Raw genomic sequence first — 70,084 nt, forward strand, 5'->3', positions numbered from 1 at the left:
CTCCCCATGCCCCACACAGGGGTTTGAGTCATTGTTTAAAATCTAGTTAATACTAGATTTACTTGTATTTGGTTAATACTAGATTTGGAACCCACTAGATGTGATTCCAACGGTCCCACCTTGTCTCCACCAGTCTCGCCTGGGCCAGGTCGGTTGCAGGTTAGAAAAAACCTGCTGGCAGGTGTTGTGCAAAGGGCCCCAGGTGTGATTCCCATGAGGCAGCCCACGTGGGAGGTTCTGTTCACTGAGGGGTGAGGTCACTGTACCACTAACATCCTGTCCCCACCCAGACTGAGAGTCTTAGGCCCTGGCCTTAACCAGCATCCCTCCCCACCCCCACCCGCGCACTCATAGACACATTCCTGAACCTGCTGAGGGTCACAGTGTTTTCTCCTCCCTTTAAAGGCAGTGGGAGGGGTGCACAGATAGTTCAGTGGTTACAATGCCTGCCTTCCATGCGGGAGACCCGGGTTCAATTCCTGGACCATGCACCCCAAAAAAAAAAAGGCAGTGGGGTCAGGAGAGCAGGAGCAAAGAAGTTGCTGTGGTGGCTTGGAGCTGTGCATCCCAGAAAGAAAGACGTGTTCTTATCTTAATCCATTCCTGTGGGCGTGAGCCCTGTGCAAATAGGACCTTCTGATGCGGTTATTTCACTTAAGGTGAGACCCAACTCAATCAAGCTGGATCTTAGTGCTATTACTGGAAGCTTTTTAGAGAAGGCCACAGAAGAGACGCCATGGGGAGCCGCTAGAAACTGACAGTCAAAGGAACCTGTAAGAGAAAGGAGAAGATGCTGCCATGTGCATCTCATGGGATGGAAAAGCCAAGGAGCCCCAAAGATTGGCCAGAAGTTCCTGAACCCAAGAGGAAGCCAGCCTCCCAGCCTCTGAAACCGTGAGCTGGTAAATTCCTGTTATTAAGCCAACCCATGGTATGGTACTTGTTTTAGGGAAACTAATACAGATTCTTTGGTCTTGGTGGGTTCTAAAGTGGGATGAAACTTCCAATAATCATAGCCAATGCTTATTTAGTATTTGCTCTGTGCCAGGCTCTTTACACGTAGGAATTCGTTTACACCACATACCAGCCTTGGGAGGTAGGCACCTTCATCCTTGCTGGCCTTGAAGAACATATGGAAAAAATTGGAATATGGACCAAGCTTTAGATCAATGTTAAATTTCCTGAACTCAATAACTGTACTTAAGGTGGTTGTATAAGTGAATATCCTTGTTCTTACAAAATGTACATGGAAACTTTAAGTACAGTTTAAGGAGTATGATGTATACAGCCTACACTTGAGTGTTCAGAAAATGTATAGATAGATGTTTGATGATGACAGAGAAATGATAGATCACTAGAGATGGATGATAAGGAGAATGATGATAGATAATAAGTGAATAGGTAGGTAGAACGATATGGTAAATGTGGCACAAAGTTCAAATTGGTGGATCTGGGGGTATCTGGAGAGCAGGGGTATGTTGGAGTTCTCTGTATGGGGTTTATGTTATTTTTGTAAATGTCTAAGTTTGAAGATATTTCAAAGTAAAAAGTTTTAAAAAAGGGGTAGGGGTCAACGCAGAGCCTTATGAGTCCTGCTATTCACCAGTGTCATTTCCTTCCTGTCCCCGTGTGTTTATAAGGTGGGATAGTCACTTCCCTTGTATTGGGGGCTGACACAGGTCCTCCACAAAAAGGCATGTTCAGGTCCCAGCCCCTGGCCCTGTGGCTGTGAACCCATTTGTAAATAGGGCCTTTGAAAATGGTATTAGTCACAGTGACCCCACCCTGAACGAGGTGGGGCCTTAATCCAGGATGGCTGAAGTCCTCAGAGGCAAAGGCAGTTAGGCAAGAAGGAGAAGTCCCAGGGAGCAGCCAGGTTCAATGGAACCTGGAGGAGAAAGGAGGAGACATGGCCATGTACAATGCCATGGGATGGAAAATCCAGGGAACCTCAAGATTGCCAGCCAGCCAGAAGATACCAACCCCTGGGAGGAAGCAAACCTTCAAGTCTCTGAAACTGTAAGCCAACAAATTCCTGTTGTCAAGCCAACTCATTGCATTGTATTTGTTTTAGCAGCTGAGAAACAAGTGCCTTGTAACTCATGGCAGCCCCTCTTGATGCACTGGCGGTGAAGTTTGGAAATGACTGTGGTCCTGGAAGGGACAGACTGTGGATGGCATCACCCCATCCTCCCACTGCCCCCCAACCCCACCACATGTATGGCTTCCTCAAGTCCAGTTTCCTGGAGAATCTCTGTGCTGGTTTGAAAGTATTCTATACCCCAGAAAAGCCATGTTTTAATCCTGATCCAATCTTGTGTAGGCAACTGTTTCTTTTAATCCTTATTCAAGACTTTAGGTTGGAAACTTTTGATTATATTATCTCCATAGAGCTGTGGCACGCCCTGTTATGGGTGTGACCTTTGATTAGTTGGAGATGTGAATCCACCCTTTCTAGGTGGGTCTTGATTTACTGAGATTCTTTAAAAGAGGAAACATTTTGGAGAGAGTCAGAAATGACAGAGCCAACAGAGAGCAGATGGTAGGCACTTGGAAAACCGTTGCTTCAGAGATCAGAGACATGGATGTTTGGAGATGCTTGGAGCCCAGCAGTCTTCACCATGAGATGTTAAGCAAGCTAGAACTTGGAGAGAGCCAAGGGAAGCGAAGAGATGAAAGCCTGCCCCAAAGAAGCAAAGTGAGGAACCCCCACAGGAGCAAGGGACCAGCAGATGCCAGCCACATGACTTCTCAGCTAACAGAGGTGTTCTGAATGGTATCAGCCTTTCCTGGGTGAAGGTAACCTCTTGCTGGTGCCTTAATTGGGACACTTTTACCTCCTTAGAACTGTAAACTTGTAATTTATTAAATTCCCCTTTTTAAAAGCTACTCCAGTTCTGGTATATAGCATTCAGGCAGCTTGCAAACTAACACAGTCTCCTTCCCCAAGTCGGGGAGGAATGAAGTGCTGCCCCATGGTCCCCCATCTGTGAGGTCCTGGCAGCCCCTCGTAGGGCTGTACCCCAAATCCTGCCTCTTGCTGGTCTTGGAGAGATTTTCCTGGCTGGGTGCATCCCTGTACCTGAGGCCGCTTAGATCTCTGCTCAGAATTTCCAAGTCAACTCCAAAGTCTACCAGTGGGATCTCTTCCTCCCTCGCTGTTGAGGCCTCCGTGAGTCCTTTCTGGAATATAAGAAGATTCCTGGAATCTGACTTGAGTTTTGCCCCATTCCTGGAACACATTCACTAAAGATAGTAGCCTCTCCCTTGGGGAGTTATGGGGAAGTCTTCTCCCAGTTCTGGGGAACCTGTTTATTCTTGTTTCCTCAATGCCCTGGTTTGCCCTCTTTCCCTCCTGAGCAGAGCTGTCACCCATTTTCCATTTAAACTGCAGGGGAAATGATCTCAGGAATGGCCTAAACAGCTGCTCTTCAGCCCCAGAATCTGAACTTGTTAATCTCCTATAAGCCATGCCCCTCGTATCACTGTCCTTCCTCATCCTCCCCAGATCCTCACCATTTGGGGCATCCTATGCCCATTTTCCGGCTGATCCTTGGGAACTGTTGGCTCCCGTGTTGGCCTGACCTCTGGGCTAGAGACCTGGCATTGCTTTGGCTCCCCCTGAGACCTGGCACACGGGTACAGAAGGAGGGCCCGCTGCTGTGCCCCCCATGTCCTCAGGGCCCTGACTCTGCCCAAGCGCCAGCTACAGTCCCAGGGGGTCACCTCACGGGGGCCGCACAGATGGATGATGCCTCGGAGCTCATCCCCCCCAACCACATCACTGGGCCCCGGGCAGTGTCCAGCTGGTGGTGCTGGGTTAGTAAACTCTACAGGGGGGCCTACTGTGGGAAAGAGAGAAAAAGGAAGGGAGGGAGGGAGGGAGAAAAAAAGAAGAAAGAATGAAAAAGGAGAGAGGAAAAGAAAACTTTTTAAAAAATTGTGCATACGATTCAAAAAACAAAAAAACATCCCTTCTATCCTTGCTCTCTGATTCTACTCCTCAGAGGTACTCTTTCTAGTGTTTCTTGTGTTATTCTTCCAGATATTTTCCAGGCACCCCTCCCCAGCAGAAAGCCCTGGTTTGGAGTGTTTGCCAGTTTCCATGGTGTGGCTACTCCCCCAATGCCAAGTTGAAGCTGCCCATGGGATGTCAGTGAACACAGAGCTGAGAGGAGAGCGTGGCATCCTCTCGGAGTGAGAGCCCCCTCCAACCACCGTAAAATTCCATGTACACCATTACACACGGCCAGAAACACACACACACGGAGTCATATAACACCTGCACCCGGTGCCTTGCGTTGCCCTTGACGAACTTTGCAGTAAGGTGAAGCCAGGTGTGGTACAGCAGCTGCTCCTCAGGTAAGACTAGAGGCAGGGGAGTCGTGGCAGGGACGCTGAGAAAACCATCAGGAAGCTAAAGGCCAAGGGAAGTTAAAATGCTAATAGTGCAATATTTTTGAAAAATAAAACTCTGATTTAAATAAATCTGGAGGAAGTAATATCTGAGTTTCTAATCAAGTTATGGGGAGTTAAGGGAGCCCTTAATACAGGACAGGATTTCAGCTGTTCTACCAGGAACACAAATTCTTCACCTAGAATTCTGGAAGCTGGAGAGACGGCCTAAAAAAGCGTGACCAAGAGCTTCCTCGTCCCCTTCAGAAACCGTGGACAAACCAGTCCCTACATTTGCAAAAAGTATTTGCCCTGGTGACTGCCCAGGCCTCCCTCCGAGCTCTGCTAGGAAGCATTTGTTTTTGGAAGACAAGCTCTTTAGAAGCGAATTGGTGCTCCCTGGGACTCTGGGTGTCTTCCTGTGTGGTTGGCTTGCCACCCTGCCTCCTGGCACCTCTGTTTGGGTATTTGAGCTTCCGGCAATTGCTGTCAGCAGGGGGATACTTAGGGCTGGTGGCCACCTGTGCTCGGCGCTCTGGGTCGTGAGCTGGAAGGCTGCTTCTAATGGACAGTTGAATGCCATTTCGTCCACCCTTTAGATGGGCAGGTGGTTCAGGGGACCCAAAGGGGTCTCATGCCCTGTCGGCCTTTGTGAACCCCTCACCTCCCTGCCTCCACCCCAGGAGTGGTTGTACAAGAGGGTGCGATGTTGAGCCTTAGAATCAAAAGCCATCCTTTTTATGGGAAAGGGGTGCTTTCTAAAGCACCCATCTCATACCTCAAGCTAAGTGAGGAAGGATTCAGCCCAAATGCTTAAATGGGCAGGGGTCAGCATCCCCAGCCCCAGCCCTCGTCCAGCAAGAGGAGGGTACAGACGACTCGGCAGGCAGCACCCAGGGTTCCCTTTGAGGCAGGTGACTCCTTTCCCCTGAGAAGCACTTTCTGCAAGTCCCATCCTTATTCTAGGGATGCATCTTGGACAAAGCCATTGCTAACAGGTGTATGGAAATATTTTAAAACTGGGTATATACAACTAATAGGAATATACTAAGTTCAAGAGACTGTCCGATTGGCCATCTCTCCAGTTTAACATATATACATGAGGACGATACCATTTTAGTTTGTTCAAGGAGCAGAAGGAGGAGAAAAGAATCGCTATGAAGACCAGGGAACTCGGAGGTGGCCTTCCTGGGTGGGGAACTCAGCTTACCCCTCCGCCCAACTGGATCAAATAAAAGTGGGGAGGAGGGACATAAAAACCTAGTGCGAAGGAGATTTAGTGTCTAAAAGCCACAGGCTGGTAAAGCAATGAGGCTTACCCTGGGGAGAAAGGTAAGAGTCTCTGATTTAGTCCCAATCCTGTCACACTCCAGGAGGTGGATTTTAGTGGATTTTAGTTCATGGGTAGGTATCTTTCACCACCCCCCTAGGGACAGGAAAAATGCAGACATTTATGTTTTACTTTTTGGAGCTCAAGACCAAATAACTCTAGAGTGAATTTACTCCCATTGTCCGGGTTAAACATGTCTAATTCCTTTAGGCTGAAGGGTCGTGTGGATGGCGTCCTTCCTCTCGGTAGGAGAACTGTTGCACATTTGAAGGCAGGCCGTGGGCAGAGAGGAGGGCTTCAGAGCCATTCAAGGGAAGGCTCTCCTGGACTGGCACCCACGAAGCTGAGGTTAATCTGGAACCAGGGACTCCAGCATAAAGGGAATCTGGGGGAGGAGATACCAGTACAGAGCAAAGAAGTATCACTGGTGGATTTGTCATTCAAAGTTGCAGATGGAGGAAAGGTCCCAGTTGTATAAACTTTCAAGAGAAGATTGGGAGCATGTGATGGCTAAGCTCATGTGTCAGGTTGGCCAGGGTATAGTGTCCAGTTGTTTGGTCAAGCATGCACTGGCCTGATTGTTACAGTGAGGATATTTCATGGATTTAGATCATCCATCAATTAGTTGCGTTTGTGCCTGATTCCATCTACAATGAACAGAGGAGTTGCCTTCAGCAATCTAATCAGTTGAGGGCCTTAAAGGAAGAACAAATGATTTCAGCAGTCAGAAATAATTCCCATCTGTACGTCAGCCAGCCAGCATCTCCCAGGGAATTCATCAAAACCATCAGAGTTCCCAACTTGTGCTCTGCCCTACAGAATTCACACTTGCTCATCCCCATGGTCGCGCCGGTCAACTCCTATGATAAATCTCATAATATCTACATGAATGTATACTGTCAATTCTGCTTCCCTAGAGAATACTGACTAGTACAGAGCAGAAGAGCAAAGGTGTTGCTCGAAGGCAACACCTATTGAGGCTGAAGGTGTACAGAGTCCAGATCCAGCCATTCCACTCCTCGATGTCTTCTGCCAAGGTCTTTAGCAGAGGTATTCAGGAAAACAAGTGCAAAGATGCTTATTGAAGCCTGTTTATAAGAGCGAGAAAAGCGGACACAATCTGCCTCTCAGCAGAAGAAAGGTTAAAATGAATTCCCAGCATGTTCATGGGGATGCTTCCTATATAGCAGTCAAAATGAATAAGTTAGGGCTTTATATATCAGCAAAGATAAGGTTCCCAAACATTATATGAATTTAAAAAGGAGGTTGTAAAAGAATGCACACCAGTGATTCTAGATTTTGAGAGGCTGTGCTGTATATGTATAATCTGGTTTTTCTCTGGAACTTTGAGTACCTGTGTGACATGTAAAACTCAGAGTAGGAGGCCTGCAGGTCTGAAGGTCAGCATTGCCACATACAACAACTGTTAAGGAAATTGAAAAGGAGATCAGGTTTCAATTACAGTTAAGAATGGAGTGGATTGGGTCGGGACTAAGGCAAATCAGAATACAGGGCTGTACTGATTTGAAACTATTATGTCTCCCAGAAAAGCCACGTTTTAATTGTGATCCAATTTTGTGGGGTCAGATCTATTCTTTAGGGAGGGAAACTTTGAGTGGATTGTTTTCATGGAGATGTAACACACTCAATTGTGGGTTGTAGCCTTTTGACCAAATGGAGTTGTGACTCCACCCACTCAAGGTGGGTCTTTATGAATTTACTAATTTACTTAAAAGTTTATTATAAAGGGGGGAACATTCTGGAGAAAACTTCGATGCAGATGCTTGGAGAACAGTTGCTTCAGAGCTGATAGAGATACGGATGTCTGGAAATGCTTGGAGTGCCGAGAGAGAGCAGATGCCTAGACACAGGCAGAGCCCAGCAGACATTACCATGTGCCTTCACATGAGATGTTAAGCAAGCCAGAAACTGGAGAGAGCCAAGGGAAGCCAAGAGATGAAAGCCAGCCCTGGAGAAGCCAAGGAAACAGAAGCTGAAAGTAACAGAGCCCAGGAGCAAAAACCAACAGAAGCCAGCCACATGTCTTCCCAGCGACAGAGGTGTTCTGGATAGAATCAGCCTTTCCTGAGTGAAGGTAACCTCTTGCTGGTACCTTAACTTGGGCATTTTCATGGCTTTAGAACTGTATACTTATAATAAATTCCCCTTATAAAGGTTGCTTCATTTCTGGTATACTGCTAGTATTAGCAAACCAAAATAATGGGTAAGAAGGACATTGTCTGTATTTTAGAACTTCACCTACTATATAAGACCAAAGGAAGAGAGGTTCATTTTGTCCAAAACCTAGATTTTCTGTAGCACATAATCTAACTTAACCTGTTGTGATTTTTTAGGATAGATCATTTAAACAATCCAAACATAGAGAGCCCAGAATGGGAATGAGGGCTTGTAATTTTGTATAGCTTAATGTAATGCCTGGATACATTCCAGAGTATGCTGAGCAAATAATTTTTAAAAAGTATTGGCAACAGCCCTTGAAGGATGGAAGAAAAATATGGAACTATTAAACTCTACCACCAGGGAACCCGCTGATACTGTCTCCAACATTAGGGACTCCCAAGTCAATAGGCTAAGCCCTTGATCTTGAGGCTTGATCTTGTGAAGCTTATTTATGTAGTGGAGAAGCTAAGCCTACCTATAGTTATGCTAAGAATTACTTCCAGGAGACCCTCTTTTCTTGCTCCTCTTTTCTTGTGGTCTCTCTCTCTAAGCCCAACTGTGCAAATAAAATCATTACCCTGCCCCCTACATGGGACATGACATCCGAGGATAAAAGTCTCTCTGGCAGCATGAGATATGAATCCCAGGGATGAGCCTGGCCCTGGCACCATGGGATCAACAATGCCTTCCTAACCAAAAGAGGGACAATATTTGTAAGAAAAGAAGGTATCAGTGGCTGAGGGAGTTGAAATAGAGTTGAGAGGCTATTCTGAGAGCTACTCTTATGCAAGCTTCAGCTAGATATTGCTATCTACCATGGTTTGGTTTGGCAAACCCCAACCAAAACCATTTCTGCCAACCCTAAAGAACACTTAGGACTCTGAGATTCTACAAAGGTTTCATGCACTATGATTACTTTCCAGAAATCCACAACCTCCAGATGGGTTCCTAGGCCAGATAAGTTCTGAAACCCAGAGGGGCCAGCCTCTCCAGAACATCAATTAGTTCCATCCCCCTATCCTATATTTGACAGCCCTTTCTAACATGAAAAAGTTAGGATGGGCATAGCCCAAATACCCCTAAAGATTGGAAGAAAGATCAAAGGAGAAGGAGGAATTATAGCAGAGAAGATAGGTGTGCTGGTTTGAAAGGATATATGCCCCCTAAGAAAGCCATGTTTTAATATAAATCCCATTTCGTAAAGGTAGAATAATCTCTATTCAATACTGTATGTTTGAAATTGTAATGAGATCATCTCTCTGGTTGATGTGATTTAGTTAAGAATGGTTGTTAAACTGGATTAGGGGATGACATGTCTCCACCCATTTGAGTGGGTCTTGATTAGTTTCTGAAGTCCTATAAAAGAGGAAACATTTTGGAGAATGAGAGATTCAGAGAGATTCAGGGAGATTCAGAGAGAGCAACACTACAAAGCAGAGAGTCCACCAGCCAGCGACCTTTGGAGATGAAGAAGGAAGACACCTCCCAGGGAGCTTCATGAAATAGGAAGCCAGGAGAAAAAGCTAGCATATGACGCCATGTTTGCCATGTGTCCTTCCAGCTGAGAGAGAAGCCCTGACTGTGTTCGCCATGTGCCTTCTCACTTGAGAGAGAAATCCTGAACTTCATTGGCCTTCTTGAACCAAGGTATCTTTCCCTAGATGCCTTTGATTGGACATTTCTTTAGACTTGTTTTAATTGGGACATTTTCTCAGCCTTAGAACTGTAAACTAGCAACTCAATAAATTCCCCTTATTAAAAGCTGTTCCATTTCTGGTATATTGCATTCCGGCAGCTAGCAAACTAGAACAATAGGATATAACAAATGAGTATGACTTCTGAATCATTATATTGATTTTTTTTAGTCTCCGGTGACTTGGAGTGATAGAAGGAAATCCTAAAATTGTGGAACTGTAACCCATACCAAACTCTAAAATATGTTCTATAACTATTGTTGTGATGTGCTTTGAAATTTACTGCTTTTTAGTATAATGTTATTTTTCACAATAAAAAAGTAAATAAAAAAAGAATACATGCAGTGATTCCACTTATATAAAGTTACAAAATGCATGCAAAAATAGTACATTCTGTTTAGAGATATGTAGCAAAAGAACAAAACAGACATGGGAATGATTTCTACCCACCTTAGGATAGTAGGGACAGAGGAAGAGAAAAGCAATGTTAGGGTTTAGCTATTTCTATAAAGCTTTATTAAAAAAAAAAACCTAAAAAAAAAGACAAAATATTAACACCTGTTTAATCTTAGTGGTAGATTCCTATTTGCCTGTCATATTATGTTTTGCACTATGGTAGGCTGAATAATGGCTCCCAAAGGTACCTATTCCCTAATCCTTGGAACCAGGTGTTCTAGTTTGCCAGCTGCCAGAATGTAATATACCAAAAATGAAATGGCTTTTTAAAAGGGAAATTTAATAAGTTGCTAGTTTACAGTTCTAAGGCTGTGGAAATGTCCCAAATCTATAAAAATGTCCAAATTAAGGCACCAACGAGAGGTTAACCTCACTCAAGAAAGGCCGATGAAGTTCAGGGTTTCTCTCTCAGCTGAAGGGCACATGGTGAACATGGCAACATCTGCTGGCTTTCTCTCCCGGCTTCTTGGTTCATCTCCAAAGGTCTCCGGCTATGTGGGCTCTTGTGGTTCTCATGGCTCTCCAAAATGTTTCCTCTTTTAAAGGATTCCAGTAAACTAATCAAGACCCACCTGGAATGGGTGGAGTCACATCTCCATGGAAACCATCTAATCAAAAGTTACCACCCACAGTTGGGTAGGCCACATCTCCATGGAAACAATAAAAAAGCTCACACCCAGGGATACTGAGTGAGGATTAAAGGACATGGCTTTTCTGGAGTCCACCACAGATTCAAGCCGGCACACCAAGTATATGTTACTGTGGTGGTTGGAAGCTGTTTGGACCCAGAAAAACATGTCCTCAAACTTAATCCATTCCTGTGAAGGTGAGCCCTGATAAGTTGGAGCGATAGGCGAGGTGACTTCAGTTAAGGTGTGGTCCACCTCAGGATGGGTCTTATCCCATTACTGGAGTCCTTTACAAGCAGACTGAAATGCAGACAGAGAGAGAGAAAGCCAGGGAAGCAAGAAGCTGAACACCGCCCGAGCCCGGAAGAGAAGGGAGAGACCAGGAGAGGCCCCAGGTGCCTTGCCACGTGACAAGCTAAAGGCCAGGAATGGCCAGCACCCAGCCCCAGAGGCCAGTCTTCAGGAAGAAAGCATCAGCTCGATGAGGCTTTGATTTGGACTTTTTCTCTCTTCAAACATGAGCATTATCCCAGCCCATTCTATGGTATTTGCTTGAGCAACCCGGGAAACTGAAACAGCTATTTTATGTTGTAAAAGGAAATTTAAAGATGTGAATAAGTTAAGGGCCTTGAGATATAGAGTTTATCCTAGATTATCCAGGTGGGTCCGATATAGTCACAAATCCTTATAAGAGGGAGGCAAGAGGGTCAAAGTAGAAAAGGGAAAGATAACAGGAGGCCCAGAGGACAGGGGGATGTGCTGTAGAGAGGGAGGAAAGTACCACGAGCCAAGGAATGCAGGCAGCCCCTGGGAGCTGGAAAATGCAAGGAAATGGATTCTCCCCTGAAGCCTCCGGAAGGAGCACAGCCCTGCCAACACCTTGGTTTTAGACTCCTGACCACCATAGGTGTAAGAGAATCAATCTGTATTATTCTAAGTCACTAAATTTGTGATTAATTTGTTACAGAAGCAATAGGAAACAAATACCGTACTTTTGAAGGATGTTTCATTACTTTAAATTTTCGTTTGCTTTTGTTTTATGATGTCATGTTAGGAGAACAGGCCGTGAGGGCTAAGCCCTGTTTCTTTACATCTGCCTGCTCCTCCTCTGAAGGATTGCTGCTCAGGAACTCTTCCCCAGTGGCCGCTGGACTCAAGAGCCTTCTTTGCCATAGACTGAGCTGTACGCCCATCTCAGGTTTCTAGAAGCCTTGGTTGTCAGATGTTTGGGCGATGGGGAAAAAGTGAATCTGGAGCAGATCCCTCCCTCACTGGAAGGGGAAGCTGCCAGAAGCTCATGGAAGTCTGAAGGTAGCTGTCCTCGGAGACTAAGTGAGGCACGGCACGAGGCGCTGCCCTCAGAGACTCCCCTTGACCCTTCCTCTACCTCCCAGAGACACTGCTATGTGGGCTGCTTGGGGCCCTGGGGTGGGGGGGGGTCTCAAGCCTTGTCAATGCTGAGGGGCTTTGCCTGGGAGGGGAGACCCCCGATTTGGCCAGCAGGTCCTCCTCTGAGGCCGGAGCCATTCTGCAGTGCGGCAGTAGCAGCACGGGAGCTCTCAGAAGCCCACTCCCCTGCAGCGGGTTCCACGCCCTGCAGAGTCAGGCGTGAGAGCTGAGATGAGCAGATGTGGGCGTGAAGCACGGAAGGAATGAATGGTGCCCATTTGCTGAAAGTGTTCAACTTGAAAGGAAGGAGACTGATAGGAGAGGGGCTTAACAGGCATGTGAGGATCCGGAAAGAGTCAGGTTTAAGAAAAGAAGCACCTCTGCATATGTGTGTGTGCGCGTGTGCACGCGCGTGTGCGCGCTGCAGAGGCTCTGGGTAAGGGGCTTGAGGGAGGGGGAAGGAGGACGGGGGTTACCCCTCCTCCTCCTGGATCTGGACCAGGGCTGGAAGGACACCCACCTGCCTGGGGGGTTACCTCTGGGGAGGGCGTGGGTTTGGGGTGGGGGGGTGGCGAGGGGACTTCACTTCCCCCCCACCACCATAATTGTTTCCCGGTGAGGACGTATTCATATATGACTTGTGAACTTAAAAATAAATATAAAATATAAAACTGAGCAAGGCAGACAGTGCGCCCTGGCAGTCAAGGGGAAGGCGCGGCAGGTAGTGGAGGGCTGCGGGCGGAGAGGAGCTGGGGCGCGGGGCGGCTGCCTCGGAGGCGCTCACAGAGCCCCGCGCCCCTGAGTCAGGACGCGTGGCCGGGCCTCGGGAATGCTTCCTTGCTTAAAGTTCCACCTGGGATTCTGAGGAGTCACCAGGTCACGCGGCCACCTCAGAGAGGATTCCGCTGGGGGTCAGGGGGCAGAGGGCAAGGGGCAGGGGACAGGGGCAGGGTTGCCAAGTGAAGATGGCTCCAGGCCGCAAGCTTCCTCCGTCCCGGGAGCTCGGCCTCTGCGTTTTGCCTGTGTGGGCAGCAAACGCCTGAGTCTGGGGGAGGGGACCAAAGGTTTGTACCTCCCCGGAGTAGAATAAAAGAATGATGAGAGTGGGATTGGTTGTATCATTTTGAAGAAAAACCGAGTTTTACTTGATGTAACCTTATTTCTGGCAACATTTGATACAGTGTAGGTCCTGGCGAGGTTGGGTGGGAAAGAATGGCGGGGCCAGAGGAGACGCAGCCGAGGGGGTGGCTGAATCGCGAGGAGGGCTGCTCTGTGGCCGGGGCTCCGCGCGCCCGTCGCGGCTCCACGGCGCGGGGTGGGGCGTGGGGGGAAGCGCGCGCCCGAGGCGGCTCCATTGTGTGCGGGAGGGGGGCGCGCGCCCGAGGCGGCCCCACTGCGGGGGAAGCGCGCGCCAGCGGCGTCAGGGCGACAGTTCGAGTCCCAGGCAAGGGTGAACCCGCCCTCACGGCCGCCGGGAGGAAGAGGCTGTCCGGCTGGGAGAGAGGAGTGGGCGGCCGCAGGGAACTAGAGGGGGACAGGAAAGGGAGGTGTGGATCCAGTCTTCTCACAAAGGAAAGGCCGTGTGATGGCGGCTTTCCCTCAAAAGGGTGTTTTCCGGAAGCTCAGAGCGCCTGAGAGCACCGTCCTGGGAGGCCTGGGCCGCCCAGCGCCATGGCGACAGCAGGGGGGTGACGTGGGGCGAAGGGCGCGAGACCCTGGCCCAGGCTGACTCTTGGTCCCTCCCGTGGAGGGCTTCTCCCCAGCGCTGGGCTCGCGATCCCCGCAGTCCAGCCCCCTCTCCCCGCAGGCGCGCGTCCCACGGCGGGAAACAGCCTCACCCCGGCTTAGGCTCCCTCTTCTCAACAGTATTTGTATCGGAGTTCTAAAATACAAAATAAGTTCTGGCTCTGAATTTACGCAATTATAACTCAAAACGGACCCATTACTGTATTGGGTATACAGTCAAGAAAGAGGAAAAATTGTTTTAGGAACAATACAGCAATGAGCATTCTGGACGCGTATTTAAACATCCTTTCTGGTAACTTGTAGAAGTGGAAATGGCAGGACAAAAGTGATTGGCAATTTGCTAATTTGAAAGTCACTAAGAGGAAAGGATACCTCGAATGCCTTATTTTGCCTGTCTTTAGGGATGAAGGAAGTTGAAGAGTTCCTTCCGGTTGTTAGTTGTTTATTTTATTGTTATTTGTTGTTTAATCTGCCTGCTCACATCCTCCCCCTTTCTCTTGGGCTGGTGAATTCCTTATAAAAGCCCTTTTATATTAAAGATACTTGTCTGTCTGCTCCATTTGCTCTGATAATATATTTTCCAAGGTTGCCTTTTAAATTTCTTTTGTTTGTGGCCTATGACACAAAGTTTTCATTAAAATATTAAATTCAGAGGCTCTTTGGGTTTGTTAATTTCTGAATTTGGGGAGGTGCTGATTAACTTTTCAGGTAAGCCCAACAGGAATAGAAAGGAATTGTATGCGAGGAGGCCAATGTGGTCTCTGGGAGGGGGTGCCGAGGGTGGCCTCAGGCAGGAGGAGGTTCAGGGGTGGCAGTGAGGGGAGTGCACAGGGTTCAGGAGAATGAGGGCTGCCAAGGGACTTCTAAGTGCTTCCGGATCGCTAAGGAGCTGCTCTGGGTTCACAGGCAATTCTGACCAGGCTGCACAAGGAGGGGAAGGAAGAAAGGGGTGGGGGTGGAGGGGGGAGGAGGAGAAGGCAGGGGAAGGCGAGGGGAGGGGAGGGAGGGCCGTGGTCCGGGGAGACCTAGGTCGGTCCTGTGGGGAGATGGGCCTGGGGTGGGGCCTGCTGTGGCGCAGGAGACCAGGTTCCCTAACCCCAAAGCCAGCACAGGACCTGGGATGCCCTTGCAGGGTGTAGCACCCATGCAGCAGGGCTGTCCTGGGACCCCCGAGGCCCCGGCGTGGATCCCCAGGGGCAGGCCCTGCTCTCCAAGCCCCCCAGGTAGTCTGGAAGCCAGCCGAGGCCGCAGTTTATCATACAGAGTAGAAGGAAGGCGAGGGGCCTCCTGAAGTAGTAGAGGGCGCAGCCCAGAGTCTTGCCTGCTGTACAGGCACCCTTTCAAGACTCCAGAGTTGCTGCTGTTGTTTTCTGTCCAAGTTAGAATTGAAGAACCGCTGAAGAGATGGTAAGCTTTCCTTTCTCCTACACCCAAAAGGGTGAGCCAAAAAAAGACAAAAACAATATGGGTGGCCTATGGATTTTAAAATTCTTAAATTACCCTAAACACCTTGTTAAGGGTTTGTATTGCTGGATTTGAAAGCAAAGATCAGAGTCATAACTTGTAATTTACTGTAGGCATTTCAAAAGAACAATCTTTGGCCAATATTGAGAAGTTACAGAAATAGACTGGCCACTGCCGGATGAAAGTGGAAAAGCCAAAGATTTTGCAAGAAGAAACCAAGTCAAGTGGGTGACTGCTCAGAAGAGAATTTGTTCCTGGAGGGGTGACCAGAGGTTTCGGCGGGGGCTCACCTCCACACTACCTAAACCTGGGTGAGCTTTTCGGGTGCAGAGGAGCTGACCAGTGTTTCTGACCCGCCTCCGCTGGGCTTCTGTGCAGGGCGAGGGTCTCTGGTGCCATCACGCCTGTGTCCCCAAGCATGGGTGTGTGTCACTGCGCCACAGGGGCTGTGCCCGGAGTCCCATAGTGCCTAGGAGCCCAGTGTGGCTGGGTGTGTCCTCTTGGCCCGGTTCGACCCTGGGAGGTGACGCCCAGGCTGTGACTGTCCCTCTGTGTCCCCAACCCTGGGCCTCAGCACGGAGAGGGGAGAGGCTGAGCAGCAGCGGGACATTTCCCTTGGGCTGAGCCCCCACGGGGCTGATATTTGGAGCCTGCCCAAAGCTCCTGGGTGTCAGTGAGGCTTCACTAGTGATCACTCCAGGCAAAAAACGAAATGTCTGGATATAAAACCAGGCAGACTTCTGTGGGATTAAAACTGGGTCTGAAAGAACTTCTCAAAAAAAATTTTTTTATTAATTATTTGGAACAACAAAAGCAGTATCTTTGATATAATCAGAGAACTTTCTAAGGTGGCTCCTTTGAAGTTCTGCTCTATTTTGATTTTTTTCCATCTATTTTAATATTTCAGAGGGGGAAAAAATGGGTCCAGGAAAGTGAGAAGATTTTCCGCGCTGCACGGGGAGGAGATGGGGCTGGAACTGGAGCTGGGTCTTCCCCCACGCGGCCCCCGCGGGTCCCGGAGGCCCCCGCGGGCGCGAGCGTCTGTCTCTATCTATGTGTCTGGGTGCGTCTCCTGCCCGGGCTGTGCACGTGCAGCTTCTAGGGCGGATCTGGATGGGCACAGCCTGGCCGGCGGGGAGGCGGTTCTCGGCAACAGGGAAATTCCAGGCGCAGATCCTGCCTCGGCTGCGGTGAGACATTATTTCCTTGGGAGGAAACCAGCTCTCAGCAGCCAGGAACAGAAGAGTTTCTACTCCGGGAGGGAGAGGAGGACGTCGCTGTAGGAGAGGCCAAGGAGGGCCGCAGGGGAGACCGGGAGGGGGCCACCCCAAGGCCCACGCCCACCCCTCCCCGCCTCCCGACGCCCCGGACACGATTTTAATTTAGAGCTTCTATTTTGGTACTTTCTGCTCCTGCCTGCCCTGAAGCCACATGGCGGCCCGTTCCCCTGAGCTCCAGGCTCATGCGGGAGCCAGAGGTGGGGAGTCAGCTCTTCTCCTGGAGGCAAACCGTGTCCTAATAACTGTTGGGTGGCAGTGAGGAATTAGATTTAGACAGAAATAGAAGACAGATCAAAGCCAGGAAAACCCTCCACTCCAATGCATATTTGGAAGCTGGGGCCCCGTGTTTGCCCCTGCCCACTAGCTTCACAGATGGGGAGCCACCAGGATGGTGACCAGCTCAGTCCTGTTCATTGTCCAGTGGAAATTCAGACAAGAGCAGGACCGGTGACAGGACAGCATGGAGAGTGCTATGGGGACATGCAGAAGGCGCGTCAAAATAATATAACAATAATTCATGTGCATTGGAGTGGCAGCATCACAGGGTCCCTGTAATGTGTAATATTAGTGCCACCCTGACAGCAGTTTTTATTATTAAAGTGACTGAGATGTTTATGACTCCCACATTGAAATTTTGATCTCTGTATCATAAAACACTTCCCAGCGGAAGTGGTATTTTAACACTACTCTGGTGGTCCAGGTATCCTTTAATAAGTGAGAAAACTGAGCAGCGTAGACTCAAACGTAGCCTCAAAAGCAATTCCAGGGCAGAGCCCAACCTACAAATAAAATCTCTAACTCAAGAAGAAAAAATTCATTTGGCTCTCTGCCCAACTGTCACCTTCTCTGAGCACCCAAAACAGCCCCCACCCCGCTCCCACCGCTCACTCTCTGCCCCTCACGCTGCTGTATTTTCTCCCTGGTAGGACCCTCGGCTGATATAGCTAGCCATCTATTCATTGATCTAGCATGTTCCTCTCCAGAATATATGACCCAGGAGGGCAGGGACGTTGATTTGCTCTCTGCTGTACCCAGGTGCCTAGAGAAGTTAACTATATTAGCTGAACACATAGTATGTGCCAGGCCCTATATTAAATGTTTTAAGTGAATTACCTAATTTTATCCTCATGACAACCCTAGGAGGGTTTTTACCCAAGTAGGAAATTAAAGCACAGAGACGTTAAGATTCTTGCTGGAGGACACCTAGTCTAACCTTGGCCGGCCCAGCCTCTGCACATGCCCTTATCCACCAGGCAGCCCTTTCCACCGACTTCTCACACCCTCCCCCAGGGAGACCACCCGTCTTACTCAGGCCTTACTTGCTGAGCTCCCTGAACCAGCTTCAAGAATGCTGAGCCAAGCCCCTAGCCCCTTCCAGCCCATCGCCAGCTTGGCCTTAGAGGAGAGAAGGGGGAGCGAACATGCCTGTTCGATCAGGAAGGAGAAATGCCAGCCCTGCCATTCTTCCCATCTTTGGGGAGCTGCTGACCCCAGACCAGTTGTTTGGTGGTGGCTCTAGACTTACAATCATTTATCTCCTGCCTGGTCACTGCACATCCAGTGACTCTGAACCTCTGTAATTAAATTCTCCATCACACAGAGATAACATATGTGGGCCTGGGATCTGCCACTCCAGCCTCGTCAATATGGTTCCAGGTGAAAGAAAGGCCTTACCAGGGAGGGGCACTACCAGGGGACAGGTGGGTTGGCCGGCCTTCAGAGGACAAGTTCACCCCAGGGAATTCACCGTGGTTTGCAGGGGAACCTTAGCTCTGCCTTCCACAGGGAACCCCTTTCTAGGGAGCGACTCACACTAATCAGACTCATCAAGCACTGATGTACAAACCTGAATGCCAGCTTCCTATTTTGCAAAGAGAAGCCATCTGGTGGACAAGATACTCACACTAGCAAATCTGGGCAGTGTCTCCTGATGGGGGAGGGAGGCAGGTATTCCACTGCGTGGGTTATTGTGTGGCTCTAGGATCTGTCGGTGTATCTTAGGGGCCCAAAGCAATGAGAGCATCCAGATAAGACCAGGATGTCCATGAGAGGAAAGGTCCCCGCTGGGCATGTCCGTTGTTAGAACACAACACTAGTCTTCAGTTAAGGGCTTATTTCAGAGCTAAACATGTAAAAACTGATAATCTTGGAACTGTTCTAGGTGTTTGTGTGGGGGTGGGAGGTTGTCTTCCAACGAACTCAGAGAAGCAGTTTGAACTCTGTTCTCAGGAACCCTCTTAGCATCTTGCTGGGGTCTCCCAATGGCAGCTGGCCTGCCTGACACCCCAGCAGACCTGGTCGACCGCAGGAGGGCTCATAATGTGGAGGATGGTATTTATTCCAAGAGCTCTGTGCCAGCTTGAAACTTGTGTACCCAAGAAAAGCCATGTTCTTTAATCCTGACTGAATATTGTTGGTGGGATCTATTGGATTAAATTGTTTCCATGGAGATGTGACTCACCCAGTTGTAGGTGGGATCTTTTGATTAGGTGGTTTCCATGGAGATATGTCTCCACCCATTCAAGGTAAGTCACTTACTGGCATCCTTTAAGAGGGCACCATTTTGGAAAAAGCTTCAGAGCCAATATAGAGAGGTTTGGAAATGCAGAAAGAAAACGCCCCCAGGGAAGCTGTTCAAAACCAGAAGCCAGAGGACAAGCAGAGGCCAGCCACAAGCCTGCCCAGCTGAGAGAGGTATTCTGGACCCATTGGCCTTTCTTGAGTCAAGGTAGCTTTCCTTGGATGCCTTAGCTTGGACATTTTAATGGCCTTAGAACTGTAAAGCTGTAACTAAATAATTCCCTTTTTAAAAGTCAACCTATTTCTGATTTATTGCATTTCTGGCAGCATTAACAAACTATAACAAACTCCAAGATCAGTTAGGGAAAGGAGAGGTTATCCTTCTAATAGAGATAGTGGTACCCTAACACCCACATTTGGGGGCACCTCGGGTAAAGTCCTCTACCCAAAAACTACACCCAACCTACCCCTGAGCCCCCTTGCCCCAAATTCCACTGTGGAGATTAAGTTCCCAGGAATTCCCTTTTGAAATGCAAATTCACCTAAAGAGGAATGGGGAACTCTTTTAGTTGGTTTCCCTGGAATGTTAGTGATGAGTAGAGGAATCCCAGAACTATTCTGAAATTTCTGACTGTATCTAGCTACCCCTGTTTCTATGGAAGGACATTTTCTTTGAGCAGATTGCAGGAAATGAGCAGAGAAATAAAGAAGAAGAACAAGGAGAAAACTAAGATATAGGCAAAAAACAATTTCAAAAACAGCATTGCAAAATAAGAGAGTAGGTACAGACTAGGCATCTGGTATGTTTGTATTTAAGTAATGAAAACCGGGGTTAAAACCTACTGAGTTTTGCACTGAATGAAGCTGCATGTGAGAATGATACAGGGAGGAGGGCTGGGGACATAAATGAAATCAGAAAGAAAGATAGATGTTAAAGATTGAGATGGTATAATCTAGGAATGGCTAGAGTGTATAATAATAGTGACAAAATGTACAAATTTTAAAAATGTTTCTTGCATGAGGAAGAACAAAGGAATGTCATGATTGCAGGGTGCTGAAAATAGAAGATAATTAATATTTTAAAATGTTACCTTATGTGTGAGACTAAAGCAAAAAATGTTTATTTGGTACAAAATTTATATTTTGACTAGTGCATTTCCTAATATAACTTATGTAGATAGTTTGATTGAACACCATAAGTACTTGGAATATCAGGTAGGACATGAGATTTTGTTGGTTTGTCCAGAGTGATGCCCCGATGAATCCCAGAGTGATTCGATCAGTGAGTGGAAAAGTATTTGCAAAGCCCCCTTTGGAGAATGGTGAGAACGGGGAGAAATTCAACTTCCCCAAGTTGAATCCTTGATATTCTCACAAGCAGTGTGGACAACCAAAGCTATAGGCTGAGCCCCCAGTCTTGGGGTTTGTTCATATGAAACTTAACCCCAAAAAGGGTAAGTCAAGTCTACTTAAAATTAGGTCTAAGAGTCACCCCCAAGAGATCCTCTTTTGTTGCTCAGATGTGGCCTCTCTCTCCAGCCAACACAACAAGCAAAATCACCACCCTCGCCCTGTCTACATGGGACATGACTCCCAGGGGTGTGGACCTTCCTGGCAACATGGGACAGAAATCCTAGAATGAGCTGAGACTCAGCATCAAGGGATTGAGGAAAACCCTAGAATGAGCTGAGACTCAGCATCAAGGAATTGAGAAAATCTTCTCTACCAAAAGGGGGAAGAGTGAAATGAGACAAAGTGTCAATGGCTGAGAGATTCCAAACAGAGTCGAGAGGTTATCCTGGAGGTTATTCTTATTCATTAAGTAGATATCATCTTGTTATTCAAGATGTAATGGAGAGGCTGGAGGGAACTGCCTGAAAATGTAGAGCTGTGTTCCAGTAGCCATGTTTCTTGAGGATGATTGAATAATGATATAGCTTTCACAATGCGACTGTGTGATTGTGAAAACCTTGTGTCTGATGCTCCTTTTATCTACCTTGTCAACAAAGGAGTAGAACATATGGAATAAAAATAAATAATAGGGGGAACAAATGCTAAAACAAATTTAGTTTGAAATGGTAGTGATCAATGAAAGCGAGGGGTAAGGGGTATGGTAGGCATTATCTTTTTTTTTCTTTCCTGTGTTCGTTTTATTTCTTTTTCTATTGTCTTTTTATTTCTTTTTTTGAATTAATGCAAATGTTCTAAGAAATGATGAATATGCAACTATGATGATATTGTGAATTACTGATTATATATGTTGATGTTTCGTATGGTTTGTTAATTTTTTAAATTAATAAATTAATTTTAAAAAAACCTACTGAGTTTTGGTTGTAAATCAGTTGAAAATCTCTTAAAGGGATAGAGAAGCTGCTAAAGGTTGAGGTGGAGGGACGGGGGAGAGAACCTTCACACCACATTTTCTTTTTAACTTCTGAATGCTGTACCATGTGCTCATGTATCTATTCAAAGAGTAATGTGCTTTTAAAAATTCACTGGGCCTGAGATTGAAACTGCCAAGGCCCCTTGCCTCTAGCTCTGAGATACCCAGCTCTGTGCTCTGCTGCTACCGTGTTCTGACGCCCTCACCCTGGCCTGGCCCTGCTGCACCGCTATGGCCAGGGGACCTCGGGTGATTCTGAGGCCCAGGAAGCCTTGGTAGGATCTGCGAGGCAGTGCCGAACAGAAGAAGCACACGGGGCCCTTGCATAGGATTTCTGCACTTACTCCTCCTAACGCCCAGGAGGATGAAGGGCAGCAGGCATCCATCCAAAGCCCCAGGATGCCGTGTGAGTCAACCCCAGCAGATGGCAGCGTGTGGCCGCCCTCAGAGGTCAGCCTACAGGGAAGGGTGTCAGGCCAGCTTGCAGGAGTGGGGACAGGGACATCAGGAAAGAGCAGCCGCAGGGTGGCCGCGAGGGCAGAAGAATGCTCCTTGAAGGTCTAGGCAGGACTGCCGGGCCCCGCCCGGGTCTGGCAAAACCTAGGGGCTCTTCTGAGGATTGTGCTAAATGCATAAAATAAAATACCCTGGATTTCAAAGGAAGAAAATGAAATTGAAATATAACTGCCATGGGTTATACATGTATTAATGCATCAAACAGCAAGATCTAGTTGTGGGCCTAATGACCACCATGGTTCAGAAGTCCTAAAGGATAGAAAGGAGATTCAAGACACCTGCAACCACTGTCACATGATAGGAAAACAATCCATGATTTCACTGGGTGCAAAGTGCCAGGCGCCCCCACTGCTGTGGCATGGCACCTGCGTACAGACTTCAAGGAAAGGTTAGCGAAAACAGAGAGGCAAGATTTTCCCATCCCAGTTCCCCAACCCCCTGAGGATCAGAGGTTTGAAGGGGCCCCAATGGGGGAAGAAAATGGATTTCTAGAGCATCTCCCCAAACCTACATTTACTTTTGATGCAATTCAAAGTTAGTTTGTGTCTTAGACCTGGAAGGAGTAGAAGGGGAAGGGGAGGCTGACAGGTCTAGCTGTTGCCAGGCACTTTTCCCCAGCCGGAGGCAGCTCTGAAATCCACAGGGATGGACGCTCCATCCCACGCCTCTGGCACTCCAAAGACAAGAAAAAATCAGGACAGACCGGCCTGGGAACCCAGACCACAGCTCTTCCCCCCGCCCCCACCCCCCCGGAGGAGGCCCGTTCACTTCACTCAGGGAAGAACATGCTCCGGTAGCCAAAAGGTGCCCCAAGGAAGTGGCTCATGCCACCTTGATAAATGGGGTGAAGCCCTTCCCTCTCCTTGGCTTTTACCGTAACTGGTACTTTGAGTATGAACCTAAAAATAAGGAGCCCAGATGTCCTGGTTTGCCTACACAATTCCTGTTGACATCTGTGGTCTTGGCATAGCTTTTTTATTTGTTTATTTGGTTTTCTTTTTCACTTTGTATTACAAAAAAATTTAGATGCACAGAAAAGTAGGAAAATAATAAAACGAATCACGAGTTCAACCTTTTGCCAGACTTGCTTTGTTTGCCCCTTCTCCAGCATAATTATTAATAGTGCTGGTTCTCGCCCTCAAAAGTCCTGTTTGAACAACTAAATGCACAACTTGACCCTAGACTGGATCCTGTATTGGAGGGAAAAAAACTGTTAGAACATCTTTGGGTCAACTGATAAAATTGGAATATGAACAGGACAACAGATACAAGTATTACGTCAGACACAAGCCAGGCTTAAATTTGGTCAAGTTGATTAAAAATTGCATTTATGTAAGAATTTCCTTATTCTTAGGAAATATATACATAATATTTAGGAGTAAAGGGCCATGATATATGAAATTAACAGCCAGATGTTTCAGGGGAAAACATATGCATGTATATTTACGTGTATGTATATATGTATATGTGCAGAGAGAGAAAGCAAATGGGAAAAATGCTAAAATAGGTGACTTCAACTAAAGAGTATAGGAGTTTTCTTGTACTACTCATATTCATGTAACTTTTCTGTAAGTTTGAAATCCAGAATATTACACACACATACACAGACACAAATTATACAAATCAATGAGAAGCACTGGTAATGACAATAAGTAATATGGTCACCCTGCCTAAAATTCCCCCAAAATCTAAAGCATCGAGTGGGTTTGACTGGGAGGCAATTCTGGGATTCTGGATTCAAGAGCTGGTTTCTCGGTCTCTCGGCGCAGTGGAGCATCCACACACATCACTGACAAGATTCTGCTGCCCGCCGGAAGCTGTCAGAGGGACAGGTGGTTGGCCAAGCTCTCGCCCATCGCCACGACATTTCGCGTCTAGAGTCCTGTGAGAATCTGGAGGACCAAGAAAAGATCCCTTGGACAGAAACATTGTGTCCCATTGTGGTTTTTTTCCTTATCCAACTCTGGGCTGGAATTTAACAAGCCCATTCTAGTCCCCTGGATTCTCCACATCCACTGGCCCCCCACATTCTCCATCCCCACCTCCAACCCCCCACGAAGCCCACAAGTAACTCCACCACCTACACTCACTTTTACAGAGCGCTAAGGAGGAAGGGACAACCATCCCATTTCACACACAGAACAACTAGGGCTTAGAAAACACTACCCAAGTTCACAGAAAAAGATGGAGCTGAGCTTCCAGCAGAGACAGGAGGCTGGGTTGGGGAGGGGCGGGTGGGTGGACTGCAAGTGGGAAGCGTCCCAGTCCCTGGGGGCTCTAGGAGTCCAGAGGTTGGAAAGCCCCCTTTGGAAAGGATGCATAGGATGGGATATGGCCCAGGGTTCCGGGATCTTTATGTTTATAGCAGAATGTTCTGAGCACAGAACATTCTTGTTCAGCCTTGGGAACCAGGCTGCTTGGGATCCCCAGCTTGGCTAATCACTTGCTGGGTGACCTTGGGCAAACTTAACCTCTCTGTACTTCAGTTCCTCTTCTGTGAAATGGGGATAATAATAGTTCCTTGTAAGGTGGCTGTGCAGGTTAATGCATGACACAAAGATTTTAGAACAGCATTAGCTCTTTTCCAAGAAATGTTGCCTTCTGTGCACTGCTAGTGGAAGCCTCCCCACTTATGGAAAATCAGTGAGTTTAGGCAATTGAGGGTTGATTACTCAAGTAGTTATCTCTTATGAAGCAAGTGCAAAAGGCTGTGATAAAGTGGAGTTAGATCAAGGTGGAAAGTTTTTGGCAAGCCTGTAGATGTGTGGTCTTAAAATGCAAAGAAAAAGAATTAAAAGGATTATTAGTTTCCCCACTGCTAAAACAAAGACTGTTTGATGAGCTGGTTTAAAACAGATAACAGGATTTATTGGCTTGGGGTTTCAGAGGTTGGAAGGCGGGCTTCCCCCAGGGGTCGGTATCTTCCAGCTGGCCAGCAATCTTTGGGGTTCTTTGGCTTTTCCATCACATGGCAATGCCTGTGGTGAAGTCTTCTTTCTCTTCCAGATTCTGTTGCCTGCCAGCTTCTGGTTGCCTCTCGGGGCTTCTCCACATCCAATTTCCTTTGCTTCTAAGGACATTAGGTTGCTCTAAGGCCCACCACCCTCATTTGGTTTGCCCTCACCTGAACCAACAATATTTTCAAAGGTCCTATTTATAAATGGGTTCAAACCCACAGAACCAATGGGTGGGGCCTGAGCATGCCCTTTATGGGGGAGGTGATTCAATCCCCCATGGTTATGCTACCTTAGGGTGTGTGTGTGTGTGTGTGTGTGTGTGTGTGTGTGTGTGTGTGTGTGTGTGTGTGTGTGTGTGTAGTGGCTGTGATGGAGGGGGGGGAGTGGTGTGGTCGGGAAGGTGAGAAGCCACCTTTCACATTTCACTCTTATAGGTGTCTGAAACTTTCAAAATTTTTTTTTTATACAACAAATGTATTACCTTTGGACTTTTTTTTAATTTTCAGAATAAAATTTTTTAAAAGTCTCTGTCAAGTTCTTTCTTTTTTCTCAAATACTATTGAGGAAGGGTTTTCCTCAAACTTTAGCTTAAGGGCTTGGAATTTCCAAGGACAACAGGAAGGGGATATGCTCAGTGGCGTCTTCTTTCGTTAAGAAGTTTCTTGCATCACCTCAGCCCGCATATGACCTGCAGTGGGCCTTTCCAACAGGGATTTACCCAAACAGGAAAGAGCGGCCCGGCGGGGCAGTGAGCAGCCTGTGAGGGGAGGGGTTGGCAGAGTATCTGGAGACCCCTTCTCCAGGTCCCATAGCAGGAATTGATGCATCAGGGATAAGGGCTGGCCTAAGAAGCTTGCCATTGCCGACCCAGAATTGCTGGAATCTTGACACTCTGAGTCTTCCCTCCAACAGACTTTTCCAACCAGTTTCTAGTGACGCTGCTGCTGGGCCCTTGGGCCTCTGCTGAGCTTGTGAGGGTCTGGAGCATGTTACCTAGAGTTCCCCTACCCTCCTGCTCTTGCTCCTTTGGATTTCCCTGGCCTCTCAAGGCCCCTCAAAAGTGTGGCTTCTGGACAGTTCCCAGGGCTGTAGATAGGGGCTGGACCACACATCCCTTACTCTTAAAGGACCATATTGGTGACAGCTTCATCAAACTCATCAGGTGCAAACTCCCCAGAGTGAGAAGGCTTCTCTACTCCCTGTGCCTGGCCCCATGGAGTGGTCTTTAGAGGCAGGGAATGGAAAGGGGGCTGGGGAGTGTGGGGACAGAGGCAAGCACAGCCCTCCCTCTCCACCCCTACCTTAGATGAAGTGCCCTAGCTGCCTAGTCAAACATACATTCCTCAACCTGCCCATAAAACCAGTTTCCCCAGGTCCTGGTGAGGTGGCTTCTGGCTATCAGGTGTGCCTCTCCCATCTAGTGGGGACAAAAGCAGTCTGACAAGAATGGAAAATGGGGATAAAGGGTGAAGCTGGGTGATAGGTACGTGGCAAATCATAACCTTTGTTTTATTCATGTAAGATTAAAAAAAAATTGTTCTCATGGTAGGCCACCGTAAAGGACACACGCAGAAAAAGTCCCTTGGTGCATCATCCTGCAGGACAAATATGAAAGTCTGCACAACTGCAAAGTCCTAAACCAGTAAACAAGATATAGAAACTGCTATCTTCAGTTCATTCCCTCTCATAGTCAGACCCAGTTGTAAGCTCCCGTTGTATAAAGTAGCATCAACCACATAGCCACATTTGGAAGATTCTGGAATAAAGGGCAATGTGCTTGCTAAGTAATCAGTAGGAAATTCAGTATCCACCAGCCTTTTTTATTTCATGGTAACAGCTGGACGTTTGTACCAGACACTTTCCTAAGCCCTTTAACTCATCTAATTACTATTAGCATCCCCATCTTACAGAAAAGGAAAATGAGGCACAAAGAAAGTCAATGATGTGCCCAATGTTCCACCACTGACGAGCAGGAGAGGCCAGGCAGCCCAGCCCCCTGCCTAGTTCCAAACACGGCTTCTCACAGAGATGGTGCAGCATGCAGACGGGAACACCTCTCTCTCCAGAATCTTTTTTTTTTTTTTTAACCTTTTAAATTGTATAATATATACAAAGCAATAATTTTCAAAGCACTCTTCATCAAGTAGTTACAGGACAGATCCCAGGGTTTGTCATGGGCGACCATTCCATCATCTCAGATTTTTCCTTCTAGCTACTCCAGAAAATTGGAGGCTAGAAGGAATTTTTTTTATCACCACAATCAGCTTTTTTTTCTTTTTTGTGAAAAATAACATATATACAAAAAAGCAGTAAATTTCAAAGCACAGTACAACAATTAGTTGTAGAGCAGATTTGAGAGTTTGGTATGGGCTACAATTCCACAATTTTAGCTTTCTACTTTTAGCTGCTCTAAGGTACTGGAGACTAATAGAAATATCAATATAATGATTCAACAATGACACTCATTTTTTAAACCCTATCTTCTCTGTATAACTCCACCATCACCTTTGATCTTTCTTTCATTCTTTAGGGGTATTTGGGCTATGCCCATTCTAGCTTTTTCATGGTGGAAGGGGCTTTTGATAATATGGGATAAGGGGATGGAACTAGTTGATGTTCTAGAGAGGCTGGCCCCTGTGGGTTTCAGGATTTATCTGTTCCAGGGACCCATCTGGAGGTTGTAGTTTTCTGGAAAATTACCTTAGTACATGGACACTTTGTAGAATCTTATATGTTGCCCTAGGTGTTCTATAGGATTGGCTGCAATGGTTTTGGTTGGGGTCTCTCTAGAATCTTTTGAGGTTTACTCATACAATGGAATATCATTCAGCCATAAAAAGGAATGAAGCTCTGATTTATGCTAGAACCTTGAAAATATGTGCTAAGTGAAAAAAGCCAGACCCAAAATGCCACCTATTATATGATTCCATTTATATGAAATGTCTAGAAGTGGCAATTCTATGAAGACAGAAAGTAGATTATGGTTGCCTGGGGCTGGGGAGAGGGCAAATGGAAAGCAATGCTGATGAGTATGGGGTTTCTACCTGAGTGATGAAAACGCTCATTACCTAATGGAATTAGATAGGGGTAAGTGATGGTTGCATAGCTTTGTGAATATATTATACCCAGTGAATTGCATACTTTAAAAGGATGGATTTTACAGCCTGCAAATTATGTGTTTTTTAAAAAGAGGACTCTAAAAAAAAGAATATTTAACAAAACCAAAACTGGCATCAGAAATCTCCATGGCCTGGTTCCTTTTTATGTCTGAGACAGCCCCCCTGGTCCCAGCTCCCCATGCCCAGCCTTTCTGGACTTCTTCAGTTCCTCACATTTGATGTGCCCTTTCCTTCCTCAGAGCTTAGGAAATGCTGGGCTCAGCCTAAGCAACACTGTTGCCCTCCCTGGGTTAGGGTCACCTGCTACACCTCGTGTTGCACCCCACCACCCTAACACTCACCGCCCTGACAATTATTTGTTCAGGGTTTGCATTCTTCACTAAATTCGATGCTTCATAGGGCAGAGATGGGCTGGTCTTGTTCACTGTTTTATCCCCTGCCACCAGCACAAGGTTGAAACAGAGGAGGCACATACAAATCCACTGAATTGAACACAGAGACCAAGCCAAACGATAGGAGACAGCATGTGCTGCCTCCATGAAAACTGGCAGGGGACTTTCCCTCTGAGGACAGCAGTTGACGCTGAACACCATCCTGCAGCCCTTTCAAAGAAGGTTCAGGAACTAACACGCCCTTCAGTAAGTCCTTTTGTTTACTCTGGGCAATACATGTGCCTGATGCACTGAGCAAGCACCCAACTTGCTTCTAAAATGAATTTAAAAACTGCTCTTTACTTGATTAAAAGTTTTGACTGACACCAGCAGATATAACTTGGCCAAAAGTTTCCTTAGACAGCCTGGATGTTGTTTGGGGTGGAACTGGGCAGTTGTGATGTGCAGGAAGATATATTAGTGTTGACCCTGCTCTAAAAAGTTGCTGATGCTTACTTATTGAGCACCTATTATGTGCCAGTACTTCACAAAAATTATCTCTAATCATCCCCCTAAAGCCCTGCCAGGAGATATTTTATCCACATTTTACAGGTGAGAAGACAGAATCAGAAGGTAAGTAACTTGGCAAGGCATGAGCTAGTAATTGTTGAAGTACTACATTTTTTTTTTTACAAAATGTAAGGGAAGGCAATTATCTAGAAAGCTTTACACAGCCACTGGAACTTTTCTATTTTATAGAAACACTTGAAAAAATGGTTATTAGGAATTTGTGATTCAATAGAGAGGATATGAACACCGGATATGTCTGGATTTAAGACCTGAACATATTCTGGTTCCATTTTCTACTTGCTCCATTTCTAAAATTAAAAGAGCATTTGGGTTTCTGCAGAGTAAATGAAGCAATAATGAATAAATGTAGGTGACTTTTTTGACTTGGTAAAAACGAATATGCAAATCTATATTGCAATAAAATAAACTAACCAAAGGACAGTTTGCTTTACATGAGTAAATTAAAAATGGGATTGGAAAGGTTTTGATAAACAGGTAAGTCCATAAATGGTTATTCACAGGAGCTGGGTGCACATTTCTCACCTGTTAAGAGTGATAAACCTTTCCCCCTCTCTATGTGGCACACGACTCCCAGGGGTGTAAACCTCCCTGGCAACGTGGGACAGAAATTCTAGAATGAGCTGGGACTCAGCATCAAGGAATTGAGGAAACCGAAAGGGGGAAGAGAGAGACAAAACAGAGTGTCAGTGACTGAGACATTTCAAACAGAGTGGAGAGATTATCCTGGAGGTTATTCTTATGCATTATATAGATATCCCCTTTTTAGATTAAGGTGTATTAGGCTAGAGGAAACTGCCTGAAAATGTAGAGCTGTGTTCCAGTAGCCATGTTTCTTGAAGATGATCATTTAATGATACAGCTTTCTCAATGTGACTGTGTGATTGCGAAAACCTTGTGTCTCATGCGACTTTTATTTGCGGTATGGATGAGTAAAACATATGGATTAAAAATAGATAATAGGGGAGAAATGTTAAAATTAAAAAATATATATACTGGATTGATGGAAATACTAGTGGTCAATGAGAGGGAAGAGTAAGGGTATGGTATGTATGAGTTTTTTCTTTTTATTTCTTTTTTCTGGAGAGATGCAGATGTTTTTAAAAATGATCATGGTGATGAATATACAACTATGTGATGATATCGTGAGTCACTGATTGTACACCATGTATGGAATGTTTGCATGTTAAGAATGTACGGACTTGTACATTGCTGTACTGATAAAAATGAAAATAAAATTTAAAAACTTGGAGAAAAAGAATGCTAATTCTTCACCAAGGCAGAGAAGCAGAGACCACTTCTGGGTGTTCGGGTCCTCCTCTTCATGTTTTGACTTATAAAGAGAAACATAGACATAATTACAGATCCTATGGTTGCTGAGGTTCCAAGCCTGACACCTTCACTTGAAGCATAGCTCTCTGCTCTGCTATTAGTTCGTGAACTTGGGCAAGACTCCCAACTCTAAACCTCGGCTGCTTCATCCCTAAATGGGGAATCATCCCAGTACTGCCCTTTACTTTGCACTGATCCCATTAGAAGTGCAGAAATACACTTCTCTGAGACTCAAGTGAGCTTGGCAAACTAAATTAAGGCAATAGTGATATGAAAGTAAGCTACAGAATACTGAGACTCAGTAGGAAAAAAGGAGGGGAAAGGAATGAGTAAGTAGGCTTTTCCTCTCAACACCCAGCAATGACCAAGTGTAATAATGATCCTGGCTCCTCAGCTGCTAACATCACCTAGAGCTGGGATGCGCCTAATGGCACAGGACAAAGCTGCCCCAGTGGGCGCAGCCAGAAAGGGGAAGGTCCCTGGCTCCTTTCAGTTTGTTGACCTTCCCTTTGCCCAAACCACCGTTCTTCCCATTAATGGTAAAAAAAAAAAAAAAGTTCTAAATTGCATGTATAACAGGAACCGAACTCCAGAACGCACAGCAAAAGACTAGCAGGAACCATGGCAATTTATCAGTGGTCGTTTCTGGAAGGTGGGCTTACTCTTCTTCCTTTTTCGAACCGTACTTTCGTATACTTAACCCCTTTGTGCTGCGCTTGTTTCTCCACCTGTAGCTGGTTATGAAGATTAAAACACTTAGGGCCTGGTGTATTACACGCATTCAAAGAATGCCAACTACATTATTTCTTTCCAAATACTCTACCAGGAGCAAATATTATTTTTATGATTAAAAATATTTTTAAAGTTTTTTTTACTGACTTTTAATGAACAATACCTTTTTTAAACCACAGTCCTCACCCCTCACCAAATTCCGCACTCCCAAATGGGGAGCAGCATATTGCAGACCATTAATTTGCGTTGCGAAAGATCTGACTTTTCCTTTTCTATGAAAAACTCCGGGAATCATAGCTGAAAATCTGTTGGCGCTTTCTAAAGGGCCACACGCTCCAGCTTACGGACTGAGGAAGAAGTTTGAGGAGTGAAGTCAGCTTTTTTTCCAAAGGCACGCTCCTCCTCCCGCACAGGGGGACTGGCGCGAGGATCCGCCATTAGGGCGCGCGAGGGGAAATGGAGGCGCCGCCTCCTCGGCGCCTGCGCTGAGAGCGCCCCTCGCCCCGCCCCCGGCCCCCGAGGCCGTTACGGCCGTTGAGGGGACACCGAGGGAGGGGAAGAGACGCCGCAAAAGGCCCCACCCTGCTTCCGAGGGCGGTTCCAGCGAGCCCGGCTCCAGCCGTGTATCCGCTCCGGGCTGCCCGAGCCGCGAGCCGCTCTGCGTGATAACTCCGCGCTCCGGGCTTTTCCTCCAGCCCTTTGTGTCCTCGCGCGCGTCGGAGGGAACGCGGGAACGCGCGCCGCGCCGTGCGCCTGCGCAGGAGGGCGGGCGGCGCGTCCTGCCGGCCGTCGGGAGTGGGCGCCGCCCCGCCCCCTTGCCGCCATTTCATGCTCCGGCTCCTCGCCTGGCTAGGCGCGCGCGGTTTCCCCGTGATGGATGCCCGGAAGCCGGGACAACAAAGGCCGGAGAGTAGTGCTTGCGCCAGCTGCGGATCCTTCCGCTGCCCGCTAGGCGAAAATGGCGCCTAGAGATTGAAGCGGCGCCGAAGTATGGGGTGGGCGGAGCGAGTGCCTGCACAAACTTTGATGGGCCGGCGGGCCTGCCCAGGGGTGTGCACGGCCACGGGTGTGCAGAACCTTTGCTGTGCACACTTATGGCTTGTACACAGCCTCGGAAGCATGCACACATCCGACTATGCCCAAACTCGTGTTTGCACTCCCCGGCACTTTGCACAGACGGCCCTGGGATGTACAGACTTGCGCTGTTTCTGCCCACGACTGTACACGGATCCTCTACTTTCCACGTATTCGGCTGTGCACGACCTCGAGGACGTGCTCGGGCCCAAGTTTGCTCGGACTTCTGTTTACAGGAGCCCGGAATGTGCACAGAAGCGTGCATTGATGAACTTGGGGTGTGCACTTACCCACGAGTGCAAGCCCCGCCTTCAGCAGCCTGGGGCGCCGGTGAATACTACTTGACCAGCCTTGGAGTCACATTTGACCTGTTTACATGCAGAATATAACCACTTGCCCTCCACCTTTTGCTGTTGTTAATCTTTCCTTGGTCGCTTATCCGGCTTCTGCTGGAGCCGACTTTGCTGTGGGGACACACGGAGACTGACTCGGAGCCCGCGGCCGGGTGGGGGAAGCAGACTGAGAAATCGACAGTTGAGGTTTATCCTGATGTAGATGATAGAGGCAGTCTGGCCCCAGAAGGTCTGGGAAATCTTTCTGGAGGAAGCCATGAGCCTACGCCTTCCCGGGGAGCCCCTTGGGGTGGAGGGAGTGGAGGGTGGAGACGCTGTGGATATTGTTCTTCTAGGAGGCTCTACAAAGTTGGAGTTGAGAGAGGGCAGGGATGGAAGCGGGGTGTGGGCTGGGGGCGGGGGTGTCAGTGAGGAAAAGGGCAGAAGTCTTCAAGGAACACCTTGGGTGGGGGGAGCCAGGTGGGGAGGACAAGGACGGCTGAGTCACTGCAGGTCTGTGGATTGGTCCCTAGCAGATTAGGGCCTGCTAGGTGTCTCCCCTGCTGTTTACACCTCCTGCAGACCTGTGTTTGTATCTGTGGCTCTTTGTGGCCCTTCCTGTGTTTGGCACACTCCTCAGGACAGAAGAGGGACAGACACTACCCCTTGCACTGTTGGGTACCTGGGAAAGTACCTTCCTGGGCGGGAGTAGAAGAAGACACGTCCTGGGGAAGGCGCAGAGTAAGTGTTCAGTAAGCTTGGGATGTCAGCATTAGAGGTGGACTGGTTTCAGAATCCCCAGGTTGGGCCCTCTTTGTCCCTTCCTGAAAGAACCACCACGTCTGTGTACTTTCATATGATGGGATACGCTCTTGTTACGCTCGCCGTTCCCAGCTGTGTTTCAGGGGCATAAAACTACATCCCCTTTTACATACCTCTTCATTCTCACTGAAAAGCCCTCCATGGCACCTCCGAGATGCCGTCATCGAGTCCTAGTCTGACTATGTCTCATGATGGAGAAGTGGCCACTTAATAGGTCAGCCTGCTCCGCAAAGCGTGATGAAAAGTTCACCTCTTATCAAGCCCATATCTTTGTGATCTGTAAGGAAGGGTTTCCTTATTTCACCCAAAAGGTATTTTCTGAGCACCTGCCGTCTGCCATGTGTTAGGCATGTACTGGGGCTAGAAATGGAGTGTCCAACAGACAAGGTTCCTTCCTTTAGGAGCTTTGGACCCAAATAGCAGGAAAGAAAGATCCAAGAGCAGACACGGAGCTTCATACTTGACAAGCTAATGCTGAAAGTCTATGCAGCGTGGCTCGTGGCACTGTGGGCCTGCCGCCATGCATCTTGAATTTGAACTGGAAGGGGCTGGAGGTGTGAGGGGTGTTGGATGGTGGCATGTGGCCCCTCCCCACAAGTTACCACCTTCCTGCCCCCTGTCCTTTCCATGTGTGCTCAGGCCTGGGCATAGCCCACAGTCTGTGCTGCTGAGGGCATGGGGGTGGGGGGTGACAGACCCCTCAGGAGCACCATATGCAAAAAGGACCAGCTGGACCTCAGAAGGGGCTGTGGCATGGAGGACAGGGTGAGTGGAGCCTGCTGAGCCCTCTCAGAGGCCAGGTCTGGGCAGCTGTTCCTGGCCAGGGAGGCTGGCCCCGTTGTTCCTGTGTCACTCAGGCATCTAGGACAGTAGGACAGGTTTACCACCACTTTAATTCACCAGCAGCGCCCCAGGCTGGGGCCTCCTAGGAAAAAACCAGGCCTGAGACCTGATCTAAATAAAGTCTGTGCTGTAACAGGGAGTCGATGAGGTAGTCCCACTTCTCTCCTGCTGACCAGGGCTGTACTGGATCACTGCTTGCTTTCCACATGTCCCAGAGGGCCCTTGGCCTGGGGGAGTGCCCGGCCTTCCCCACCCACCCCATCCCTGAGCAGGGACCAGAGCTGAGCCACTGAATGCTTTGCTGGGCGTGGGGTCTGAGAGGAAACACCTGGTGGGGAGCTTCCCAGTCTCCAGGAATAAACCACAGGGACCTACAAGGCACCTGGGTGGCTTCTTACCTCCAAAGGGGCACATTTAAGAGAAGAGGGGGTCCCTCAAGAAACGAAACTGTTGACAGGGGCATTGGTGCCACCCTGTGCCTTGCCTGTCGACTTCCTGAAGAGATCTGGGGCTAATCTGGGGCCTGCCCATGTAAGTGATTTGATGGAAAACTCCAGAAGGGAGGCAGCCCACGTGAGCCTGGCCTTGGCCGCCAGAGCACCGGTTATGAAATGTTTCCCCTCTGAGCAGTGGCAGGCTTGGGATGCGTCACCTGCTTCAGTCACAACCCAGAGTAATAAGGCATGGCCCTGGGCTCGGGGAGGTTGGCTGGCTGAGTGGGAGCCTCCGCTGGGTGGGAGGGCTTTCTTGGGGAGCCTGTCCCTCCAGGCTGCTCCTGCCATCCGAAGGGTGGCTCCTAGAAGTGCCCAGGTGGGGCCCGCCCTCCTCCACTGCCCTGCAGCTCAGCCCCGAGCCCAGGCAGTTGGCTTCCCGTGTGTGTGTGTGTGTGTGTGTGTGTGTGTGTGTGTGTGTCAGCAGCTCAGCCCCGAGCCCAGGCAGTTGGCTTCCTGTGTGTGTGTGTGTGTGTGTGTGTGTCAGCAACTCAGCCCCAAGCCCAGGCAGTTGGCTTCCCGTGTGTGTGTGTGTGTGTGTGTGTGTGTGTGTGTGTGTGTGTGTGTGTCCGTCCCTTGGGGGAGGGAGGGCGTCCCCCTCAGGCCGTAGTGCAGGCGCTGCCCAGTTACTCCCAGCGCCTGCCAGGGCCCCTGCAAGCCCCCTTCCCAGGCCCCGGGCACAGCCCCTCCCCCAGCCTCAGGCTCAGGGTGCTTCCTCCTGGGCGGTGACAGCCCAGCCGCCCCGTCTGGGCGGTGGCCTGGGTGGGGAGGGAGGGAGAGCGAGGGAGCCACTGCCCAAAGGCACAAACATTTCCTTATGTGGTGGCTCTGAAGCCGGGGCGGCACCGAGGGGGGCAGTGGGGACTGCGGGGGGCCGGCCCACCCTGGGTGTTCCCAGAGACCCAGGCTCGCAGAGGCAGGCGCGCTGGGCATCCAACTTCCACCTCCTCATAAGGACAAGAGAAAGGGGAAAGGCCCCTTGCCCACGCGCTCTTCGTGCCCTGGGCGACTTGTGGTCCCCTAGGAGAAGGCTGTCACTGCTTTTCTCCCAGACTCCCTCCCTGTCTTCCCCTGAGTTTGTGGGGAAGTGTCCCCAAGATCTGAGGGCCAGGCAGAGACCCGGGCCTGGGTGAGGAGGGCGCTGGGGGAGGGGGCTGCCCAGGCCGCCTGGCCTCCGGGTGCCCCCCTTGCCGGCCGGGCCCTGGTTCCCCAGCCCAATGCAGCCACCTGGTTTCCAGCCTGGGAGCTATATTTGGCTGGGTGGGGGAGGGCGGGTACTGGGGTGACTCATGGAGGAGCTGCCTCACTGGAAAGGCAGGTCCCTTCTGTTCCCAGGCCTGCCCTGGCCCCAGTCTCCAGGTGCTGTCACCACCAAAACATGGGGGTAACCGGGACAGGTCTTCAGGTCCCCAAGCTCGTTTGGGTGTGGAAAAGTGATGAGCAGGCACCTGGGCTGCCCTGAGCCTGGCTGGTACACCCCAGCTCAGGTCCCCCCATCTGAGCCCCCCGGCACTGGACCCCAGCTCACTTTCCCCAGCCTTCAAGCTGACTTTCATATTTGATAGGGCAGGTCCCCCAGGGGATATTTCTTAAGTGGGGCTTTTAACAGGAAGTTTGCTTTACCCCAGTGAATCTCTAATTGGTCTACTTTCAGGGAGGATGACCTGAGGCTGCAGCCCAGAGATCCTTCCCAGCCAGCCAGCCTGGAGGCCCTTTGCAAACTGGCACCACCCCTGCCGAGGGAGAGGAGGTCTCCTGAAGCTGCCAGAGACAGAGTTAGGCGCTGTAGCTGCCCCCGCCCCCGCGACTCCCGTCCCTTCTCCCTGAGTCACCGCACCCACCCCTAGTTGCCTTCCCCAGGCCATTGTCCTCACTACCACCCCACGCTGGAAAATCATCTCCAGGCCCCACGAGCCCTTCGCGCCCATCCTGATTTGGTGGCAGCTGGGCAGGATTCAGTGCCCTCATTTTGAGAATGACTCTCCCATGAGGCAGTAGGTTCCCTGAGCTGAAGCTGTCCTGTTGGTGAGATGAAAATGCTGTTCCTGCCAGTGTACCTAAATAATTACGTAAGTGGACAGAATGTCCAGTTTAGGATTCTCTTTCGACACAGAGGCCCTAAGGGAATCTGAAGAAAGGAAATGGATGCCTAACATCATGAGGCGCGTGGTCGCCCACATGCATGATCCAATGGCCACGTCTTCTCATTAGAAGGGCCCTTAGTCATCTCTTCGATTCACTGTCCTAAAGTAGAAGTTCTTCTGTGTTTCTTGGTTGATTCCAGTGGCAGGGAACTCACTATCTGCCTTATTCGGAATTGAAATCTGCCTTTCTTACTGTCCACTCTGTCTGACTGGGGGTCCTAAGAAGGGCAGGGTCTGTGTATGTTTGCTCTCTGCTGAACCCCACTGCCCCCCTCAGTGTGGAACAACATTAATGAACATGTGTTGGAGGAATGAGTGAAGTAATAGTGAGCATTAGCCAAGGTGCTACCTTGAAGCTATCCACTCTGGACTAAACAACACCAGCTTTCCCACCACGCCATGTACCACATGGTTTCCAGAACATGCTTCGCCCTTCCCATCCCATTACCCACATCCAGTAAACAAACTCAGTTCTCCAGGGGCGCCCCAAACAGCTCAGGAGTTAGCATCATGCTGGGGTTCCATCTCTCTGAGTCCCTGGCTGGTTCTTGGTATGGCACAGCTGCAACTTTAACTTTCACAAATTTAGCAAAGAGGAACCATCTCGCTGCATATGCCAGTAGTGAGGGGCCCTGGGCTGGGGAATGGCAGCCCCAGGCCCTCCCAGGTGGAAACTGCTCCCTGGGTCCAAGACTGTGATTGTGAGGAAAGTCATGTTCTTGGCGTTCTCTGACCTTCAGGCTTTCCCCAAGTCTCCACTCAGACCCACAATCAGGGAATCAGCCCAGCGGCGTCCAGGCCCAGTGGCTCAGCATTTTTCCTTCTCCCATAGCTGAGCAGGTGCAAGTTAGCTGTGAGTACAGAGCTATGGGTTAGCCCCTGTTTGTTGACTGACTCCTGGATGGCGAGGAAGAGGAGAGTGGACCTGAGCTGGCGGCTGGCAGGCCTTTGTCAGAACTTGTGGACCTGCGAGAGGCGGCTCTGTCCCCTGAGGCTGTCTTGGGTGGGCCTGGAATCTGTGAGGGGGACCAGGACTGGCCTGAACTGGCCAGGCCCAGAGGCAGGTGGAGAGTGACAGCCACAAAGACATCCCAGCGAGAACCTGTGGCTCCCGCCCAGAGGTGTTCCTCCCCTAAAGGGGTTTTATGCCCACACCCAGCACCCCCCCCCCCGAAGGACCCCTTAGCCCTCCTTAGCCAGGGAGAGGGGTGGGTCCCATTCCAGGGCTCCCTGCTCCCCAGTGGTGTTGCCATGCTGGGAGCCCCAGGCAGCGAGCCGGAGGCCCAGTAGGAGGGTGTGCTCGCAGCTGGCGGAGCAGGGAGTGAGGACCGTGGGTGACACAGGGCTGGCAGGGGCACCGGGACAGAGGAAACCCCAGAAACTGACAGGGCCAGTGCAGGGCTCCAGAAAGGATGACAGAATTAGCCCGAGACTGAAAAGCAGAGGAAGGCTGAGAGAGAGGCCCTGGTGGCGGTGGCCTTCCTTTCCTTGAGCTCCCCAGGCCCCTTCCCTGAGGTCACTCGGAGCCCACAGAAGCCAGTGCTGCTCTAGCAGAGTGCAGGGAAGGCATTGGGCAGCTGCCGCAGGACCCCCCCCCATCAGCCTCCCACCCAGGGTCACCAGGTAGGCCTGTGACAGCCCCTGCTCAGGTGTGCCAAGGAGACCCAGACCCAGGGCTGTCGGGCTCATGCCCCCCATCTGCTCCCACAGCACCTCCACACAGGTGCACCTGAGGCAGGCGCTGCCCACCTCACTTGCAGCCAGGGGGTCTGGATTTGCAGGAGCTACTCCTGGGCCCACGCCTCAGGCCTGCAGCCCCTTTTGATGCCGCCCCTGCCGCCTGCACCCCCTGAACCACACCTGCCTTTCTATCTAAGGCAGGCTCTGTATGTAGGGAACAAGCCCTGGTGGGGCCTCGGCCATGTCACTGCTTGCTGACCTCGGTCCCCAGACCCCAGCCCTGCCAGCCCGTGTGTGGTTTCCCTAATGCTGAGAGAGTGGACCATCTGGGGTGGAAGGAGAGGAGAAGGTCAAGTCCAGAGCCTGGATGTGAAATGCAGAGGGAGCCCGATATGTAAATGGGTCTTACCCCTCCAGAGTGCCTGTGGTGTGGTGACCCATACCTGGGTGCCTCGCAGGGAGGGGTGGGCTGGGCGTGGACCTGCAGGGGCTGGGGGCCCAGCTGGAAGCTGCCCCTCCTCCTCTGGACCCAGCATCCTCTCGGCAGTCTGCCCCTTTGTCAGTTACTTGCATCCTCTGTCATCCTATAGACTCTGGGTGGCAGTGTCCCTCCCCCCAGGCCCAGAGTGGAAGGACTTGCAGTCTGGGGCTGAGTCAGCCATGTGGTCTGGGGGCTGATGTGGTAAAGACCTTTGAGGAGCCAGGCCTCCTGTGTCTTTGGACAGGGGTCTCCGTAGGCCAGACCCACAAGGCTCCTTCTTGCCCTGGGATGGGAGGGGCGTGGGAGGGGACCCTGCTTTGAAGGATGCCAGGAGGGGCGGCATAAGCCCTGGTGGGAGAAGGAGGGGCAGTTCCCCGAGGCTGCCAGCCAGGCTGCTGGACCCCTGGGCCCTGGGAGACCCAGATGTTGTCTCTTTCCAGTTCACTGCTTCCAAAAGCGATGGGGGTAGGCTGCAGAGGCTGTGAGGAGGAGCCAAGAGGCCCCTGGGGAAACCGAGGCACACGGGGAGGGTGAGTGGGGACCATCTGTTCCCAAGGCTGTGGGCTGTGGGAGCAGAATGGGCCCCACAGCCCCTTCCCCAGCCCAGCACCAGCCCTGTAGGACCCCCTGCCCTCCAGGCTGAGCTCTCCCTCGGGGCTGGACTCTAGGGGATCCCACAGGAGGCTGAGGGGGCTCAGGAAGGCAGGGGTCCCAGTGAGTCTCAATCAAACCCTGGATTTTTTTGTGGGGGGTTGATCACAAGGCCCGAGGGTCAGTCCCTCCTTCCTGCCCTGCTGGGGGGCATCCGAACACCTTAGACTTAGAGCCACCTGACAGTTTCAAAACCCTTCCAGCCTTGGACAGGGACAAAAGTCCTCATTTTACCAAAATCCTCATTTTCCACCAAAATCAAAGAGCTCGAGTTATTGAGGGGCCTTGGACTCCGTTCCCTGCCAAGAGCTGGCTCAGAGGCTTGAAGAAAGGAGGCATGGGGGGCAGGGAGGCGACAGATCCAGGGGCCTAGCCTGGCGGGCCTGGGCCCTGCCTCGGGATCTGAGGAGACCCCAGGACTGAGTCCCTGAAAACTCCTAAAAGTGGAGGGACTTCTGGCCTGTCCTTGGGCTTCAGAGCTGCGGGCACCCCTCTTCTCGCAGGTATACCCCTCTGCTCCCTGGGATGGAAGGAGACAGAGGGCTCCCCCAGGTGGCCAAATGGGCCAAGGTCAGAAGTAAGGGAGCCCTGCAAGGCTCGCTTCAAATCTCTTGTCCCTTAGGCCCCCTAAATACAGTTGCCTGGTCAGACCAGCTGTTCCTCTTTGGGGTTTGAAAAATCAGGTCATCTGCATGTATGTGTTTTCACCTGTGTGTGAAACAAGCTAAGTGTGGAGGCCATCCTCAGCTGGGCCGTGGGGAACTGCCTGCAGCAGTTGTAAGTGCTGCCGAGAGAGTGTGGGTGGGACGGGGTCCAGCACCCTGCATTGTGTCAGAGGCCACAGGATGCAGAGACACAGGGACAGGAAGCACAGCCCAGAGGCCCAGCTCAAAACCAGAAACAGCCCAAGGATTGCCTTCATTTAATTGGTGCCTCCTATGTGCCTGCCACCATGCTCGAGGGTTTCCAACCCTCACTTCGTTTTCTTCTCACAATGACTTAGGGGATAGGCATGATCACTGTCCCCATTGAGCAGATGGGAAAGGTGAGGCTCAGAGAGGTTAAATCTCTTGTCCCAAATAACAGCCAGGTCAAGCCTGTCTTTGAACTCAAACATGTCTGACTCCAAACTCCTCGTCTTAGGCAAGACTGCCCATGCCCAGGAAGGCAGCCTGACAAAATAACTAGCAGAGGCACATCCTCACGAGATGCTCACCACTAGGGACATGTGACTCCTCACATCAGGTGCACACACAGCAGGTCCTCTAGACACACTGGGTACACTAAGTTCCAGAAAGCTCCAGAGAGGGGCTGCAGCCCACCTGGCTCATTGACAGGCCGAGACTAGCACTGTCAGACCCACGCAGGTTTTGGTGACAGTCACAGTCACACACAAGCAGGGGCCAAATACATGAATGTGGACTCGAGCACACACATCCGACCCACACGTGCATCTTCTGAACACAGATTCTGTTGCTCCATCTGTTCTGTGCAGGTGCAAACACTTAGCCTCGTGGGCACAGTCTAGCTCACATTGACAAGTGTACACACACAAACACATGTACCACTTGCAGAGGGGAGGCACAAGGGAGAAAGGTCGAGCTGGCTAGGGCTCAGAAACCCCTGCAATCCCACAGACATTTGCAGCCGAAGTCTGGGACCGATGGCTCCCTAGGTTGCAGATGGTCCTTGTCCCAAGCCTGGGGACTGTTCTCTGTCCTCCCATTTTAAAGGCTGAGGGGAGGCATGGAATGCCCAAGATGACCACCAGGGGGCGCATGAGCATTGAGTAATTTCTTCCACTCAGCCTCCTTCCAAACACCTCCTCCTATTTCATTCCTAATTATGTATTAAGCACCCATTCTGTGCCAGGTACTAGGACACAGAGAAGAAAGGTGGCTAGGACAAGGGGAGAGCCACGTGCCTACAGTTAGGCGGGGCTGGTGTTTAAATTGGGGGACAGGTGTTGGCAGGAAGGACTAGCTCCAAAAGAACAGCTAGCAGTTTCAGGCTGCTCTAAATGTTTGACATGTATTATCTCATTGAATCCACAACTGTGTGAACTAGGTACTAACATTATTCTACGTTTATTATGGATGCATAACAGTCAGAATTGAGGATTAAACGGGTCAACAGGAAAATGTGTAAAGCACTCAGAACACTGCCCAGATGTCGTCGTCAAACCCATTTTACAGATGGGGAAAGCAGGCCCAGTTTGCAAGGAGCAGAATCAGGATTCAGTCCTGGGCTAGCTGATTCAGAACACAGGCTCTTCCAGTGACCAGGCCTCCTGGTGGGTCCTGGGGGCAGGGGACTGCTCAGCTGGAGGCTGCTGTCTCAGTGGAGAGAAGAGGGAGGCAGCTCAGGAGGGCCTTGGCAATTTTATTCCAGACTTTGGTGGGAGGGAGGAGGCAGAAAGCAGGGATAGGGAAGCAGAGTGGGGTCTCCGAGTGGTGAAGTCCGAAGGCCCCTGACCTGCCCTCTGACCTTGATCAGGGAGAAGGTCACCAAACCTCTGGAAATAAAAGCAGCCCCAATCCCTCTGCCCCATCTTTTGTGGAAAACCTGGGGACCGTGTGAGGGCCAGGAGCCCTAAACTCCCGGCACAGGGCACGCAGTACTTGAGCTGTCTCCTGCTAACTCGCTTTCCCCAGGAGTCCAGATCTGTGCTCTCTTCCCTTCAGGCCCCGTGGGGCTCTGCACTCCAAGAGGACAGATGCCCTGCTGGCCTCACTGGTCCCTGCCTGGCAGCCTCGGGCAGGACCCCTGATCCTCCCAGACGCCCCCAGCTGCCAGTCCCAGCTATCAGGGCAGAGTGAGAACTGTGCTTCCCTGCTCCACGTTCCATCCCTACACACCTGTGAGGTTTTAGTCTCACAAAACCCTCTCCAGCACAGGATCTTATTTAATCCTCACAACAACACAGGAGATAGACCCTTAATATCTTGATCTGAACAACTTCAGGAGCCACCTCCGAGGTAAGGGCCTTACCCTGGGTCTCAGAGCCTATTTCCAGGATTTTTGCTGCAAATACTGGGCTTTTGCCCCTCCCTCCCCACCATCCCACTCCTGGTCACCGTGGGAGAGATGAAGGCAGCAGTCTCATGCCAATTGTCCCTGGGCAGAACTGGGAAAGGGTCCCAGTTTAGAGTCACCAGGGATTGGAGGCAGAACTGGGTTTCACTTCACACCCAGGGTGGATGGGGCTGGGGAGGTGGGGAGCCCTGGGGAGGAGAGGCTACCAACTGTCCCTGAGGGGGGGGGTGGAGTGGGGCGTGCCTGGGCAGGCGAGTGGGGACAAAGAGGGCTCTGGCACACCTGGCCGCCAACCCAGATTCAAAGTGGCATCTGCAGCTGTGATTGGTGGCCCTGTCCCTCGCCCCACCCCTTCCCCTTCACCTCCCAGGCAGCTGAGAGAGAAGGATGGAATGGAGAAGGCCCCTCATTTCAAGTCATGGAGCAGGGGCCTGGCTGGCAGCTTCCTCTCCTGACTCCAAACCTTGTCGGAGTCCTACTACCGCCCGCTGTCCCAGTGGACCCCGGAGCTGCCTCGGGCCATCTAACCACCCATCCCCTGAGATCGCAACACCGCCCCACTGCGCTCTCTGCCCCTCCCCTGTTCTCGGGCCCTTCTCCCAGTCCAGCCACCAGGCCCCGGCCACGACCCCGGAAAGGGCAGTTTCCTGTATCCTCGCCCCTTTCCACCTGAGCCCCGCGGCCCTGCTGTGACCCGGGACCCTGCCCGTCGGGCCTCTCCGCGAGGTCGTGGCCGAAGCCGCTTCCGGGGCTCCGAGGCACCCCGCGCGCAGCTGGGCCGAGGTGGGGACGTTGAGCGGGGCGGCGGCGGGGGCTTGGTCCCGCACCCAGGTGGCTCGGTAAGGGGTTGGCCGCGGGGGCTGGGCAGGAACCCGACTCCCGCCTGCGCCCCGCCCCGGCGCAGATGGCGGGGGCGCGGGCGGCTCCCGGCTCGGGTTTCGGCCGCCAGGGGCGGGACGGGTCCCCGCTGGTCCCGGGGCCAATCCCGGCCGGGCCGGGGCCTCCAACCACCGCCAACCGCCAATCCCGGCCCGGCCCGGCCGCCCCCGCCGCGTCCATTGTTCCCGCTCGGCCCGGCGGCCCCGGCGCGCCCACCCGCCGCCCGCCGCCCGCCGCCCGGCCTCGGGCCCTGCGCCTTCCGGCCCGCGCGGACCCGGCCGTGTGCGCGCGCGTGTGCCCGAGAGTCTGAGCGCGTGTGCAGGCCCTCCTGTCGCCTGCTAGTGGCCTTGCACGCTCGTGTGCCTGCGGCTGCCCCAGGGGCACGAAGGGCTTGCTCAAAGCCCAGAAAAGCGCTTTTGGGAGGGCGGGCTTTGGCTCCTAGCGGGGTTGCGGGCGGACGCCAGGCCCGGGCAGTGGGCCAGCCGGACCCACCTTTCCTTCCCAGGCCGCGCGGGCTTCCTCGCGCGCGCCCTCGCGGCCCGTGCACAGGCCGCCCCCATCCCTAAATTATGCACCTAATCAACTCGGGCCTTCCTTCCATATCCAACTTAGGGCGGCCTCCTCAGCGAGGTCTCTGGAGTCGCAGGTGCCTGCCCTCCGTGGTCCCCCCCCCCCCCAGTGCTGCATCCCCCAGTGAGCTCCCTGAGGAGGGGGTGACCCAGACCCAGCGCTGGGCTGACAGTGGGGCTCCCTGAGCATCTGCGAGTCCCTGTCCCCACAAACAGCAGCAGCAAGCTCTCACCCCACAGTCCCCGAGGGCTGCCCAGCACCCGCAGGCCCAATCTTCGCTAGGGCAGAGACTCGAGAGGCTCTGCCACTTAACAGCTGGAGCCTCTGTTTCCTCTTGTGTGAAATGGGGACGCTTACAGTATTGATGTCAGCTCTTATCCCAGAGTGGTTGTAAGCCCATGCCACAGCCTCCCCCAGATCCCCTAATCGAAGGGGACCCCCAGGAGTCCTCTTTGGAATTTCCTCTCCTGCACTCTGGGCCTTCTGCTCAGGACTCAGGCCCCTTCTCCCTTCACTTCATCATCTTCTCCCAGATCCCAATCTGCCCACCTGGACTTCTCTCCTGGACCTCTCTCCTGGGCTCCCTGCAGTCCTGGCCTGCTCTGGACATCTTTAAGACACATCAGACCCCTTTTGTCCCAGACTCAAAGCCCTCACTAGCTCCACCCTGCAAAAGGCCACCACCCTCAGCACTGTCCTGGCCTGAGACCTGGTGTTGCCCGACTCTGCCCACCCCACCCACTCCATCCCGCTCTCTGCCTAGACCCCTGTACAGCCGCCTTGCTCTCCCCCTCCACAGTCCACAGTGCCCCCCTGCAACAGGCTTTCCTCAGCACCCAGTTGCAGCTCCTGGGTGTAACTGACAGGGTCTGCCACCTGACCTGTCCACCTTTCCTGGCCCACCCCCTGTGGCAGTTGAAGCCCATGGCCCAGGCCAGGAGGTTGGGAGTGGGTCCACCGTCCCAGGGCCCTAATAGAAGCAGATGCCAATCCCAGTGGCCACCCGGGGACAGCCTAGGCCAGGCACTAGTGGCTCTGCAAACAGGTTCTGCAACCTACTGCACCTGAGCTCTGCACTTCCTTGCTCTGTGTCCTTGGATTAGACAATTGCCCTCTCTGGCTCTGCCTTGCCAGATGGTTTAATATCAACTCTTGGGAGGCTGGAGCAGAATTTAGGAGCTGTGGGCCAAGGATTGGCAGGGGCCACCGCCCCTCCCAGGGCACTCTTGGGGGTCACAGGTTCTATATCAGCTGTGTGGGTGGGGGTGGGGGAGGGTCTGAGAAGGAAGAGCCAGTTGGGTTCATTGGGGAGGGGGAGAGGGAAGGGGAAGAGAGAAAGAGGGGGAGGGGAGGTGACAAAAGAGACCAGCTGCTGTTTGCACACAAAACCCAAGTTGATAATGAGTGGAGGGGCAGGGGCGGGGCGGGGAAATGTCTTGGCAGGAGCCTCTGCCAGCTGAAGAGTCTGCCCAGAATGGCGCCCCTCCCTACCCCCCCCGCCCCCACTCGGGCCCTCACCACCTATCCCCAGTGCATTAAACTGCTCCCAGCGGATCTTGTCAGGACTGCAGCAGTGGCGGAGTGCCGGGCCAGTGACCTCTCCACCTGGGCCCCGGGCTCAAATCCTCCCCCTCAGCCACATCCTGAGGGCACCCCGGGGAAATCCACAGGAAGTGCCTGAGGACCTCCAGAGAGGAGCTCTGAGGTTCCAGGTGCCTGGAGAGGCTCAGGAGAAGTGGGGGACCCCCACATTTGAGTCTGGAAGAGTCCTGTGCCCCAGGATCCTCCCCGACAGGGGCAAAGGGGCGGAAAAGCTGGGCATGGTGGCCAGAAGGCTCCATCTGCCGCTTGGTCCCCAGTAACACCAGGAGAGCCTCTGGCTGCCCAGGAGGCAGGCTGCAGATGAGCAAAGTGGGGGCATAGGCCTAGGACCCCCACCCCCATTTGCTCCGCAAAGAGCAGCAATCCATGCCTGGAGGAGGATGGAAGGTCTCCCTTGCTGTGCCCCGGGCCCTGCTTGGGCTGTCCCTTCTCTCCCTCTGGCTCCCTGGGCAAGAAGATACCCCTCCCCCAGCGGCTGCCACCCTGTGCTCTGTGGGCACAGCTGCAGGCTGTGTGTGTACAGAGTGTGTGCTGCCTGTGTGCCAGCCTAGCAACGGCTCCCAGGGCCCGGGAGGCCGTGCCGTGCGGGGAGGGCAGCCCACGGTCACCCTCTGGCACCTCTTTCGCTCACACCTACTCCAGAAGAGGGTCAGCCCCTGGCAGGGCCAAGGACCTGCACCCCTGAGGGTCTTGGGCATCTGTCGGCCAGCCCCCTAGGAGCCGGATAGAGCTTTGTGGGGAGAGCACAGCTTTGCCAGGCTCCCTTCTCAGCACCTAACCCCTTCTTCTCAAGGCCTGGAATGAGATGGAGGCGGTGGAAGCAAGGGGTGTCCAGGGAGGCGGGGAAGCTGGGGAAGAGGGAGTGAGCACGCACAGAGGCAGAGGGTCGCCCCGAGGGGTTTATCCTGGAGTTGGTGGGAGGCCCAGAAGATCCTGTGTGAGAAGCAACAAGATGGGCAGGACAGTGGAGAGACCCCGCCACTGCCCGGGTGGGGAGGGGCCCGATGTGGAGGCAGCAGCCCTCATGTAGGGTGTGCTCAGGGGTCAGGGGTCTGGCAGACCTGGCTTCTAGTCCTGACCTTGAGCCAGTGTTGGAGGCTCTCAGGGTCTCAGTCCCCTCCACCGTGAGCTGGGGACAAGGCGGTGACCTCCCTTGTGGGTTGGCTGCCAGGGTTAGATGACGTAATGCGCGCAGCACCCCTAGCCCCACATCTGGCACGTGGGCTCCCTGGAAGAGGACTAGTGTTACCAGAGGCGAGAGGGGTGGCAGGACGGGGCACACGGCCTGCCCCTCGAGGGCGATGCTCACCTCGCTTCCTGGGAGACTCCAGGAGAGGGTGAAGACTGCAGGGACATGATGGGTCCCAAGGGGAGGGCTGTGGCCAAGTCTACAAATGGCAGGAGGTTCCCCAGAGCCCCAACTTGGAACGGGGATGGGAAGGGCTTGGGGAGGGCAGAAGTGACGGGTGGGAGGTAGGAGGGGCACACCACCTTGAGGACCCCCAGGGCGCCCGTGCTACATCTGGGTGCCAGCAAGGAACAGGCAGGGTGGGGGGTGGGAGCCGGCACTTGGCCAGGTTCTAGATCGTTTCTGCCACCCTGGGAGAATGGGATGACACAGAAGGTACGGCAAAGGAGAGAAAAGCGAAGTGGTAAGTGTCCCGTGCCCGAGGCTATGGCATGCCCCCATTTTGCTGAGTCCATCTCAGCCTGTGTTCAGCGGCGTTTTCTTGAGCTTGATTTCACATATGAACACGGCCCCCGGCCTCGGTGCAGGGGCTTCAGGAGCAGCCCACCCTCAGGGTGGAGAATGCCCGCTTAAGAGCCTGAGGCTAGTGCCACAGAGGCCAGCTTGGTGCCACCCTGCGAGGGGACCAGGCTGGCCAGGGCCCAAGGTCTCACCTCCCCACTCCGCTCAGACCACAGAGGAGGCATTGATGGCAAAAGGCACCAGAGGCCATGGCAGCTGGCATGACATGGGCACCACTGGGTCTCAGAACAGGGAGCCAGGAAGATTCCTACAGCATCCAGTCCTCTACCGGGCTCTGGGGCCCAGGGCTGAGTGCCCCTGGTCAGGATCAGAACCCTGGGTGCTTCTCAAGAGTGGTTGCCTGAACTGGTGCCCACACACCTTGGAGGGAAGAACCACCGTCCCTCCTTCCACACTCAGTTTCCCCAGGGGACCTCACTGACCCTCGTCTGCCACCAGCTGACACTGAAAGTCTGTGCCTGGCTCATCTCTGGCCTCGCCTCCCACTAGACATCCCCAGGCCCCGGGCTTGCCCTGCAGGCTCCCCCTTCCTCTCCGACTCTCTGCTCGCCTTGCCCTGAGCCTTACCTATGATTCCTGCTGGTCCCAGTCTCTTACTTATTCCTCAAGCCTCGGCTCAGGCTCGCCTCCTCGGTGGAGCCCTCTGGGATTGCTCCAGGCAGACTTAGGCCCCCGAATTCCCCATCCCCCCACCCCTGCACCTTGCAGGTCCCTCCAATGCAGTCTTCATCTTAATTATGCTAGATTATAACTGTTCACATGCAGAGCTCCTTGGAGCTGGAACTCAGTTCAATATTTTCATCCCTTTCTACTCGCAGGAATGGAATAAACATGACAGTGACCAGAGGACAGCTCTGCCCCTCCCAGCTGACGTTACGTGAGCTGTCATCCCCGGAGACCACCTCACCTGAATGCTTTTGGCTGAACGAACGAAGTCAGGTAAGCTTGCCCGGCTCTGTTTACACCCCACACACCCGAGCCCTGGATGACAGATGTGTGCAAGGACACGCACCCTCACCCAGACATGCGCCCACACAGACACACCCAGGAACATATGCACAAAGACACGCACCCCCAAAGACACGTAATCAGACACGTGTGCACACAGACACATGCACACACACCCACACCCACAGACATGCATACCCAGAGATACGCAGAAATACACGTGCACACAGACATGTACGTGCACAGATACGCATCTGTACACCTTCACATACTGACATCTGCATACACACTGGCACCTGCATACACAGACAAATGCAGGTGCAGGTGTGCACACACACTGATGCATGCACACACAGACACTCAGACATAAGTAAAATATAGTCACAGATATGCACATACATATGCCCTCAGACATTCATGCATACAAGTGCATGCACACACAGAGACTCATTTGCACACTCACACATCTGTGCATACACACACACCCATACACACAGGTAACACATGCACACACACAGGTACCCACCAGTGCACACCCAGCCAGCCTGAGGGGGTGGAGGTGGAACTGGCGATCGACGCCCGGCAGCTGCCACCCGCTTCCTGGACGAGCCCCCAGGCCGGCAGAGGGCGCCCAAGGCCCCTCCGCTCCTGGCCGGGCCACGGCGGCAGAGAGGGAGAGCACGTGATCACAACCCGCCCTCCCAAGCCTGTCCCCTTTGTTCCCCCGGCTGGGAGGAGGTGACTGTGTCTGGGGCTGTGCGGCCACAGAGCCCACTGGGCCCTGCCCGGTCACGCTGGTTTCGATCCCAGAGATGAGCCTGGGGACTATGGGACCGAGGCCCTGCACAGGTGCCTGGCATGGGACTGCAACCACCGCCCCTGCAGCTAAGTGCTTGTGAGCTTCTGCTCCTGCTCCTGCTCAGGAGCAGCAAAATGGGAGGCGACAGCCCCACAGGCCGCTGTGGTCTCACCCGCTGAAGACCCCAAGCCCCTCGACTCTCCCCTTCTTACCCAGGGCCTAACTTTTGTCCCCTCGCAACTGTGCGGCAGGACTTTGGTTCCTTAAGGACAGAAGCTGGCTGTCCTTGCCCCTGTCACCTGGAGTCCTGGGGCAGTGCAAAGTAGGGGTTACCTGTGGGGAGTCAGACAATCCTTCATAACCCACCCCAGCACTTATGAGATAGCCTTGAGTCAGTGACTTGCTGAACCTCAGTTTCCCCATCTGTATAATGGGCATCCTAGCAGGTGGGCGCAATGGGAAGTGAGCCCTGGTTTTGGGCCTGGCATGCAGTAGGTGCTAGGTAGAAGTTGGCTGCTCTTCTTGTGGGACTACTGTCTACCAAGCCCTTTGCTACCTGAGCTCCGGAAATGTGCCTGGACCCCAGTAGAGATTTGCTTAACAAACCTGGCATGTAAATAGGGTCAGCTTGGGAATGCCACACCTGTGCTACCAGCAGCCAGCGGGCAGCAGGGAGCGCTGGCGTGATGTCTGGCCTTGTTTTCCAAGTGGTTTGTTTCTTGGAGACTTGAGTTTCTATTCCTGCTGGGGCTGGACTCACACTTTGACTGGCTCCTTACCCCATCCCAGGAAGAATGGGCTGTCCCTGCCTGGCCTCTTCCGTACACCCCCTCTCTGGGGTGCCCTGACATAATCAGGCCCTGTGCAGCTCAGGAGGAGTATCTGTACCTCCTTTCCTCCCCCAGCCTCAGATAGATGGAGGGTGGGGTTCCCCCTGCCCCAGAGGCATTTCTGTACCTTCTGTAGGTAGGTGCGGAGCACTGGCCAGGCCTGGGGTGGGATGGGCCCTCCTGTCTACCCCCTGCTGGCCCCTTGCTCAGTGGCCAGTGCAGGGAGCTCTGCAGGGCCCTGCAGGCTGTGCTGGCTATCATCGGCTCAGCCTTGCCCCAAGGGAATTAGCTGGTCCTGGAGGAGCAGCACCGAGGCCTGCAGGCTCCCAGCCCTGGATGGTGATTCATTCACCACAGCCTCGCCCTGCCAAAGGCCAGTGGCATCTCTGCCCCAGCCTATGGCCTGGCTGGTGGCCGCGGCAGGAGGCTGGTGCTCAGAGTGGCTCTGGCGCTGCACATCCGTCTGTCCATCTTCCTTACTTGGGCTGCTACTGCCTCCCTTGGTCATGCGTGCAGACACACGCCTGTCCCTCCCACGCACAGGCCTGGCGGCCCCGGGTCTGCACTCAGCGCTGCTTCAGCTGACCTGCCCACCAATGCCGGGCTCAGCTTCCCTCCTGCTCCTTGGTCTCTTGGGCACCTTGAGTGAGCTAAGGGAGGCCCCCGCATCCTTCTCCCCGTCCCTGCAACTGAAGCCCTGGGATCTACTTAGCTGCTCCTGATGAAAAAGAGGCTCTGTCCCGGAAGGTGCCCAGGGTGCTGCCTGAGGTCTGGCCCCTGCCAGGCTCCGGCTGAGCCTCACCTTTAGAGAGGGAGGCAGCACTTTGGTCCCTGCCACAGAAGTCCTTAGGAACCCAGTGCACATCCCTTCGATGATGCTCTCCCCCCTTTTTATTTACTCAACAGAAGTTAGGAGCTCAGCGAGCAGATGTTGAATGAATGCTGCCCTTCCCCTATAGCAAATGTGATTTCTCTTCATCTACTCAGGTGACTCACATCTTCTAAGATCTCTCTGGCCTAGAAACTGGCCTACTGTGTGCACAGGGTGGAAAGTGCCCGCTTTTCCGGCCAGAAGACCCGAACACCAGGTCCCATGCTCTGCCCATGAGCTGTGACCAAGGGCAGGTCATTTCACGTCTCTGAACCAAGTTGCCCCTGTGGTCCCATGGGGCTACGATCCCCTTCCCCAGGTGGGTTCTGAGGATCCCATGCGTTTATCTTGTGCAGGTAATGAGGGGCCTAGAGACAGCTCCCAAAGGACAGCTGTCGCCCTAAGGGACACTTGCCGGGGACTTCCTTAGCACCTCTGCATGCCTCACTGCTCTGTTGTGCCCTACTCCTTCATGTGGTGCTCTGCATATGCTCTCAAATGGTTTCATCGTAAAAACAATATCTGTGGAGCAGCTTACAGTTTGCACAGTGCTTTTTCTCATCTGCTCCCACCCTCCCCTGAAGAAAAGGAGGATCGAGAATTTCAGCAATTTCTCAGACCACAGAGGGGAAGGAAATGGAGCCCACCATTGCCCCCACCCCTACCCACTGGGGCCTGCTGATTCCGAGTCCATGGAGGCTGCTGCTCCATCTGCCATGATCAGATCTGTCAAGTCCAGCAGGGGTGGGAGGGTTTGGAAGGGAGTTAGGCTGGGGGCAAGGAGTCCCCCTGGGATCTGATGGCCAATGGGGGAGGCAGGGTTCTCTACTGAGCAGGGCTGTGCTGCGATGCCCTGGTGGCCCTGGGTGATTGTGGGCTCACCTGTGTGCACAGGGGACCCCCCTCCCTCCCCTCTCAGAGACTTATGGAGGGATCATACCTCCCAGGGCAGGATGTGGGATTAGGATAGCTTCACAATTCCTTTCTGTTCTGAGGCTTAGGTGAATCTGAAATTTCTAGAAGAGAATTGAGCCAAATGTCTCCACTGGAACTGAGCTTCCATTATTTTCCAGATAAACTGCGTTGTTATCTGTTTGGTCCTTTGGTTGTTTTATTGTTTGGATCCAAAAACAGAGGTAGGGTGAAAAGCAGGGAAGGGGGCTGGGGACTGGTGGTGTGGAGGAGAGGTCTGCAGGGGAGATTCGGAATCCACCTGGAGCAGTCCACCCTGGAGCCCCAAAGCCCCATGACTCTTTCTAGGGCAGTGCTGAGGACACCTCCTCTGGGAAGCCCTCCCTAACTGCTCAGGCAGATCTTCTTCTCTCCCTCCTGCATTTCCCACTGCTGTGGCTGTCTGCTCACTCTGTAACCTTTGTGACTGTGCCTGCTTCCCCCACTGGACAGTGAACAGGGCAGGGAGTTTGAGTATGAGTGTGCATGCTCACATTTTGAAAAGCTAAACAAAAATTTGGAAAAGTACCAAGGAGAATAAAGTCAACAGGTGTGAACCTGCGTGGACTGTGTGATGATGATTGTGCGGACAATCCAAGTGTGCACACTGAGACCAGATGTGATACTGCAAAGGGGTCTGTCTGAGAGAGTAGAGGGCCCTGCTGCGCGCCTCCTCCTCATGGGTTTCTGGCTCCATAGGAAGGCAGGCTCCCTCATTGAAGGGCAGCAGGTCCTAGTTCCCGGGGCTTCAAGCCGGGACACTGGCTCTTTCCACACTTTGACTGGGGGAGGAGAGGCTGCTGGCCCCAATACCACGCCCATGCCCTGACCTCCCAGCCACCATCAGCACCGGGTGACTTGCATATGGTGGCAGGGGCTGATAAGGACATTGTTCCCTGGAGAGGACAAGCAGGGGCTGATATCCATGCACACTTAAGCACACACAAGCACGTACATACATACAAACTCATCTGCAGAAGTCCTGGGCTGTGAGGCCTAAGAAAGTGTGTTTCTGGAGGGAGCTTGGGGTGAGAGTGCAGGGTTCAGGAGGCCTCGAGGCCCCACATCCTCAGGCCAGGGATGCTTTGACTAGAGATTACAAGATGCCTGAGGTGTCCTGGGAGGGGGCTTGGTGGGGGTAAGAGTCACAAGCTGGGCTAGTGACCTTGGAGCTAATGCCACCAACCACAGGCATTAGCTCATTTCTTGAAAAGCACCAATCATGGAACTTTGTAAGCCCAAGAATGGCAGTTACCACTCAGTTCTAAGTTGTGAATTGCTGTCGCTGAGATGGGAACAAAATGACTGCCAGCCAGCCAAGTGTCCTGGAAAAGCTCCCATGCTCCCGGTTCTGTTCTGCAGAGCAGTTGGGCTGTTCTCCTGGAGCCTGAGAGTCAGCTCTGGGCCCACCAAGGTGTATACAGAGATGGCATTTGGGCGTTTGGGTCCCTCCCCCATTCCCCTGGCGGCCTGTGAGACCCTTGGGGTCAGGGGCCTTCCCCAGGGAGCCCCTTCTGAGGGTCAGGGGCGGCCTGCAGGACAAGGCGCCCTTCACCAGCCTGGCTTTGGTCTCTCTGCACCATGGAGTGGCCGGGTATAGCCTCCCAGGAGAGGGGGTAGGGAGGTCACTGGGTGCAAGGGCTCAGAGCTCCTCCAGCTTGTTCCAGGGCAGAGATGAGCCACACTCCCTTGAGACATGCTGGCCCTCCCCAGGAGGGGCAATCCCCTGCCAGGACAGAGCAACCTGAATTATTCAGTTGAATGCCATGGTGAGGAGGGAGCTGCTGATTTTTCTGTTATCCTTAATAATAAAGTGAACTTAACAATCCTTTGGAAAGTCCCCCAAAGACAAGAGACTGGTAGCAGGGAAGACTGGAAGCTGCGGTGAACGTGAAGAGCAAGGAAGGGGCAGAGCAGGTGCCCAGGCCGCGCGCGCGCGCGCGCGCGTGTGTGTGTGTGTGTGTGTTGCAGAGCTCAGGGCAGGAGCGAGGGGAGCCTGGTGCTGTGCAGCTGGGTGGCACAGGCTGACCGCCCTCTGTCCCCACCACTTCCCTGTGGGACCCTCGCTTCCCATCTGTAAAATGGGGACATCTGCCTTGGCTGGTCGGGAACTTGCAGGACATAATCCTACAAGAGTGTATAGTCAGTCTAATAACCTACCACCAGGCCTGGGTTCTTAGGTTTATAGAATTACCTAAAGAACAACACGGAAAAAACAAGTGGAGTGGGGCTCAGGGAAAGCAGGGCAGGAACTCTTCAGAGGTCTCGTTGACCTGGGGGTGGGGGCAGGGCTCCCAGGGCACGGAGTGTCCCCGCCACCAGGACAGGGGAAGACATGGTCAGTTACAAGGTCCTGAAGGTCCGCGGGGAAAGGGAAGCAAGTCATGCAGGAGAAACCCAGGTCTCCCAGATTATAATGAACGGCTGATGTTTTTGAAGCCCTTTCGTGAACTTTCAGCCTCACCTTAGGAGGCTATTAGTACTGTTCCCATTTATAGGTGAGAACACAGAGGTCCTCTCTCCTGAGGACTCGCAGCTCCGAGCCACAGATGTGAGTGGGGTGGGTAGGGAGCCCCCTCAACCTCTCTTCCAGGAGGGGGAAGTGGGGACCGACCCCAGGCAGCCTGAGCCCCACCACTCATGCTAACCACCAGGCAACACTGCCCCACTGGCACTGAGGCCCGAGAGAAATGTGTCTTGTGGGTCCCTATAAAGGGACACTGGGCAATGCAGGACTTCCAGCCCTAGAGCAAGGCTCTGGGGGGTCTTAACCTGGAGCACCCAGGGCGGATGCTACCAGCTGTTAGCCGGGGTCATGAAAACTCTCAATTGGAGCCTTAAGCTTTTCATGAGAGAACTTAGTAGTGAGTTCTTGGTGACCAAAAGCTGCAAAATGCCTTTCCCTCTTGGTGGCCAGGTCCCTCGCAGGGCCAGAACCCCCTATATGGGAAGCCTTCCCTGCACCCCATGCAGCCCAAGAGGCGTCAGCCGAGGAATGAGGGCCCCGAAATAACCCCCATCACCAATCAACAGAGGAGGCCAGAGATGCTGTGCGTGATGGGGAGGGGGAGGGGCGGGCAGGGGGAACATGAAGCTAAGGAGGGCACTGCTTAGTGACCAGGGACTGTTCCCCTTGAACGCTGGGGGCCGCCCCTCCCATTGAAGGTAGCGTGCAGTTCAAGGGGCAGGGGATGCACTGCCTGGGCACAGATCCCAGCTCTGCCCCTTACTAATTCTATGTCCTTGGGCAACACTTACTTGTCCCTTGCCTCAGTTTCCCCCTTCGTAAGGTGGGAAGGGAAGATGAACGAGCAATGTCCAGCCCAGAGAACATTCATGAACAGGAGCCAAGGACCTCGCTGGCAGCCCCTCTGCTCTTACATTTAAGTGTGCCAGGGAGGCGGCTGTGGCCACGCGCTGTGGCAGGGATGGAGCAGGCCTATGGTTTCCTGCCAGGCAGCCTTGCACAGGTGGAAGGGCACCCTGAAGGGCCTCTGCTTGGTTGAGGGAAACCAGGCTAGAAGTGTCCCTCTTCCCACAGGCCCTCCTGCTCCAAGCTCTTGCTCCTGCATTCATTCACCTTGCCTGCCTCCTCTTCGGAGGGTCTCGCCAAGCCCTCCTTGCTCCAAGAAGCACCCCCCGCTCCCAGCCCCGCTCTGGCCACTGTGGTCTCTTGATTTTCAGAGCTGGTGTCAGCCAGGGCCCCACACCCAGGGGAGGCAGGGTGGGGCATATGGCCAGGGGCTACTCTGTTGGGTCCTGGGCCAATCAGTCCCCCTTTCCAGACCCCAGCACCTTCACCTGTAAAATCAGGCTGTTTCCCACGCTCTGATTCGACCATTCAGTATAACTGTTTCAAATGTGTTCATTTTTTTCTGAGTTCTGGCATTGAGTGGGCCTCAACACCTCTGGATAGGACTTTGGGGACACTGGGCCCAATTCTGTTTGACTCAGAGCAAATTCATAATCAATCTGATTCTTCTTAAAAAGTATTAGTTTTTTTTTCAAATACTCCATATCCACTAAACATACACTCCTCCTTCTCTCTAACCCTGGTAACCTCTAATCTGCTTTCTATCCCTGCAAATCTGCTATTTCTAGACAGTGCTTGTAAGTGACATCGTACAATGTTTGCCCTGTGTGTCTTGCTTATGCCACTGAGCATAATGTTTCCAAGGTTATTCCATGTTGCAGTGTGCCTCACTCAGAACTTCATTCTTTCTTATGGCCCATTAACACTCAATTGTGTGTATGTACCACTGTTTTTATCCTTTGCTTTGTTGATGGGCTCTTGAGCTGTTTCTACCTTTCAGCAATTGTGAAGAGGGCTGCTATGAACCCTGGTGTACAAGTAGCTGTTTGTGATCCTGTTTTTACTTTCTTTGGGTATTTACCTAGAAGTGGGATTGCTGGGTCATATGGTAATTCTATATTTAACTTTTTGAGGAACTGCCATATTGCTTTCCTTAGTGGCTGCACCATTTTACATTTTTCACCAACAATGCACTGGATTTCCTATTTCTCTGCATCCTTTTCAATACTTGTTATTTTCAGTTTTCCTGTTTTTTAATAACAGCCATCCTTGGGGGTGTAAAGTGATATCTCATTATAGTTTTCATTTGCATTTCCCTAATGGTTAATGATGTTGAGCATCTTTTCATGTGCTTATTGACCATTTGTATATCTTCTTTGGAAAAACATCTAGTCACATTCTTTGCCCATTTTTAAATTGGGTTGTTTGTCTTTTCCTTGTTGTGTTGTAACGGTTGTTTATATGTTCTGGATACTAAGCCTAACAGTCACTTCTTGATGAAGGTCTGGGGCCTTGCAGAGTGGGGGCCACAATCAGACCTGGCCCCCCACCCTACCAGGCCCACAGTTGTCCATGCCCGGAAACCTGCTCCCATTCTAGCAGATGATGGGGATGAGGTGGGGAAGGTAAAGAGACCTGCTTAGAACCAGCATCTAGCAAGAACAGGAGTGAATCCTATTGGGTTCTGTGAACTCCCCATACCCTCTGCTGGCCCCGGATGGAGGCACAGCCAGGAAAGGGGGGCTGGGAAAGAGGCATGGAGAAGCCACACTATCACCAGGTCATAGTTTTCCATGGAGATATAAGCTTTAAGTAACCAAAAGTTCACAGCTAAGGGTGTTTCTTAACTCCCACCTCTCCTCCTCCCTGTTTCATTTCATGTAGGCTCACTTATAAATATTGATTTCTAATTCCCCTTTTATCTATTTCTGCAGGTATTCAGAATGTATTTAACTTTTCATCATGAATGCCCTGAATCCAAAGCCAGCCTGGTTTAAGAGTAGTGGGGACTTCTGAAGAAAATTTCAGAACATATCTTATCATCTTGAAAATCTTAATTGGGGAAACTTTCAACCTATCACATAATCCTAAGGTGCTTAATAGTTTGGGGGCCTAAAAACATGTCCTGAACAAGGACCTTGTACCCCAGAGTGCTGTGGTCTGCAAATATCCAGGATGGAAGTGGGATGGGGGTAGGGCTGGGGCAAGCTGCCGTATGCTGCTTTCCTCCTAGGAGCGGGGTCATCTACTTCTCCCATCTAGCAAGAAGGAAAACTGAGACTCCGTCAGCAACAAAGTGGATAGAGAGGTGTCTGGCCAACACTTTCGAGATAATGAATACTCTTAAAGCAGCTTAGCAAGAGAAAGTGGCATAGCCTGGAGAAAGCTGCTGTTGGTTGGTAGCCATTCAAGCAAGGCTGGGCCACAATAAGTTACAGGACCACTGTGGCTGAGGAAAGCTGCTGGACCACTCTCTTTTTAGGTGTATGGGCTTCTCAATTGGGCTCTGATAGCTACCATTTCCCTACAAATGGCACCATCGATTTCCCTTCCCTGTCAAAGTTTTAGTTCTGGGGCAATGAGGCCACATCCTCTCTTCAGATTTTCCTATAGCATTTTCAAGTGAGAACCGCATGTTTTTTATTCCCTGTGAGATACCCTGAAAAGCTCTTGATGGAGAGACCATTTTGAAAGAAGCCTGTGAAATCTCTTTCCCTTTTCTAGAGACCCTCCCTGGCTTCCACCTAAGTCTAGAAACTCACAGATTTCCCTGCTGGTGACCTGATTAGAGACCCCCCCCCTGCACATGCAATCCCCGTGTTGGGGATTACTCTGTCCCCCACAAAAGCCATGTTCAGATTCCAACCTCTGGCCCAGTGAGTGTAGACCTGTTCTAAATAGGATGTCTTTAGAAAGATGTCTTAACTTTCTAAAGTTAAGGTGTGACTCCTGAATCAGGGTGGGCTCTCATCCAGATGACTGGGGTCTTTCATAAGCAGAGCCAAAAGTCACACAGAAGCTCCCGGGAGCAGCCAGAAGCCGGAAGTCAGTGGAACCCTGAGAAGAAAGGAGAAGGTACCACCATGTGCATTGCCATGTGACAGGAACACCAAGTAACCCCAAAGATTTCTGACCATCCCAGAAGATATTCTGAGAAGAAACAAACTTTGCAGGCTCTGAAACCATTGAGTTAATGAATCGCTGTTGTTAAACCAGCCCATTGTGTGGTATTTGTTTTAGCAGCTGGAAAACTAAGGTCCCTGGGGTGGTGGGGTGTAGAGGGCCTTGTCTGGTCCACTGCTGGGATCATTGAAAACCCTTCATTCTCTGTCCTCTGGTCTGCCATCTACAAGCCAAATGACCCAGCGTCCTCTGGATTCTCCATGGCAAAGAGAAGCAGAGTCCCAGCTGGAAGCTGCTCTTGGATGGAAGGCTGCCAGGACCCTTCTTGGTGGCGGTTATATGTTTCTTCAGAAATGTCCTCCTCTCCAATATGTGAAAGGGGTCTAGACTCACTAGAGTGACCAGCTCATCCCAGTTTGCTGGGGAGTTTCCTGGTTGTAGCACTGAGAGTTCTTCATCCTGGGAATTCCCTCAGTCTTTGGCAAGCTGGGACAGTTGGCCACCCTAAGTCTATACCCCATTCAGCAGCAAAGAGTGAGCAAATTCTGACTGGCTGTGTGTTCTCCATCTTCCCGTGACCCCCCCACCCCACCCCCAACAAGAGTTTGAGGGCACTGCTTTTCCACCACGGGTAAAGGGAAGGTAGAAAAGACCCATTTGGGATTAACATAGAAGAGGAAAGCGTAAGCTTCAAGATGTTACATAGTTTATCTCTCCTGAACTTTGAGTTTGGTTGGTTGGGGACAGTCGGCTTGGCGTGGAAGGACTCCTGCTGGGCCACGGTGGGTCCCCATACGGGGCTATGTGGCAGGGCTCCATCACCAGGCAGGAGGGCACAGGTCTGGGAGTGACCAGTTAAATGCCTCTCCACAGTCACATAGAGGTATTGAGGCTTTACCCTTACAGGCTTCCAGACAGGGTAATAGGTGTGTGTCCGTGTGCTCCTGCAGCGAATACCTTCCCTGTCGCCTGAGGCAGGGCCTCCTCACACCCAGACAGGAACTAGAGCTCAAGGAAAATGCCTGTGGAGCTCAAGCGATGCAAACGTGTGCCTGGACATGAATGGGTGCAGGAAAGAGGAAGGCTGCGGACACAGGTGGGGCACCTGCCCAGAGAGCCCAGGAGGACTGGGCCCTGGCAGGGGCAGAGTTCTCTGAGTGCACACACACCACCCCTCAGTCCCTTACCTAGACTTGCAACAGGCACCCCAGGCCTTGGCATCAGTTTGGGGTAGGCCTACAACATCAAAGGATGGGTCCTCCACCAGCCTCTGCCAGGTGGGAGCTTCCCGGGGCAGCCAGACCTGTATGGGACAGCTGAGCCAGGCCCTCTGGCACAGCTCCCTGGGAAGATGGGTGGACAGGGCAGGCAGGCCCGGGCGCACAGGGCATGGGAGCGGGGGGTGGGGGTGGGGCACTTACACAATCCCGCCCGGGCTCAGCAGGGAGGGAGAGCTGAAAGGCCCCTGGCAGTTCCCCAGGCCCTTATGCCTGAAAGGAAAACACAGTGGAAAACTCCTGGGTCTCTGATGGGAGGGAAGGCGGGATTTCTTGAGGCCTTCTTAACTCAGGTTGCCTCCCAGACTGTCATTCTTCTGAGGCCAGAGCAGGCACTGAGCAGGCCAGGCATCGAATCACAGGCTTCCAGAAACTCAGCTAGGTCGGTGCCCTCATTTCCCACTGAATATGGGAAAAATTTGCTGAAGAGGCTGTTCCCCTGCCCAGGGTCCTGCAGATACTATAAAACCAAGCTGTACAGGTGGCAGCTGAAAAATGGGACCCTCAAAATCCCAACTGCTTTTTCTGTTAACTTGTAAATTTCCCAGTCACCCTTTCAGGAAGGCACTATGCTGGTTGTATCCATTTCTTTAGAAGTGAGGAAGTAACTTATCCAATTCCACATAGCTAACATGTGGCAGGACTGGGATTTGAATTCAGGCACTTTCACCAGGATTTATATTCTTCCTGGTCACACGGAACGAAGCAGAGTTGGAGATCACCAATTAGGAACAGGCTGCAAAGGGCTCAGAAGCAGGGATTGCAAATTTAAATGCCTCCAGGGCCAGGCAGGTGAAATAAATGAGTGACTCAGACTGGGTCATAGGCTGTAAACAAAACTGGCCTGGAGGCCATTTGGGGCCCCAGTTTAGAGGCACTCCAAGCTAAGCCCTGGGTTGGACAGGAAATGCGGCCTGCCAGGGACACCCAGCTTGTCTTGGAGCTGCCTGGCCTTCTCTGTAGCATCAAAGAGCAGGAGACGCATCAATGAGTGGAAGTGACAGGGGACAGGAAGACCAGCCCAGTTCACAGACAGCAAGGAAGCCTGGAAGTTGCCTTGGCTGGAGGAATGAAGGGCTTCACAGCCTAAGTAACTTCACCACTTATAAGCACTCAGATACAATCCCCCTACAGCCAGGAAAACGCCAGAGGGAGCCCTACACTCCAGCACACACCAACCCAGATTCTTTCAGACTAGGATTTTAGTCCCAGCCCAGGCACTGACTCACTTGGTCACTCCAAGTCCCTTGCTGGAGTCCCTTGGTCTGCTTTTCTTGATTTGTGAGAAGGAGGGTGACATCCCACTAGAGATTGGAACTATAAACTGGCTAATATTCAATGGGCTTTGACCTACAAAAACATCATTTTCAGATGATTCAACCTCATAATTTCCCTACACACCTTTTAAGTAAGAAAATAAATGAGAAGGCTTGCAGCAGGAACCAAAAGCTTCCTGCCTTGTACACAGTAGGGGTTCAGTTAGTGCTTGAACAACGTAAATTGGCCTTGCTAAACGGTCCCCTCAGCCCTTCCCGGAGTTCCCCAACCTCCATGAAAGCCAAAATCCAAGGCGGTCATAACTATTTTCCAGCTGTGGACACAGAGGTGACTGCCCAAGGCCACCATGCAGCCCGGAAGTCTGGATACGTCTAGAGTTGGCCCGGGCCAAGCGCTCCCTGCCTCCGGGTTTTGTGGATTTAACAACTTCCTCGAGGGTAACCAGAGTTTAAGGGACGCGCCGCAGGTAGACGGCGCTCTCGTGATGGGTTTACCCTGCCACGTCATCTGAGGATGTGGCCCAAAGGCGGGGGTCGGCGGCGGGAAGGGCCCGAACAAAGAGTTGGGACGCGTGGTCCTCAGGGACTCCATTGTGAGAGTCCCTAAAACTGGCGCGGTCCCAGCCCGAAGAAAATCCCAACTCCACCTTCCGCTCTTGGGGCGCTCTGGGGCAGGGCGGCGACCCGGGGGACGCCCCCTTCCACCGCTGCCGCGCGCCGGGAACTTGATGGCGACCGCCGGGCAGCAGGAGCTGGCACGGCGCCCCCGCCCTGCCCAGCACCTGCCTCATGTTTCTCCCGACCAAAGGACAGGGGTCCGGGCTTCTCCCCCAAAACCAAATTGTTCGGGAAAGCCCCAGAGGCCAGCGGACAGACTGGCAGATGTGCGCGGGGATACGGGCTTGACGCGTGCGGGGCGAGGGGCGCGTGAGGACGACAGGTTGGGGGGTGCCCCGGCACCCCGCCCTCGTCCACAGTGGCCGGGGGCCCGGGGGAGGCAGCCCGGTGAGTCTCTGGGAAGCTCGGCCTCACCAGGAGAATAGGGCCAGCTCGACTTCGACCTAAGAGAACCGAGAAGAGAAACTGAGCCTCTCCTCGCCCCTGGCCTCAAACTGCTGGACTTCGCATTCGTCCGCACTCCAAGATCCCATATTCCGGGTTTTCCCCCATTCCCAGATCGGCAGCCCCAAGAGACAGACAGTAAACCCGGCCAATAGCAGCACGCAAAGCGTCAACTTTGTGTTCGCCCGCCACTCTGGGCCAGTGTGCGCTCATTTTTCCGGAGTCCCGCCTTCCGTGTCGGGCGCCCCCTTCTGGCACCGCAAGGCCGAACCTTATCTGTCGCCATCTTGTGTGTGGCACAGGTATTTTTCTGGAGTATTTTCTCACTCTGGTTTTTCCTTCCACCCAGCAGATTTCTTAGTTCGACAGCCAAGTGCAAGTGCGGTGGCGATAAAGAGGATGCAGCCTACAGTTTTCGAATACTCGGTGTGGGTTGGCGTGCCACATCACGCCACGCCTGCCGAGTCCAACGCCATCTTGAGCGTGGCTTCTTGATGGCTCCCTTCACGGGGCTCCGCGTGGTTGCTATGTGGCCCCAAATTTCAAGGCGCCCCTAAAGACTAGCGTAGGTGACCTAAGGGACGAGTATTTCCCCCGATAACCACGTAATGGGGAGGTTCACGTGCCCCACGCAACCCTGAGGCAGAGTGGGAGACGAATAGACTCGATGTCCGGGTGGGGCCCTGGAAGGAGGTTGCCCCGAGCTGTCGCGACGACAGGGACCACTCAGGACAGGCGCTAGAGCCTTGGGGTGTAGGGGACTCTTTTCGGCGCGAGGCCCGCGGGCTGTCCCGGTCGAGGGGTGACGTCTGTCCCGGCCCCTGATCCTACCCTCGAATCCACTCGAAGCACGAGTCCCCGAGTGTGTATGCTTGGCAAGGTGCCCGTTCGTCGGCCACTACAGGTGGCGGGCGCGGGGCTGACGGTGGGCAATAATTGAATCACCTCCCCACGAAGTCCCAACGCCCGGGCCTCGGGAGCGGGTGGGGGTGCGTGGTGGGGAAGGGCGGGGCGGACCAGGGGCGCGGGTCTCGCCCTAAGCCTTCGCCGCACGTCGTGGAGCTGCCGCCCATTTGCTCGGGGACAGTTCTTAGTGGAAGGTGCCCCGGCGCTGGGGTGGCATCTCCATGGGGACTGCGCAGGACACTACCCCGGGCGAGCGCAGCCCAGCACCCGGGCCCTCCCTTCCCCCTCGTAAGCTGCCGTCGTGCACGCCCGCCGCCCCCCCTCCCCCTCCTCTTCCCTCCCCCTCCTTCCGAGCAGTCGCGGGGGCGGGGGGCTGGGCCGGCAGCTTTGCCGCGCTTCGGCTTTCTGCGTCAGCAGCCCCAGCAAAACAGCCGCGGGAGCGCGCGTCCCTAGCGCGCCCGCGCGCCCTTCCCCCGCGAGCCTGGCGCCGCTGAGGCCCGGCAAACTCAAGCCTTGAATGACAGTGCGGCCCGCGACTGCGCAACGTAGGCCGCGCGGAGGCACTGCCGCTTTAAGCCCGCTTGCCCATTGTTCGGCATCGAGCCAATCAGAGAGCGCCCGCTCCCTGCGTCCAGCCAATAGCGCCCAGGTAAGGGAGGCTGAGCGCCGCCCACTAATCTATATTAAAGGTTCTGGCGCCGCGTGAGTTCCCCACTGGCTGCTCGGAAAAGCCATCTTTGCATTGTTCCCGGTCCGGCTCCTGCTCCCCGCAGCCGCCTCCGCCGCCGCGCGCCACCGCCGCGGACCCCGGCAGGTTTATAGCTAGAGTCCCCGAACTCTCGCTTTCTTCTTAATCCGTTGCTTCTGATCACCGGCGTGCCCCATCATGTCAGACGCGGCCGTGGATACCAGCTCCGAAATCACCACCAAGGTGAGGCTGGATGCCGCCCGCCCCCTCGGGGTCCGCGCGCGGCGCCGGATGGGTGTTTGGCGCGCGGCGGCTGGACAGCCCCAAGTCTGCTGTTCTGTCGGGCGGAGAACCCGTCGCTCCCGGCCGGGTTCCTGCAGGCAACCCAGTCTTTGTGTGTGCGGGGGAGGGGTCGGGAAACGCCGCGGGCATCCGTGGTGCCCGTCGGAGAGCGTTCCGGGCGCCCTCGGGAAGCTGGGGAGATGGGCGCGGAGGCGGCGAGCTCGGGCAGGCCTGCCTTAACGGCTCGCGAAACTTGTTTGTCATTCGTCTGAGTGGCGGCGGGAAGAGAGGCCGGGCTGGGGTCGTCGGCCCGCGGGGCGCACGGAAATAACTTTGAAACTCGAGCGCGTTGGGAATCGGAAGTGCTGGGGGGCGCGCGTGCCGGCGCGGGCGGGCTGCGGGAAGTGGCGGCTTCTCCGCGGGCGCCCGCCGGCGGCGCTGCTCTTTGTTCGGCGCCGGGCAGCCCGTTTCGCGCCCTGCGGCGGGCCCGAGGCGGGTTATCTGGTGCTCCGGCGCCGAGACGTCAATTGTCCCCTCGGAGGTATGAAGGTCTCTCGGCCTCCGAGCCCTCGGGGGAGGCGGGAGTGGGCGCCCTCCAGGGGGAGTGCGCAGGGAGCGGCCGCCTAGCTTCAGTAATCCACCGGCGGCACTGGGTTTGGCTGAGGAGGGTATAAACCCACGCGCCTGAAGGGGGGGAAGCCGAAATTGAAGGAGCCGCGCGCCGGGGCTACCATGGACGCCCCCCGCGGCTGCTCCGGGGGCGACGGAACCTAACAAAAGCTGCGACCGCGGCAGGCCAGTGGCTGGGCCGAACGGTGCCGGTGGAGGAGGGGTTCCCGGGGTCCGCCGTTGCGGGTCCAGGGCCCTCGGTTTTGAGCTGTTATCTGGTGCCGCTCAGTTCCTGCTCCCGCTGACGCGGGCGGAAGGTCGGGCCGCGCCGCCGCGTCGGTGCCGCTGTTTGTACCGGCAGCGTTTCCACCTTCGGCGGTGCGCTGCGTTTGAGACCGGCTGGCTTTTTTACCTTTCGGTCCTGGTTTGCGCCCCCCTTGCCCCGCACCCCCCACGCACGGAGCGGTGGGAGTCACCTTGGCGTCTCCTTAACCCTTCTGCTCCTGTAGACATCTCCCGTCGTCTCCCAAGGCCGCCTCCCCTGGCGTAGCGGAACTGACGGCCCGGTTCCTGGCAGGGCACTCGCGGGCCGGTTCTGGATCCAGCCCGGGAACCAATTCATAGGGAGGGTCGGAGCCACTCAGTACGCGGCTTTTGCGTCCACTTTCTTCCAGGGGAATTTCCCGCGGGAGGCAATAAATATCCGGGTGGGATGCGTTCCGACGGCCTTGGGAGCGGGGCTGAGAGAAGTCCCGAGGGACTTTGCCCGCCAAATGCGGAGACGCAGGCCCACGCTTCAGAGGCTGCTGAGGGGAGACCGCAGAGGGCGTCGGGCAGTCGGGAAGGGCTGGCGCGCTGCCCGCGGCCTCGGCAGGGCAAGCGCAACTCCGGGTCTCCAGGGCAGCCAGGGGCGCACTTGGCGGCCCGGGGCCACGTGCTCCGCGCGCGCGGTGCGTGCCGAGGCCAGCGCGCAAAGCCCGCCGGGCGGGGAGAGCGCGCCTGCGCGTCGCAACCTCCCCGCCCCCACCCGCTCCCCGGGGTTTCGGCCGCCAGGGGGCGGGAGCGGGCGGTGCCAGGGGGCCGCGGCAGCCCCTCCGCCCTGGGAACCGGCCCGGCGGGTGCCCCGGGACCTCTTGCTGGACGGCGGACGACTCGGCCGCGCTGGTGGAAAAAGTTACGCGGTTCAGGGCACCGGTGGCGTCACTGCTCTTTGGAGCTCGGGCCGTGTCGGCTCTCCTGATGTCCTGCGGAGGGTGAGAAAGTGGGAGGGGAATGTGGGGCTCACGCCAGCGGCGTTAGAGGCCGGCTCCTGGTCCGGCCGGTGCACGGCTGGGCAAGGTAGGGGGAGGCCTCGGACCTGGAGAGCCTGCTCCTGTTTCCCGGCAGTGGTCGGCGGACTTCATAGCGTTTGGGGTCTTCCCGATACCCTGCTCTCCAGATCCCGGTTACCCAGGGCTTGGAGCTCACCCGAGTTGCTAAGAAGCGGGAGGCCAGTGGCAGCCCCTATCCTTCCAAGCCCTTCTCTCCTAGTCTACGCAGGGGGGTTTTCCCCATGCTGTTGGGGCTCTTCCTTCACTGCCTTATTTATTTATGGCACGTACCTGTTACTTTCCAAGAAGGATTTGTGAGAGGTGGAGCTCTCCGTGGTTGGAGACAAGTCTGTGGTGGGCGTGAGTGAGAGTGAAGTGTCTGTGGGCTCGTCTGCCCGGCCAGACAGGTTTGGGGCTGTGGTTGCCACATGGCTCCTGTTGTAAGAAGCAAGGGGTGAGGGAGGAATGGAACAGCCTCAGGGGCTTCTGGCTTTCAGTGCTCCTTCCATAAGTGAGAGATCGGCAGGCTGGAGCCTGGACGTGCTTCGTAGCTCCTGAGATTGGCTTGTTCCTCCTTCCACTGGCTCCACGTGGCCTCTTGGCACTTTGGTCCAATAAATCAGCCTTACTGTAGTCCTCAGGCCCGGATTTTTTGTTTTGTTTTGTTTTTTGTCGCGGGGTAGCTCAAAGGACTTGTTATCTTTTCCTTTTTGAAGGACTTAAAGGAGAAAAAGGAAGTTGTGGAGGAGGCAGAGAACGGAAGAGAGGCACCTGCTAATGGGAACGCTGTGAGTGTCCACCTGCTTAGGAGCCCTAGCCCAAGTTTCCTAACTCAAGTTTTTCTTACTCTCATTTTGGGCTTATTCCTGGGGGAGGAAGGAGGCTGTACCCATGGCCAGTTCCTGTGTCTGCCTCTTATTAGATTTTCAGGATATTTGGTGAGGGGTCTCTTAGGTGGTATGGGGCTACAGAAGCATTGGACAGTCTGGAGGGGAAGGGGCTGGGACAGGCCTCCAGAAGGGGACTCGGTCCTTACTCAGTGCTGGGCCGGCTGGTTAACAACTGGCATTTTCTGTTGAGGAGAACGAGGAAAACGGGGAACAGGAGGCTGATAATGAGGTAGATGAAGAAGAGGAAGAAGGTGGGGAGGAAGAGGAGGAGGAGGAAGAAGGAGATGGTGAGTAGCCTGGTTTCTTTCTTTCTGGTATCTTTCCCTATTCGTGTGTGGTAGAAGGGAAGAAATTGAGGCTCCTGGGGGGAGTCTGTTGTGGGGTGGGGAAGGCAGTGGGCCCCTTGAATCTGGGGTTGAGTTTGTGGTCCTGTTTCTTAGAGTGTGGTTTTCTTGTTTTAGACTGGGAGCTGAGGAGGCTGTTCTCCTGACTGGAGAATTTTCTCTGTATGTAGCTTTAAAAGCCACTGATCTGCTGAGTTGAGCTATTGTCTCTTGGCTTGGCCCTCCCTGAGTGCAGGCTCCTGGGCCTTCTCCCCTCTGAAGAGGAGAGTGGGGATACCCAGAATTGTCCAGTTTTGGGGCCAGCTAAAACACTAGGTAAGGGACACCCCATTTAGTAGAATCTGTTCCTGGGAGAGATTCCCTAGTGAGAACTGTTGGAACCCACCTCCCATTCTACCTCCTAGGAATGGGATTTCAGAGCCCCTTGTTGGCTGGGGGTGGTATGGTTGACCTGATCCTTAATTTCTTTCTAGGTGAAGAAGAGGATGGAGATGAAGATGAGGAGGCTGAGGCAGCTACGGGCAAACGGGCAGCTGAAGACGATGAGGTGGGTTCTGCCTTTCTTAGGGAGGGGCTGGGACCTGAGAGCTACACGAGATAACCCCCGTGGGTTGTTGGGCTACCTGGCTGTCAGATGCTAAGTAGTGGGTTCCCTTGTCTTAGGAAAGGGAAGGAATGTTGGTAGGTGGTCTTTGGAGCTGCTGGTGCCTGGTCTCTGCAGTGCCAGTGAAGCTCAGGCAAGTGGCCAGGTGGGATCTGAGGGGCCCTGACACCTTGTATCTCTGCCCAGGATGATGATGTGGACACCAAGAAGCAGAAGACTGATGAGGATGACTAGACAGCAAAAAAGGAAACATTAAACTTAAAAAAAAAAAAAAAAAAAAAAGGCCGCCGTGACCTATTCACCCTCCACTTCCCGTCTCAGAATCTAAACGTGGTCACCTTCGAGTAGAGAGGCCCGCCCGCCCACCCACCGCGGGCAGCGCCACCCGCAGATGACACGCGCTCTCCACCACCCAACCAAAACCACAACGTGAATTTGCAACAGGGGAGGAGAAAAGAACCAAAACTTCCAAGGCCCTGCTTTTTTTCTTAAAAGTACTTTAAAAAGGAAAATTTGTTTGTATTTTTTATTTACATTTTATATTTTTGTACATATTGTTAGGGGTCAGCCATTTTTAATGATCTCGGATGACCAAACCAGCCTTCGGAGCGTTCTCTGTCCTACTTCTGACTTTACTTGTGGTGTGACCATGTTCATTATAATCTCAAAGGAGAAAAAAAACCTTGTAAAAAAAGCAAAAACAACAAAAAAATACAATCTTATTCCGAGCATTCCAGTAACTTTTTTTGTGTATGTACTTAGCTGTACTATAAGTAGTTGGTTTGTATGAGATGGTTAAAAAGGCCAAAGATAAAGGTTTCTTTTTTTTTTTCCTTTTTTTTTTTTGGTCTATGAAGTTGCTGTTTATTTTTTTTTGGCCTGTTTGATGTATGTGTGAAACAATGTTGTCCAACAATAAACCGGAATTTTATTTTGCTGAGTTGTTCTAACAAAACTGCTTTAAGCCTGGTTTTTGTGTTTCAGTTTCTTTTAGATTTTCAAGGGTGGAGTGGAGGGAGGATCTTGAGCTGAAGCTCATCTGTCTGGGGACATTGGGTTGAAGAGTTTGGGAAAGAATGGATGTGATCTTTGGGTTGCAGGGCATTTTGGGGCAGGGGTGGTGTGGGGACTGAGCTGTGCAACCAGGGAGTGGGGGGTGAAAGGTCACAGGTCACAGCTAACCTGCATGTGGTCCCCTTCTACTGATAGTACCAAAACATTCTCCAGGAATCTTCTCCCACATAGAGTCCTGTCATCACTGCCTCCCCAGCAGGAGTCATTGAAGGAGGATTCCACGACCCTGGCTGTTGGTGAGGCAGCCATTCAGAGCCTCGGGAGTAGGCCACAGGCCTAAGCGAGCTCTGGGCCAGCATTCCTGGGGAGTCTCCTTGTGGGATGGACCTCCCAGCTATATCCTTGTGCAGGCCAGGCTCACTGTAGCTGTGGTAGTGTGGCTCCCCCTGGTGGTGGCACACCACCTACTGGCCTTATTATGACTTTTCTCTGGGGTTTTATTTTTAGGGCACTGTGGTAGCCTGGTCCACAAATTACCCAGGCTCCATCCTCTCCAGGAAAAACTAAGGGTGAAGTCAGTTGGGCACACTACTTCCTCCAGAAGGAGCTCAGGTGCACAGGTAGATGGGCCACTTCTGAGGTATGCCATGGGTCAGGAAAGCTAGTGGGGAGATGTGTAAGCTCAAGCTCTGTATTGAAGAGGGAAGTGGTTAGCCCAGATCCTTGGGTGTGCCTTTTGGCACAGGAACCTTACAAAGCAAAGGATTGCATGACCTTGAATCGACATCGTGCCTGTTTTTGCAGGGGCAGGGGAACCAGAGAACCCCTGGTGTAGGGATGCCTGGAAGCAATGGGCCGATTTTGAGGGAAAACTCATTCCTTCAGCAGCATCTTGGAGCCTGTCATCTGGCCAGGCTGCAGTTTACCCTGCACCGGGAGAGGAGGTTTGGGAGAGCAGCTGTGTGGGACCCAATTTCCCCTGAGGCCTGCAGGCCCTGGCTGGATTTATTTACAACCCACAACCTGAAGATGTGGGTCCCACTCCCACCTCTGCCACCTGCACGGTGACCCTGGGCTTCCTTTGTATGTCCAGGAAGACAAATCTTGCCCTCCCTGGTGCATTGAGGTTCAAGCAAAATACTTGAAGAAATTTCCCTCTTTATCTTTAAGAAAGGTTTTACTTACAGATTTGCCATGTAGTAGCTTTCTTTTCCTGTGCAGATCTAATTTTTTTCTGGTATGAGTTGTGAAAAAGATTGAAAACAGCCTCCCATGCAGGTACACCTAGTCTACATACCCAGTATTTGGGCATTAAATAGGGCAAGTTTTAAAATAAATATGGGCAGGTAACTGGATTTTAGACTGTGTGGGTTACATGAGAGAGACTGAGCATGGCTTTACATTCCTACAGCCTAAGAATCACTCATGGGAGTGCACTTGGCAACCTAAGAAGCTATTCACTTAAACCTGGGACATCTAACTTTTCTACATTTTAAAGTCACACTGGCAGTCATATTTTAGATTATTT

The 70,084-nt window shown here is 52.6% G+C and overlaps 1 protein-coding gene and 1 long non-coding RNA gene across 4 annotated transcripts; both read left to right on the top strand.

Annotated features, from left to right (window-relative positions):
• Positions 1–43,007: 43,007 nt before the first annotated feature.
• Positions 43,008–58,412, top strand: LOC143678218 (uncharacterized). Of its 2 annotated transcripts, XR_013173116.1 has the most exons (4): positions 43,008–43,475; positions 48,277–48,397; positions 51,023–51,225; positions 57,105–58,412. It is a non-coding gene; the product is annotated as an uncharacterized LOC143678218 (long non-coding RNA). The 2 variants fall into 2 exon arrangements; XR_013173117.1 differs by lacking the exon at positions 51,023–51,225 and having other exon boundaries at positions 57,105–58,411.
• Positions 58,413–63,513: 5,101 nt separating this feature from the next.
• On the top strand, positions 63,514–67,824 carry PTMA (prothymosin alpha). Of its 2 annotated transcripts, none has more exons than XM_077155420.1 (5): positions 63,514–63,746; positions 66,421–66,492; positions 66,785–66,881; positions 67,412–67,485; positions 67,729–67,824. In XM_077155420.1, exons 1-5 carry the CDS (start codon positions 63,702–63,704, stop codon positions 67,774–67,776), a joined length of 336 nt encoding a protein of 111 aa, XP_077011535.1. In that variant the 5' UTR covers positions 63,514–63,701; the 3' UTR covers positions 67,777–67,824. The 2 variants fall into 2 exon arrangements, with proteins under 2 accessions (XP_077011535.1, XP_077011536.1); XM_077155421.1 differs by having other exon boundaries at positions 66,788–66,881.
• The last annotated feature ends 2,260 nt before the right edge of the window (positions 67,825–70,084 follow it).

This window comes from Tamandua tetradactyla, chromosome 3 (genome assembly GCF_023851605.1).
Source record: "Tamandua tetradactyla isolate mTamTet1 chromosome 3, mTamTet1.pri, whole genome shotgun sequence".
In the NCBI taxonomy this organism is placed as follows: domain Eukaryota; kingdom Metazoa; phylum Chordata; class Mammalia; order Pilosa; family Myrmecophagidae; genus Tamandua; species Tamandua tetradactyla.

Coding starts and splice junctions, on each gene's coding strand:
- PTMA (XM_077155420.1), top strand. CDS start 63,702: ATGTCAGACGCGGCCGTGGATACCAGCTCCGAAATCACCACCAAG. Junction 66,493..66,784: donor CACCTGCTAATGGGAACGCT/GTGAGTGTCCAC, acceptor TTTTCTGTTGAG/GAGAACGAGGAAAACGGGGA. Junction 67,486..67,728: donor GGGCAGCTGAAGACGATGAG/GTGGGTTCTGCC, acceptor ATCTCTGCCCAG/GATGATGATGTGGACACCAA.